The sequence below is a fragment of the Canis lupus genome, chromosome Y (assembly GCF_048164855.1).
Source record: "Canis lupus baileyi chromosome Y, mCanLup2.hap1, whole genome shotgun sequence".
Lineage (NCBI taxonomy): Eukaryota > Metazoa > Chordata > Mammalia > Carnivora > Canidae > Canis > Canis lupus.
The window spans coordinates 1,293,905-1,364,391 of NC_132877.1; the positions used below are offsets into that span (position 1 = coordinate 1,293,905).

The following is a 70,487-nucleotide window of genomic DNA, read 5'->3' on the forward strand; positions in this document are numbered from 1 at the left end:
TGGGGTCAGGACCCTAAGGGCTGGAGACACTTGGGTAGGAAGACCCTCTGCTTCCAGAATCACCCGTGCAGGGGACTGGTGTGAACTGGGGGTGAGCCCAGATCTGTGTCGAAGGTCACCATGCTCATACTCTTCCCACCTCACCCCAGGCGGCCTCACACAAGGGAAAAGTACAGGATAGAGAGGTGGGTTAGAATTTAAAACACTGGAATGGGGACCTTCGTCAAACGCGTGCTCTGGTTTGCTCTTGTTCCAACCTGGACTCCATGGCGTTGACTATCTTCACCGTAACACATGGATACTCAGGCAACATAAAGAAGATGCATGGACCACATTCACTGTGATAATCCTAATTGTTTTCAGCAGAGAACAATCCATCTATAGGTGTTTCCTCCACGTGATTATGGCTCCAGTGGAATCAGAGTTATGGCGACATCCAAGCTGCCTCAGTCAAAGGCTCTGTTCAATACATTTTATTTCACGCCTGCCCTTGGATGCGCACAGAACGGTGCTCTTCCGAGAAAGAAATTGAAACATTAAATTAAATTAAATTAAATTAAATTTTAAAAAGAAGGAAGAAATTGAGCCAAGTTTGGTTGGACCAGCAATTCTAAGATGGAGCAAATCATCCCACCATCGACGTGGACTAATGGCGTCTTGCAGAAAGAGCGTGCTTAACTCTGAAAGAATCCAGGTTCCAGGTGCATCTCACCGACATAGGTCTGGATGCGCATCTGGGACGGACATAAAGTCCGAGGCTTTCCTCAGCGCAGAAGACACCATTTTCCTGTTTTTACCTGCAATTCACTCGCAATCTGATAGACATTTTCATCCAAAGCCAGATCCCTTCCAACCCAGGGTCTGCAAACGTGAGGTCTGCGCTCATGTGGGGGTGAATCAAAAAGGATTCGTGTCAATTGTTTCTGCCATACATTTATTTAGCTTTTAAATACTCTTTCCAAAGGAACATGGCTACTCGCCTGTCCCTTGTGTGCCTACGTGGCATGTTGGGTTTTTCTTCATGGCACTGAAAATATCGTTAAACGTCGTGTGTGGTTGTCCTCATTTAAAAGTTACCAGAAGGTAGCATGAGACCTGCCTCCAGATCCTTTGATGTGATATGTATCTAAATGCATAGTAGTGTTTGCCAGACACCAGATAAAGGACTGACTTAGCAATTGCCCGGGAGAATTGAATCACTTCTGACAGCCGGAGCAGGTCATTTGTGATTTTTAGAAGCCATTTTACGCATGAGGGTTAATCCAGTCGGGTCTTCTATCAGATTTTTAGAGGACGCATGTATTTTTGTGGGGGGACTTTTGACCGTAGATATGGTTTTAATACATCACATGGGTTTCCAGCAGTCGGTGGATCTTACAATGGGGCAAAACATGTATGGTCTTGGCAAGGGGTTTGTGTAAATGGGTGTGGGTACGTGTGAAAATTTGCAATTCTTTGCTATGCTCAGTGAAACTGGAGGAGGAATGGAAGCATTGGGTGCTGCTTTTGCAAGGTCTACACCTCTGCTTTATTTTATATCTGTTTCTAACAGGCACTAACGTGTTGTTTTACAAATGAGGGAGAATCATCGATACTGTTCACTGACCCAAAGTCTCTAATCAACCCGGAACCATCTGGCTGGACCTGAGGGGGACACACCAGTCTGAATTCAAGAACGAACCAAAATACATTAAAATAGAATCACCTTTTGTGAAGAGCCAGTTTACCCTAGCGCATATGTGGAGACGGTGCTCTTGACACTGTGATCTCAAATCACTGGAAACCCATGTGGCATATTAAAACCAAATCTACAGTCAAAAGTCCCCCCACAAAAATATAATCAAATCAAAACACTTCTTAGAAATTAGAAACCTATCTGAGGGGGCACCTGGGTGGCTCAGTTTGTTAAACACCTGCCCTTGGCTCAGGTCATGATCCTGGGGTTCTGGGATGGAGCCTCGCATCGGGCTTCCTGATGAGCGGGGAGTCTGCTTCTTCCTCTCTGTTTCCCCGCTTGTGCTCTCTCATATGCTCTCTCTCAAATAAATAAATAAAGTCTTAAAAAAAAAGAAAGAAATTTATCTGAGCATCTCTATTTCTGCTTCACACAGGATATCCATAGGAGAGAAATGCTATTGATTACCTGTGAGCCAGAAATGCAGGATCTCAAATTGAACACCAATAAAAAATAAATTTATAATAAAAAAAAAGAAATATAGAATATAGAAGCAACCCAAGTGTCCATCCATAGACGACTGGATAAAGAAGAGATGGTGTACGCACACAATGGAATTTTTGAAAAGATTTTATTTATTAATTAACTAATTAATTAATTAATTAATGGGAGAGAAAGAGAGCATGAGCAGGGGGAGGGGCAGAGTGAGAAGCAGACCCCCACTGAGCAGAGAGCCCGATGTGGGGTTTGATTCCAGGACCCTGAGGTCATGACCTGAGCCGAAGGGTGGTGCTTAACCACCTGAGCCACCTTGGTTCTCCAATATAATGGAATATTATTCAGCCATAAAAAGGGATGAAATTTTGCTATTTGAGACAACACGGATGGACCTAGAGGGTATTATCCTTCTTGAAATAAGTCAGAGAAGGACAGATACCATATGGTTTCACTCTTACGTGGAATCTAAAAACAAATAAACAGACAAAAAAGCAGAAACAGACCCATAAATGCAGAGAACACACTGATGGTTGTCAGCGGGGAGAAAAATTAGAAGATGGACAAAATGGGTGGAGAAGACAGGAATGCATTGTTGAGCTCACTTCTGCTTAACCTGTCAGCTTCTCTGGTGAGAATGTGGGCACCCCCGCCTACCGGGGCATCTCTGATTCCCCCAACGGTTCATCGTCAGTTTGGTGGAGGTGCATGATGGAAATGAGGGTTTTCCATATTGTGAAGATGATGCATTGTTCTCCGGATGGTTGTCAAGCACTATGGGGGTCAGGGATGGATGGTCCAGCTCCGTGTTGCCCACAGGTGGAGGCTGGCACTCACGCATTTTGCAGGGGGGCACCACTCACAGTCCCCAGGGTGTAGTGTTTTCTTGGCACGTTAATCATGCCTGGATTTCAGCTGGCGTCCTTGAGGTAAACGTTCTCTGGGTCATCGCAATTTTCTCAGCTAAGGTGAGAAGCAGTGTGTGGGGGGGTCTTATGCCCTGTGTTGGGGGTGGAGCTCTGCACACCTGCAGGAAATCCTCTCCCTGGATGACTCAGGCAAAGAAGAGCGTCTAGTGCAGAAACTCACAATGAACTCCCTTTGCCTATTGAGCTTGGTCATGGTGCCCGACCTGAGCAGGAGGCGGGGCCTTGGAACAAGGGAGCATTGATGATGGAGGAGGAGTCAGAGACCGGACTCAGCCCAGAGAGGAAGATTCCAAAACTCTCAAGGTTTTGTTATTTCCTTGGAGGACTGGAGTGTGTCAAAGTGACAAGGGACCCTTATGGTGATGAACCAACCAGTAGGACCTGGTGCAAGGCTATGGAAAATAACCAAGGGCCGTCTTTGTCCATTCATCGTGGCCTCATGTGGGAGGAGAGCACAGAGCCTCCAGCTGAGCCAGGCGGCTGGCTGAAAAAAAATCGTGGCATCAAGGTCAAGGGAAGCTCATAGCGCCACCAAGTCAGGAGCTGGGGAGCTGGGTACAGATGGACGGCAGGGGACCCCCAACTAGATGGGGTCTCTCCATGGGAGCAGGCTCTGCAAACAGCTCAGCTGAGGCCTTGCGGTGACAGCACTTGCTCGGACAAAGTCGCTGGAGTCAACGTTCAGGATGTCCACACCTCAGTGTGTCTGTGGTTTGCAGAGGCGGCTGCTCATTCGGAGACACGGTGAGGACCAAGCAAGCAGACACGATGACCTTTCCTCTTTGCACGTGCAGTTCTGCTGTGACGTAAGCATGGCGCACGCAGGACCAGCCACGGTCCATGGTTCCAGGGAGCAAACTCCAACATCCGTCAGGTTGCGACACATCCAGCCTCCCTGCTCCTGAGCACGTTCAGACCCTCCTCACCAGGTTCTTGGGGTCCATCTTCTCTACGTTGCTGCCTCGGGTGGGGTCCTGCGGCCAGCGGCCGCTGCATCTCCGGGGTGCTTGCTGGAGACACCAAATGGCCCCCACGTCCCACATGGGTGAAATCGGAGCCTGCAGTTGAGCAAGCTTGTCCCGCGGAATTCCCGAACCCATCCACCTGGGCCGCCCTGTCCCTGTGATTCCTCCTGACGCCCCACAAGGCCCCGGATTGTGTCCGACTTCACGGAGGTTTGAGATGTGGGCGTGGAGACTCACAGAGCCTTCCACTCCCGAGTGTGTCTCGTCTACTGGGAGGCCGTCCCCTTGGGAATAGGAACCAGCCGTGTCGTCCTCCCGCGGACCAGTGGGGTGGAGATGAAGTGGTCTCCACCGCCGACACGACACGCAGAAGGCTTCTCTTGGCCCAGTGACTCTTGTCTCGGCTTCTTTAAAAACACGCGTTGCAAACTTCTTAAAAGCATGCATTGCAGTTTCTAAAGACACACGTTGCAAAGAAAATACCTTTTCAAGTTTTAGGTCCATTACCATTTGCTTTTGCAAAACCTCCCAGAGACCCGTGCGTCTCGGGGCTGCTTGTCAGCGCCTCGTGCTTTGTGGTTAAAGAAGCGGGTTCCCAGAATCGCAGAGCAATGTCTCCACCGGGAGGCCCAAGACCAAGGCAGAGAAACCCCGTGAGCCGGGCGGGGTGGGGGGGTTGGAGGGGGGCCCAGGGGGTCACATCTGGGTGTGGTTCCTCCTGTTTTCCTGCTTTTCGGTGACTTGGGGGCGTTTGCTGGTGGTAGTGGAGCACACAAGCAAAACCCCCGCCGCGCGACGGCGCGACCCAGGGGAGGATGCTCGCCCCCTTGTCAACACAGAGTCTGGAGAAGAAAGAGGAAGCACAGGGTTTCCCCCGCCCTCCCCGCCCCAGAGACGCTTGCTCACTGATTTTCATCCTCCAACAAGGACTTTGTGTTGTAGGAATTCCGCAGCTGGGATGTTTGGCTGGGGACGGGGTGTGAAATTGGGGCGGGCGTGCTCTCTGGGTGGGGTGCACGCCCTGTGAGTCATCCTGGGCAGCCCAGCAGGAGGAAGGAAACGGGGGTGAGCGGGTGAATTTGCCGTGCAGACGCATCTTCCGGGGCACAGCACGGCTGCACACCCTCCACAAGGTCTGGGCTCTGGAGCAAGAAGGAAGGAGGTATTTTGGGTGACGTTCCCCCAACGTGGACCCTCGGGGTCTGGCCTACAGCGAGGTCATCCTGGGTGTTAGAAACTGGCCCGTGGGGGGCCCTGGAGGATGAGTCAGGCCTTAGAGCTGCTCAGACCCTCCTCCCGGCGGCGCTGGGCTGCCCCCAAAGCAGGTGACGCCAGTCTGGTGCCAGTAACCCCTCCCTCCCTGGGGACAGTCAGGGGTCCGGCCCGCAAAGCACCCGAGCATGCACACCTGGTGGGCCTCCCTCCCCAGATCCTCCTGCCTTTCCAGTCCCTCTGAACCCCTTTTCTTTGGGATTTTTTTTTTTTTGTGGGGGAGGCTCCATAGCACAGGCGTGATCGAGGAAGTCGTCGCTGGCCATCGGGGGATGGATTCGACGGCCTGCGGGAGTGACTGAAAGCTGCGAATGTCCAGGCATAAGGCAACCAGCGGCCACCCATAGGGCTTCCCCCAAAGTCACCTCCTCCACACAACGATACAAAGACCCAGCCCTTAGGACAACGCAGGGTTCGGGGAGCTCCAGGGCCAGGCTGCGGGGAGTAGGCGCCAATGGTATGCACTTAGCACAAATCACAGTGTCACAGGCGGGCAATTGCCACAAGTGCAAGTAGGTGGCCTGGTTTGCAAAAGGGTGAGCTCGTCCGAGCGTCTGCTTCTGTTCCTTGGAAAGACTGTGCCCTTCGTCCCTCCCCCCCAGGCCAGGGGGCAGGAGGGGGGCCACACGTGCAAGGGGACAGCCAGGCCATCTGTTGCAATGACTCACCAAACCAGCCCTGGGGCCCAGCACAGAAAGGAACGGGTGTGGCCGTGCTCCTCTCACACTCTAGTCCACGGATATTGAAATTCGACTGGCGTTGCTGAAGGACACAGAACAGGCCCCACGGGGAGGCACCTGTGCCCCGCGTGGCAGTGGGTTCCCATCCCGGCCGCCGTATTGTGTGGATGAGAAGCAGATGCGTCTCAGGTCCCGCCCACAAGCACAGGGGGGTCGGACACGAGCACCCACGCTCTCGATCTGTGCGCGCCACACCCGCTCTTTGCAAATCCCCCAGCACCCAGACCTCCTTGCAATAAATAACAGGTGGCTTTTGCACCCCGATTGCAAATTGTGTCGTCGCTTGCAACGAAGAGACGTGATGGATGCTGCAGGATGGCTGCTGAAGGAGCCAACCGTGCAGCCGAGCCAGCGGGAACGGCACTCGGGAGTTTTCTCCACCCAGGCCACCCGCTCCATCCTCCCCGTTGACCCTGCACAGAAGCATCTGTGATGGGAGGAAACAGGTGGGCGCAGACGGGATGTCCTTGTCCGCTTGTCTCTTGCGTCTGTTTCTCAGGACCATACACCGGCGCTGGGGGTCGGAGGACGGTCTCAAGACAGCGGATATTTATTGTCTCGGAGCGCTGGCAGTCGCAAGTCCGAAATGGAGGGATCCGTGGGGACGGATGGAGGTTCTCGGGGTCGATACGTCCATGCCACGGGCTCTGCTCCATTCCTGTGGCCTCGGAGACCAGCCGTGTGTTCGGAGACGTCTTCTTGGAGCACCTGCTAGCCGACACCCGCACCCCCTAAGTCAGGGCTCTGCACGGGACACAGGACATGTAAGTTCATGCAAGAGGACAGTCGGTAGAGGCCGATATCGGCTCCTGTGATACTGCAGGCAGACCACTTGCCACCATCTGCATCCAGAAGATGGAGACCCAGGAAAGCCAGTGGTGTTATTTGCTCTGAATCCAAAGGCCTGAGGACCCGGAGCTCCGCGTGCAAGGGTGACAAGACCAGACAAATGGATCTGCTGCAGCCGAGACAGATGGCAAATCCCTGATTCTCCACCGTTTTCGGTTCAAGTCCGGCCCTCAACACGTGAGGTGAGGCCCCCCTGCATGGAGCAGGGCCATGTGGTTTAATCAGTGCGCAATGCAGTGATGACGGGACCTCCAAGTGTCATGCTGGGGACCAGGCGAGGCTGCAGGAGACCTCAGGGGAGGTTCGGGGGTGCTGCATGAGCCTTCCCAAAAGCCTGGACCTGCCCCCACCACCACCCCATGGGCCTCACTCTAGGCCTCCAGCTGAGCATCCCTGTTTTTGCTTTCCGCTGTCTCTCAAAACGTCAAAAAGTCACATCAAACGCCTTTATCTTCCCAAAGCGCCTTTTCAGATATAGAACCAAGACCATCTCCGCTCCCCGCCAGTGTCATCCAACGGGACAGAATGACGGTTCTGTCCTCAAAACAGGTCCCTGCATAAGGCGTTCCCGTGACATCTGCCCACGACCACTCCCTCCCCACCCGCTGAGAAAAGATAATATTTCAGGTATTTATGGGATATTTCCAACGCCCGTGCAGTTTGGCTTTTTGGGTTTGTTTTGCTTTTTTGTTCTTGTTTTTGTTTTGCAATTTGTTTTTTAAAGCTCAGTTTTTCCAGAAGTAACGCTTACGACATCAGCTCCACTGCAGAGAGGCGGGGAAGGAGGGACTGGCAGCGACAGGAAGCGCGGAGCCTAAGAAAATCAAGTTGTTTGTGTTCCTGTCAAGTTCCCCTGTGCAGTTGAAAAATAGCAAAAAAAAGAAAGAAAGAAAGAAAAATAGCAAAATCACTAAAACCTGACTTGGGAGGGAAATATTCCTGCAAATTCTCCATGTTTTGTGTTCACTCCTCCTGAGCATAGCTTGAAGTGTAGCACGCCTGCTGCTAACGTCATGTTTTATTTATTCATATAGTTCTCTACTCCTGCCCTACTTATTCCACAAAAGTATTTGAGAGGGCTTTCAGAAGTAATGGTTTTATTTTTATTTATCTTTAAAATTTTTTAATAATAAATTTATTTTTTATCGGGGTTCAATTTGCCGACATACAGAATAACACCCAGTGCTCATCCTGTCAAGTGCCCCCGTCAGTGCTTTAGTTTGACATTTTTAATTTTTATTTATTTATTTATTTATTTATTTATTTAGTTTGACATTTTTTAAAGAAAAAATAGCAACATTGTATAAATCAGTACAAGAAATAAGTGGGTTTTTTAATAGGCATCTATTTTTTTGTTAAGATTTTATTTGTTTGAGAGAAAGAGGGCACGTGCAAGAGAGCATGAGCACGGGGAGGAGCAGTGGGACAAGCAGATTCCCCGCTGAGCAGGGAGGCTGATGCGGGACTCGATCCCAGGACCTGGAGGTCATAACTTGAGCTAAAGGCAGACGCTTCACTGACTGAGCCCCCCGGGGGCCCCAGTAGTCGTCTATTGTCAAGAGTTGAGTTTTCTTCATGCAACAAGTCTGAAGGGCAAGCCCCAGGGGAAGGGGTTTCTGTTACCATCCTGTGGCTTCCGAGGCCACCCACTGACCGGCAGGTGTAGCTTGTGTGCTGAGTCTATGTCCCAGGTCCCCAGACTTTGCTTCTAACCTTCTGTACCCTCCAGTCTGTTCTGGGTATTGACGTGTAGGGGTTATGTCAGGTGCTCCTGGGCCTGCTGGCTTCTGGGAGAAGTTGACCAACCTGGGGGAGTTTCAAAAGTCACGTTATGGGTTATACAGTGTCGCCCCAGCAGTGCTCTCCGGTGGAACCCAGGATGAGACCTTGTTTGGAAATAGGATCTTTGCAGATGGGATTAGGGGAACGATCTGAGCTGAGCTCATCCTGGACCAGGTGGCCGTACGTCCAACGACAGGGGTCCTCCCTCGTAAGAGACAGAAGAGGAGATGCAGACACAGAGGAGCCATGTGAGGATGGAGGCGGACACGGGAGGGACACGGCCACCAGCCCGGGACACTGGAAGACGCAGGAGGAACCCTCCCCGGAGCCTCGGGAAAGAGCGCAGCCCTGCCCAACCTGGAGCTCAGCAGCCCTTAGTCTCGACCTTAGACTCTGGTCTCCAGAGCTGGGGGAGGATGGATTCCTGTCATCGTAAGTCCCCAGTTGGTGGGAATTTGTCACCGCTGCCCAAGGAAGCTCATATATAACTGTGCTCTCTTCCCTGAGGCCTCAGGCTGCTGCATTTCCACCCTCGGCCCGTCAGCCATAGTTCCTGACCTGGAGTCCACTCCCCTGCAGCCACTCTGGCTCAAGGCGCCCATCCCTGGCTTCCCCATCCTTGCACGGCGTCTTCTAGCCCTGCTAACACCTGGGGCGCTTGGCTGCGTTCCCTTATCTCTGTCCCCACGGGAGGCGACTGGTAGACCACACGTTTCCTGCTACGTGGCCTGGCTCCTTCTTTTTCCTGGGGACCTTCATCCTTAAGAGCAATTCCTCACACATTTTCAGGTATGGGGTGGTTCTGATGGGGCCGGTTTGATGCCTTCAATGCTTTCACATCCACCCTCATTTTCTGACCCCATAGATGAACCGAAACAATGGAAGCCCTTCTCGTCCCTCAAGGATTCCTAGAAAGCCAGCGCTGGGATTCCTACCCCGTGTGGTATGAAGCAAGAAGACTCTTGAGCATCAATCTCAAAGGGCTCATTCATCCAGTGCCATGGGGGAATTGGGGACCGTGAACCCATCCAGTATTTGTCACAAAACTTAGTATAGAACAGGCGTTCCGTAACTATCTCTTGGTTGGCGCGTAGACGATAAACCCTCAGCCATGCTGCACATAGACAGGAGTTGACGGACACGCGTCACCGTGCGTTGACTTGGTGAGTGTGGAGTCGGGTGGGACGCGTTGTTGCATGAGCAGACGTGTTGATGTCCTGGTTTTGATTTTATACTGTAGCTTCAAGGTAAACGGCTCCGTTGAGGGGCAGCTGGCTTAAACAGGATGACCGGCGCCAGTCGTCAGTCCTTGCAAATTTTCCATGAGTCCATAATTATTTTAAAACAGAAAGTGTTGTATTTTGTGTGTGTGTGTGTGTGTGTGTGTGTGTGTTTCATTGCACAGAAAACGATGGAAAAGGAGTATGCTTTATATTTTGTGGTAGATTTGAGAATCGAAACTCCCTTTGGAATCATGAAATCGCGTCTCTGCCACCAAAAAGCACCGTGTGTGTGTGTGTATCTTTGAGGTCGATTTAGAGCGATTGGTTGTAGAAAAGAGGCAGTTCTACAACAGTGTGTAGCGAGCTTCCTGGTTTTTTTGAAAGCGGGGTTAACCATTTACTAGAATCCATGAGGGGATTGGGATAAACGAATGGGTGTGTAAATACACTTACAGCTCAGAACTCATGGCTAGAATCGCCATTTATTGACTCGCTGATCAAAAGAGCACAGAAGCAGAATGTCCAGGCGTCAGCAGCTCACTGTCCAGGAGGAGACGTGCATTCAGAAAAGAGCTTTTTCAGCGTCAAGTTACAAGTCGACCACCGTGGGTCCCTTTTCTTGGTTTTTATAATAGGGGAATTAATTTGGTGAAAAGACCAAAATAAAAGCACCGCAAATGTGTAGTTGGACAGGATCCCACTTGGATTTGCCAGTACAACAGGAAAAGAGAAAGATGTGGCTTATATTCAGGTAAATGTCCACTCAATCCTTGTGGATGTCTTTATCTGCAGTAAGCAGCTGGTCTTACTCTTATGAGTTTATCGGCGAGATGGAGAGAGACTTGTGTGGTCTTGGTACCCCCCAGCCAGGAACACCCCAGAAGGACACCGTTAGAAGGCGAGAGGGGTTGTTTTTCCCTGTGTACTCATGTCAAAACCTTCCTGTCCACAAGACATATCGCAGGAAACCACCTGGTTTATCAATGATTTATGGCCATCCTGTGGTGTAGAAGGGTCTTCCAACCAACAACCGCCCGCTCTCACCAGCCATCATCCCTGACCACACACACACCAATCCCAGGCCGATTGCTTTACTGAATTCTGGAAAAACCAAGAAAACCGTCAGGAAGAAATGAGGATTTTAGTTTCAGGGGGTAGAGGTAACGACGTAAACGTTGCAAAAAGTTGGAAATACGTTCTTTACTTGGCTCGCAAAGAATGCTGATCTGAACAAGAGATACTTAGTTCCTCCCTTCTTAAGCTCTCTGGGAAGGATCCCCTTCTGTCCACGCTGCAAGTGAAGGCTCTCAGAATCACCCTCTGCAGAGACCTGGGGGATTCCCAGAATTTCCTCCTGTTCCCGAGCCCTCACCCCTATTTTCTGCCTTCGGTTAGCTACCCGTCTGAGCCAAATTCGAGCCGACGTTTATCTGCCTTACAATGTCTCTGGGGTTTCCATTTGCTTCTAGATGAAGATGACACTGCTTGGTAAACATGCAACGTCCATCCCTATCTGGTTCCCGGCTACGTTCCCAGCCAGACCTTCCTACCCTTTCTCCTACTCATCGCGTGCCATAGATTTTTCTCCCCCCAGCATCCACGTCGTTGCTCAAGCAGGGAAACTCTGTAGAATGCATCCCCACCCTTTCTTTATCTGGAAATCCCGCAAGAGTCTTCCAAGACATGGCTTACACGTGACCTCCTTGGTGAGCCATTTCCAATCCCTCGGACACGGCCTTCAATTTCTCTTCCTTTCCGTGATGCTCTGTGCTCACCATCTGTAGAACATCGTATTGCGTAGACTGTAGAGGGTTGTCTAGTGTCCTTCAAGAGGCCCAATGGGTTATCTACTGATAGGTGAAGTAATTAATTCACCTTTACATATTCAGGATCTAGAACAAGATCCTCAACGTGCCACGTGCTCAACTAACGTGTGCTGGATAAACGGACCTAACTTTCACACAGTCTCGCATTAGATGCTGGAGCATGCTTGGGCCGGCCGTGCCACTGTGCCGCACACGCTACGGATGTCTCTGTCCCGTGTCCGCTTACAGAACCTTACCATTCCCCATCTCTTGAAATTGGCCATGTATTCGTGGCTACTTTCACAAAGAGACACCGTGTAAGGGATGACTTGGTTTTCTCTCTCTCCTTCCAGAAGCTCACTGTTGGAACCCAGCCGTCACCATGCGAGGAAGCCACGTGGAGGTGCTCTCTGTGACCGTCTCCTCACACTTCTCAGCTGGGGCCGATTGCACGGGCTGGCAATCCGTCCACTTGGACCTGCTGTCAGAAGGGGGCTCCATGCTTGGCTTAATGCTCGGTTGCCGCCACTTTTGAAATTCTTTTTTTTTTTTTTTAAGATTTTACTTATTTATTCATGACATAGAATAAATATCAATAATAATTGACACTGCTCACAGCCTATTAGGAGAGACTCGGAGACACACAAATAAAGAGACCTAAATCAAACAGCTCTTGTGCCATGGTCTGTGTTTCGGGAAACTGTCGGACAACTCCGTCTGGCCCATCCCCATGACCATCATGGCCTATGTTTGTCATGGGGAACAGCCCACTCCAGGTCCCAGACGCAGTGCTAGCAGCTCACACGGACTGAGACCTACAAACAAACAGGATTCATGCTTCCACTGCAGTTCAGTACTGTCCCCTTATCTGTACTTTGGGAAGCAGATAATCTTCTGGAGGGATCACCAGAAGGTCAGCAGTAGCCTGACGCTAGGTCACAGCGCCTGTGTCGACCACATCACTTCATCACGTGGACATTGTATCCTCTGACGTCATCCCTAGAAGGAGAAGGGTGAGTACAGAAGAGTAAGATATTTTGAGGGAGAAAGACCACGTTCACCTACCTGTTATCATGGTGTTCTAATTGTCCTATTTTAGGATTAGTTATTGGGTTTTGTTGTTGTCGTCGTTTTTCCTTTGTTTGCTTTTTAAGTCGGTTGTACGCACAGCGTGGAGCTCAACAGAGGGCTTGAATTCACGATCCTCAGATTAGGACCTGAGCTGAGTTCAAGAGTTGGATAGAGCCACCTAGGTGCCCCCGATTAGTTCCTCTCAACCTCAGACTGTGCCTGATCGATACAATAAACTTTACCAAAGGTGTTATGTTTAGGGAAAAATATAGCATCGGTAGGGTTTGGTGCCATCTGCAGTTTCAGGCATGCATTTGGAGCCTTGCAATGTGTCCCCTGGGGATGAGAGGATACTCCGCCCCCCCCCTCCGGAAGATTGATTTGCTCTTTATTCTAAGCCAGATGGACTAACCACGAGCTTTAGCTCCTTCGACAAAGTTTGTTACATTATGCAGCTTCACTACATCTTTTGATTTTTGCAGAGGACCCAACTTACGCTACATTTAAGAGGGGAAAAATGTGTATACACCTAAGGATCACACATGAACTTTTTGCCAAATTAATTAAATTGCTGTTTTTAAAATAGAATGGACCACGGACGGGCACAGACCGTGAAGTTTCTAACGTAAAAACTCTGGTTTACAACACATCGTATATCTTTGGCTGCTGTGAACATTCTGAGCAAAATGCCAGTGGTTTGGAGGCAGCCAAGAGGTAGTGAGGTACAAACAGCCTGGACTCAGAATCAAAAAGTCTTGGTTCTAATCCCAGCCTACCGCTCATGAGCTCCACCGGCCCAGGCAGTTTCCTCATCAACTGAAGTGGGCTATTCAGTCCAATATCCCTACTTCATTGTTTCCTGGTGTGGAAGTAATAATATATATGGCACAAGGATGTCTGGTAAAAGGTACACTTGTTTGTCCATCCATCGATCCATCGAGCCTTCCATCCATCCATCCATCCATCCATCCATCCATCCATCCAACCAACCACTGCTCAATCCACCCAACCAGCTATCTTCATTTGTCATCCATCCATCCATCCATCCCTCCATCCATCCATCCATCCATCGACTGTTCAATCTACCCAACCACCTTCATTTGCCATCCATCCATCAATCAATCCATCGAGCCTTCCATCCATCCATCCATCCATCCATCCATCCAACTATTGTTCAATCCACCCAACCAACTACCTTCATTTGCCATCCATCCATCAATCAATCCATCGAGCCATCCATCCATCCATCCATCCATCCACTTTAACTATCTATCCATCCATCTACTTATGCATCAATCCATCCATCCATCCATTCCCCCACCCATCTATCCACTCACTCATCCATCTACCCATCTTCCCACCTACCATTCTACTGACTCAGGAAATTTCTCTTGAACATGTGTTCAACAGGTACCAAGTATGATGCCCAGACACCTCTTAGCTGTTTGCCCATAAGGAACTCATAGCAGGTCTCCACTATAGACTGGGCTCGACCTCTGGTAACAAAGGCCAGAAAGAAAAAAAAATGGTTTAAATAAGACTGAAGCAAATATGACTTTTAAAAAAAGATACGATGAGAATTTGCTTCTCTTTCCCATAAATGCAGTCAAGAGAGTCAGATTAGGGCTGGTATGGCCATTCTGCAGTGCGACCAACAACCACAGCTGTTTTTTCCCTCTATGTTGTATCATCCTTCAAGAGGGGCTCCCATCTTCTAGGTTACCTCCTTCTCCAGGCTGGCTGCTGGGGCTACAGGTATCATTTTAGTATTCCAGGCAAGGACAAGACAAAGCAGGGAGAGAACTAAAAGAGCCCCTTGCCATCCATCCATCCATCCATCCATCCATCCATCTTTTAAGGAACTTTTCAGAGATTTTCTCCAACAATTTCTGCTTACATTTATTTTTTTGAGCAGAACTTACTTTTTGGCTATATCCAGCTGCAAGGGAGAATGAGGAAATTGTCTTTTAGCTACCATATTGCCAACATCAATAAAATCGAAGTCCCTTATGGAAAAATGTAGAAGGGATATGGGAAGGACAATGTGTAGTCTTGCATGTATAGAAGGTGAATGGATCAATGGATGGATGGATGGAGGTGTACATACAAACGTACGTGTGGACATTTATAGCCATGTGTACTCTGTGCACGTGTCTGTGTGTACGCATGTGCCCTTGTAGGATAAAGGTAATGATAAGAAAGCTTCATTATCTAAATGCTCAGCCCCTCGTGGCAAGCTCATTTTTGTTTTGCTTGCATTCAATCACGTAATTAAGCATCTGAAAGGCAGCCTCTGTGTGTTGGGCTCTCAGCCAGGTGCTGAGATAGAATAAAAAATGAGACTGCTCAAAGACTTTGGGGAGACTCTGATAAACATAAATAAATACACGTAAATCAAGGGCTATTAAAACTAAACACTGCTCTCTGAGGCAGGGCCATAGCTGCTTGATTTCACGGCTGCATCTCTTAGAGAGGGCCCTCAGGTGGTTGTTGAGGGGCTGAGTGTGCTAAGGAATCAATGAGAAGAGGGCTCCCAAGGAGCTTGGGGGAGACGAGGCTGAGGACGGGAGCAGGAGTTGTGTAGGTGGGGATTCAGAGGAGGGACATGCTGAGGGGCTTTGCCCTGGTGAATGCACCTGGCCCAAAGGTCTAGTGCTGCCCAGGCTCAGAGATCAAAAATTAAAGTTTGAAAGTGCAGTGGAGCTGATGTGATTCAGGGTAATCTATAGGCACCAGATTGCAAATGTGTGATTTTCACTGACTAACCGGGAATAATTCACATATTAGGAGATAGTCTGGTGGATAAGATTTGGTGTGACTAGAAGCTAAGAAGATCCATCCATTCACCCATCCATCATCCATCCATCCATCCCTCTATCCATCCATCCCTCTATCCTTCCATCTATTCATCCATCCATCCGTGCATCATCCATCCATCCATCCATCCATCCATCCCTAAATCCTTCCATCTATTCATTCATCCATCTGTGCATCATCCATCCATCCATCCATCCATCCTTCTATCCATCCATCCATCCATCCATCCATCCATCCATCCATCCTTCTATCCATCCATCCATCCATCCATCCATCCTTCTATCCATTCATCCATCCATCCATCCATCCATCCCTAAATCCTTCCATCTATTCATTCATCCATCTGTGCATCATCCATCCATCCATCCTTCATCCATCCATCCTTCCATCCATCCATCCCTCTATCCTTCCATCTATTCATCCATCCATCTGTGCATCATCCATCCATCCATCCATCCATCTATCCATCCATCCATCCAACCATCCATCCATCCATCCATCCATCCAACCACCCATCCATCCATATATGCATCCTTCTTTCTTTCCATCTTATTCACAGGTACTCTGGATTATGTCCAGGTGCTGGGGTTTCAACATATCTTTTGGGGGGGAATCCACAACCCATAACACACGGTGTCAGCTCACAGACTGGGAAAGGTCCAAGATGAGTTAAGTAACAGCACAGTACAGTTTGATGAGCAACCCCTCGCTCTGAAGGAGCCCAGCTTGCTAGTGACCACACTCGGGTGTCCCTTGATGTCTTGCGGTGGACACCCTGAATGCTTTGCTAATATCCACCCACTGCTGTTAACAGTTCACAACTGTCCCATCCAAACAAGTCTCCCGGCTGGAGGCGAGCTGCCAACCCTAACAATTATACCTGTATCTCATAAATAGAAATTTTAAAAAAATTTTAAAAAAAAGGGATCAGCAGCAGTTTGGCACCTGCCTTTGGCCCAGGGCACGATCCTGGAGACCCGGGATCGAATCCCACATCGGGCTCCCGGTGCATGGAGCCTGCTTCTCCCTCTGCTTATGTCTCTGCCTGTCTCTCTCTCTGTGTGTGACTATCACAAATAAATAAAAATTAAAAAAAAATTTATACCTGTATCTCCATATCCACTCCCTAGGGTGCAATGTGGGCTATGGCCAATGAGCGAGCGGCACAAGTGGACAAAGAGCTGCTGGCCCTCTTGGTTCCGAGAGGTACGGTCCACACCCTAGAGTGTCTGGCGGGGTGAGGTTAAGAGTCATCCCCAGCTAACACAAACGCCTGGCTTAGCTCCTTCTCTTGCGTTCCCCGGTCCACACTTTCCGGGACCCTCCCTCGACAACCCATTTGTGAGCGGGTCCTCATCCCTTCTGTGATCATGCATGCACCTCCAGCTTCAAAGTCACCTGGCTTTGGGGTTTTGGGTTTTGGGTTTGGGGTTTGGAGAAGACACCACTTGGGGAAATTGCAAGTAAAACCCTTCCTTTTCCTGTTCTTTGGCTTGGTGGTGTCTTTTGGCTCCTTGGGCCCCAAGGAGGCACCACCCCATGTTGGGTTGCAGTGGGGACAGAGTCTCCCCCCTCCAGGAGATGGGGACAGCCCCCAGTCTCCTGCAACCCCAGAAAGGCCTCCTTTAGGGACTCCTCCCTAGACAGATTTCCCTCTCTGCAAACTTTTCTTCTGACCGCAGAGGTTCTCTGCCGCCCTCACGCCCTCCGTGCATCCCGTCTTTGCTGCTCTGCTTTTGTAAGTTTCCTTTTCTCCGTCTGTTGGGTGCTTGGGGTCCCCGTTGAGATCCATTTTCCATGTCAGTAAACAGAGCCCCGTGCTCAGCAAAGGATCCTCCCTAGAAGGTGGGAGACGGGCTAGTCCGTAGGCGTGTGCACGGGGACTGTCAAAAATGCTAAGACCTCCATCCTGTCCCGAGTTGGAATCAGTAGGACACATTCGGCAGAGCAAGAAGCCCGTTCCAAAGGCGCTCCCTCTCCCCCTCCCTCTCTAGATCACACCTTACGACCTTCAAAGACGTGCTCTGTGGTGCTTGCATACAGCTCCTGAGGCCGCTTCAATCAATGTCATCTTTATTCTGGAGCTTCGAGCTTCTGGATGTCAGAGCAACTGCAAAAAATGATGGAAATTTTTATTTTGAGCCAAGGAAGGTAGCCCTTAAAAAAAAAAAAAAGGCAAAAGTCAACTGCATGAATTAGAAAGAGAAGTCTTCAGAATGCCTGTGGGTATGAACATAAATTAATGAAAAAAAAAAGAAAGAAAGGAAGTCAAGGCCTGGCATTCACTGCGCAAGTGACAAAGCATATTTATTCTCGCTGGTGATGGGGATCGAGTCTCTCCGGGATAAAACGGACGCTCAGCCTGCAGAATGTGCTGGAACATTAAGGGTGGTGCGAACAGGGCAGCTGTAGCCGTGGTGCGGCCCGAGGGACAGAGGTGAAAGATTGTTCAGGTTGAGGTTCTATTCTGAAGGTGACAGGGCTGAACTGGAAACTTCCCTGGGTTGGGGAGGGCTCTTTGGATTTTGACTTTGGCACAAAGCATGTGGTTTCCTTCATGCTGCTGCCCTCCTCAAGGTGACAGAATGGCTGCAGCAGCCCCAGCAGCCCCTTGCTGCTCCAGAAGACCCTCCTGTTTGCCGTGGCCTGGGGTCCACACAGTCTCTACGGGTCCCAAGGCTGTGGCCAGGGAGGAGGGAGGTGCGCGCTGGCAGAGTCCAGGCTGCATGGAGGGGCAGGTGCAGAGAGGTGTCTAGACGGCAGGCGTGGGGGCTGAGGGCAGGTGGTCTCTGGCTGGGCGTCAACTCAGGTTGACTTCAGAGGCAGATTATTGGGTTTTCCTGAGAAATGATTCCATTGTCTTCATGGTTCTGAAAGCACAATCTTATCACCGGGTTTCCGTTGGCTGTTAGAAAACAGGATACCTCCGTGCCTCCAGGTGTGTGTGGTCAGAAGGCCTCTAGGTGTCTACGGTCAGAAGGCCTCCGCAGGTGTGTGGTCAGAAGGCCTCCAGGTGTGGGGCAGAAGGCCTCCAGGTGCGTACGACCTGAAGGCCTACAGGTGTGTGTGGTCAGAAGGCCTCCAGGTGTGGGGCAGAAGGCCTCCAGGTGCGTATGGCCAGAAGGCCTACAGGTGTGTGTGGTCAGAAGGCCTCCACAAGTGTGTGGTCAGAAGGCCTCCAGGTGTGGGGCAGAAGGCCTCCAAGTGCCTATAGTCAGAAGGCCTCCAGTCCAGGTATGTGTGGTCAGGCGGCCTCCAGGTGTGTATGGTAGAAGGCCTCCAGGTGTGTGGTCAGAAGGCCTCCAGGTGTGTACGGTCAAAAGGATTCCACAAGTGTGTGGTCAGAAGGCCTCCAGGTGTGTAAGGCCAAGGCCCCCAGGTTCATAGGGTCAGAAGGCCTCCGGGTGTGGGGCAGAAGGCCTCCAAGTGCCTACAGTCAGAAGGCCTCCAGTCCAGGTGTGTGTGGTCAGGCGGCCTCCAGGTGTGTGGTCAGAAGGCCTCTAGGTGTGTGGTCAGAAGGCCTCCAGGTGTGTGGTCAGAAGGCCTCCAGGTGTGTAAGGCCAAGGCCCCCAGGTTCATAGGGTCAGAAGGCCTCCGGGTGCCAGGTGCCTAGGGTCCGACAGCCACCCTTTAAAGGTAAGTGTCCGTGTGGTTGCCCCAGGGGGGTGCAGGATGCCTGCCGCCTTGTAGGTGGCCGTGGGTCACAGCTGGACAGGTGCGGGGAGGCCCGGGGAGAGCAGGGGTCCGGGGTCCTGCGGGGTGCAGCCAGGCGGCCATGAGGGGAGGCGGGTAGGGCGCAGGGTGGCCCGCGGGAACCGTCTGGGCTATGGCCCCCTGGGTCTGGCACGTTCTGTACCCTGAGGGCCCACGGACACAACCTGAGCCAACGCCTCGGGAGAACGTGGATAGTGGACACGGCCAGGCCCCGCCAGAGTCCCTCTGCATGCCAGCTGCTCCCAACGGGAAAGGGAGGGGCTTCCTGGCCCCCCTCCGAACCCCCACCTACCCCAGGTCGGGTGGGGACAGGCTCTGGGACGCCCCCCAGGGAAGCCCCCCTGACGCTGGGGAGTGGGCCACTGCCCCGGCCCGAAGCCCCCACCCGAGCTCCAGGCTCTGTGCCGTCAGACTGGGGTTGGGGTAGGGGAGGGGGGACCGACGGGGGGGGGGGGGGGCAGGGGAGCAGCTTTCCCGGCAAAGGAGAGCCTTTCACATTGTCCCCACCCCTTAGGAGCAGGGAGGAAGTCCTCCCAGTGTCCTTTCTCTTTGCTTCTTCCACGCGGGGGGGAAGCGTCAGGCGCTGGAGGTGGACACAGGCAGGGACCCCACCTCCTGAGCAGGGAGGGGGCCCGTGCTCCCGCCCAGCCCTGTGGGGTCCTTGGGGGCGGTAGGCGGCCCGGTGTCCCAGCAGGGAGGAAGGAAAGTCTTGGCCTCCCCATGCCGCCCTGGGGTGTTTGGGGCGGTGGGGGGACCCGCACTCTCCAAGCGGGGAGGGGTCCCGTGTCCCCGCCCGGCCCTGTGGGGTCCTTGGGGGCGGTCTGGGGGCCCCCGGTGTCCCAGCAGGGAGGAAGGAAAGTCTTGGCCTCTCCATGCCGCCCTGGGGTCTTTGGGGCGGTGGGGGGACCCGCACTCTCCAAGCGGGGAGGGGTCCCGTGCCCCCGCCCGGCCCTGTGGGGTCCTTGGGGGCGGTGGGGGGGCCCCCGGTGTCCCAGCAGGGAGGAAGCAGAGTCTTGGCGTCTCCCGGGCCGCCCTGGGGCGCGAGCGGGGAGGGGATCCCGGGTCGCCCCCGCGCCGCCCGGGGTAGCCGCGCCCCCGCGCTCGCCCCTCCCCCGAGGGGCCCGCCCGGCGCCGTCCGGGGGCGGGGAAGCGCAGGCCGGGGCGGGGCCGCGGGACCCACAGCCCCCCCGCCTGCCCGGCCCCGCCCCGCCCCGCGGGCCCTCCCGCCGCCGCCCAGCGCTCGCCCCACTCCCGGGACGGTCCTGCGCGGCGCCGGGCGCACCATGGCTCGTCGGGCCGCCGTGGCGCTGCTGCTGCTCGGCCTGCTGGGCACCCTGCGGCCCGCCCGGGGTGAGCGTCTGGGGGCGCACGGGGGCGGGCGCGGGGCCCGGGGACCCGCTTCGGGACGCGCGCGGCGCCAGCGCTCGGCGGGGAGGGCCGCGGGGGCGCGCTGGGGGGGCGGCCGGGGGCGGCCGGGGACCCCCGGGCCCTCCCCTCGGCGGCCGGGCGGCCGGGACGCGCGTGCCCGCGGGCAGCCAACGCCCCGGGGACGCGGCCTAAACTCTCCTCCAACTTTTTCCTGGGCGGGTCTTTGCGAAGTCGCCAGCTCCGACAGCTGGCGGCGCTGGGGCCGCGCGTGGGCGCTGGTGCTAGTGAGGCCCCGGGACCCGCGCGCGCCCCTCGGCGCCCCTGCAGCGGCCCGGGTGCGCCCCCCGTCCCCCGGCGCCCCCCTTCCGCGCGCCCCGGCCGGGTTGGAGCGCGCGCAGCCACGCCCTGCGTTCCCGGCCTAAATTTGGCCGAGGCTGTGCGGCCTGGCAGCGGGCAGCGGGCAGCGGGCAGCGGGGTGGGGGACTGGGGCAGCCGCGAGCGCCGGGCACGTTCTCGCAGGCGGGTGCCCGAGCCGGGGGCCGCGGGAGGGGGGGGGAGGCTCCGTGCGCGCGCGGGGCACACCCGCGTCCTGAGCGGCCGCCCTGCCCGTGCGCCCCCGCCCCCGGCACAGACCCCCCCGCCCCAGGCGCAGGGGAGGCCCCCCCGTTGCGCATGCAGCAGCCGGGCCTGCTTCTGAGCCTTGCGCCTCGTCCACTCGCTCTCCTTTCTAAGTGGAAGTTGGCGTCCCCTTTCTCCCTCTCTCTCTGTCGTCTCTAAAGGAAAGCTCAGATTGTGCGGGGCGTGGCAAGGCTCAAGCCGCCCCCGCCCCTGGGTTGGCTTCTGTCCCCCCCCCCCGCTGCCCCCCCCCCCCCCCCCCCCGTGCACCCAGCCAGCCACCCACCCGCTGACTCAGGCCACACGGTGCGCTGCGCAGCGCGCGGGAGCTTCAGGACAGCTTTGCTGGGACCTGGACACATGGTGCCGCCGCGCACCCCGACGGGAGGCCCGGTGGTGCTGGGCATGCTCCTGCTCTGGGGGACCTCCAGGTCAGGGCGGGGCGCGGGGCGCGGGGGGAGGCCTGGACTTTGGCGCCCTTGGCTCCCTGGGTGTTGCAGGGAGGGTGTGTGGATGCGCAGGACGCCCCGCGCGCTGTGGTGGGTCTGGGGGGAGCATCTTGGAGCACTTCACAGCTGCTGGGGAGGGCGCTTGTCGGGGGGGACCCCGGCTGGCTCTGCGGTTTCCCTCTTTCCTCCTATGCAAATACCCTTTTTCCTTTGGCCCTGGCTGCTTTTTATTTTACCGTATTACAACTTAATTAATTTTTTGGTCCCTGGTAAGGCGGTCTCGGTGCTTTCTTTGCAATGCGCCTTCGCCCATCGGTCTGGGTGTCTGTTCCTGCGGTTTTCTTTGAGCACGTCCCCCCCCCCACTCGTGTGCCGGGGTTCCAGGGAAAAGCATCACAGATCTGGGGCAGCCCTATATCCTTGGGGGCCCCAGAAGTCATTTCGTGATTTTATTATATTATTATTATGATGATTATTATTATTTTAGAAAAACCCGCAGCTCGGTTATCCCGGAATTACCTGATTTCTATGCAGATAGTGCAACACGGGTGACATTGCTGGGGGCCGCGGGGTGAGGGCAGGAGGAGAGGCGAGCCAGCCTCGTCCCCCCCAAAAAAGCAGAGAAATGTGGGAGGATGGAGCTTTATTTTTTATTTTTTATTTTTTTTAGGATGGAGCTTTAGTACGCGGTGATGCACACGCCATCCCCCCCCCCAAAAAAAAGCAGAGAAATGTGGGAGGATGGAGCTTTATTTTTTATTTTTTATTTTTTTTAGGATGGAGCTTTAGTACGTGGTGATGCACACGCCATCCGCTCACCCACCATCCTGGTGCTCCTGGGGGGCTGGGGGGCAGGAATCAGGTGCCCTAAGGATGCCAACGGGTTTCCATTAGGGAAGTGTGTTCTCGGCTCAATTCCGAGCACACTTTCCTACAGAAATAGGTGTTTGGCTCGCTTTGCACGCTGCCCTCTGGAGCCTGGGGACAGACCTTGGCTTTTAACAGCCCGGAGCAGGAGGAGCGCATTTCAAAGTCCTCGGGACCCACCACCCCCCAGGCCGAGATTCCTGGCTTGCTCAAGAGATTCCCATGGGAATGGGAGGCGGGATCCAGAGGGAACGACCCGGAAGAGGCAATTTCACGTTTCACTTGGACGTGCCTAGGGTCGTTTAATTTTATTTATTTTTGGATTTTTATTTCTTGTTTATGTATTTTTTTATTTATTTTTTTGAGTTAGGACAGCTGGGGGCGGGCTGCCAGTGGCCTGTGGTAGCCGAGACAGGGACTCCGCTCAGCAGCCCGCAGCGCCCAGGACGCCGTGGCCTTGGCGTCGGCAGTGTCCTGGTGGCTCCGGTCTCCGCAGCCTGCATGCCCATTTCTGCCCTCCCTCCCTTCCTCCCTCCCTCCCTCGGGCACAGGAAATGGGGTTCCTCGGGTCCGCCTATTTGCCGGCAGGGGCCTGCCCTTTGGGCTCTGATAAAACTTTTAATTGCGCTTTGTTGGCCTCCGTGCTTGGGCTCTTTTCCCGTTCTCGGTGTACGAGGCTGGCGCCTCCTTTTATTATTATGTTTTATTTTTTTTGCATGTCGAGCTATGCAAACACTTGACCTTGGTAGATATTTTCCCCCTTCATCTGGGTTGTCTCTTGGCCACCTGGTCTCGTTCAGGAGTGGATGTGGCTCGGGGAGCCGTGTGACCAATGCCACCTGAGCTGGTTTTCACGCATGGAATCCGGCGCTTTTGTCAGCAGAAGTCTTCCCCGCGGGACACTGAGCAGCCCACGCACGTGGGCGTCGCAGTGTTTCCACCTACTGAGCTTTTCCAACGCGCTGTGGCTTCTTTAAGGGGGAAAAGATTGGTACATACGGCGAGCCCCAAGACTCCTACAGAATTAACTCAGCATCCCAGGGGCACCTGGCTGGCTCCGTTGGTTGAGCATCTGACTCTTGATCTGCAATCAGGTCTCGATCGGGGTGGGGGGGGAGGGCTGAGTTTGAGATCCGACCCACAGAAGGCCTACCTCAAAAAAAATTAAAAATTAAAAAGTCATCATTTCGGCTCGAAGTGGGATTATTTGGATGCCCAGACGTGGGAGGAGTGCTTTTTAGGATGCCCGGCCTTTGTGGGGGTCGGAAAGACACACGGGGCACAAGACATGTCCCTGCGTCTGCATGTGCTTGGTTCAGACACTGGGGCGTCCTTTGATTCTTGCAAGGGATGGTTTTTTAAAGGTCTCGGGACGACGCCTACCGCGAGTCAGGATTGCTACCAGGGAGCATGTTAAGTCCACGCGGAACAAGTGCCTGCCCACTCTTTCCTGTTGGTGGCATCCGTTGGGAAATCTGTGAGGGGGCAGGAAACGTGTCGTGGGTGGTGGTCACGAGGCGACAAGCCTTCTCCCCACGGGGACGGCTTTGTGACAGAGGTACGAGGGGCAGGAAGCCCCGCTGGGGGCGACGGGCCAGGTTGGGAGGCCCGCCGCGTTGCTCTGGGCGCCTCACGTGGCTCGCCACCCAACACGCGACGCCCTTCCCCGTGTGTGCGGGTGTGTTGGATGAGAGATGGTCACTCTCCAAAGTTCCTGATTACACTGAGTGAATTCATAGGGGGACGGAGCACTTGTCTTTGTCGAGTTTCTTGTTTTTCCGTTGCCTGGTCGTTAGACCAGTTTGGGGAGATGGCACCTGAGAGTGTTTCAGCTTTGTCTCGGAATGACTCAGCCCTGCTATTATCCCTGGTGTGCTCACACTTGCTCGCTGGCTAGTGGGGTTATTAAAATCCCCTACGCAGGAAACCAGAGACTTCCTTTTTCCTGCACCCCCCCCCCCCACCTCCGAGGCAGAGAGAGGCAGATGCGAGCCATCAAACCAGGGTGTTTTCTCCGGTGGCACCTTGGGACCCACGGGGGGTTGGGGGTGGGGGAACGGGGCGAGAGTTCCCTGTGTGGCCTGAGACCGTTGAAATGAAGAAAACTCCCTGGAGGTGAAAGCACCTGTGTGTTCCCGCCCAGGCCCCGCCCAGTAAGCATCTCTGAGGCTTTTGTTTTTCCTCTGCGTCCAGGTGGGCTGGGCCAAGACACCACCTGCGTTTGTGGCCCTGGAGGGCAGGCAGCAGTGCTTCAACGCCCGTGCCAACCCAGAGCCCCTCCAAATCGTGTTCCTTTCTCTGCTTGGACATTTTGGATAGGTTCCCTCTGCTTTAGAGGTCTTGGATAGGTCTCGTCTATTTTGGGAGTTTTGGGTAGGCCCCCTCCATTTGGGAAGTTTTGCATAGGTTCCCTCCATTTTGCAAATTTTGGACAGGTCTCCTCTGTTTTGCAAGTGTTGGACAGGTCCCCACTGTTTTGCAAGTTTTGGATGGTTCCCCTCCGTTCTGCAAGTTTCGGGTAGGTCCCCTCTGCTTTGGACGTTCTGGATGGTCCCCTCTGTTTTCAAGAGGCGCCTTCACACTGCAGCGTATCAGGATCTGCGTGAGGGGCAACACAGTCACTCCAAGCAAGTGCTTTCTGAAATAGTGATTTTAAGTTCTCAAATGAACTGCCGTCCCTGAGAAGGGCGGCTGAAGTACCGGAGGAGAGGCTGCATTCCGATGCTTTGCAAGGCATTACTCATCCTGAGACTATGCGGCCAGAGATTTCTGGCTGCTTCCCTTTGCTGCTGCATTTACCACAGGCTCTGAGTGCTGGTCTGCTGCTCCCTGGCAAGCGTAAGGGCTGCAGAATGGAGGATGCATCCATCTGCCGGGGTGCACCGTGGACCCGTGTTATGCATGGACAAAGAATAAACAGATTACGTTGTCTTGGGGGCAGAGGGTCTTGGAGGCAGGTCCATTTCGTCAGTATGAAGGAAGAACGTTGGTATTGCCAGTTTCCTTCTGAGGCTGTTAGCTGTCTTCTCTTAGAGGAAGGTGTGGGTTCTGTGCTCAGTGTGAATGGAAACTGTGGTGTTTGGCCCAAACTCAGCACAGAGTGTAGCCCAGGGCACCCCAGCAGGAGGAAGGGAGATGGGAAGGGGAAGAGTCGGCTATGTGAGGCAGCACCACATGATGTGGCAGGAAAGGAACAACACGCTGGGGTCCCAGCGAGCGGGAGGTCATCGTGAACAGCTGACTCTTGCTCAGATCCAGGCTGGACGCTGCGTGAAAGATGAGGCCGTGGCCCCTTCCTCCTTCCTGCTGGGGGGCTTGCGTGAGGACTTGTGGCCTGGCTGGAGAGAGGTAGCACTTGAAGGGTGAGATAGAGGATGGATTGACTGATGACTGATAGGTCGATGATAAGTGATCGAGATAGTACACTTGATGGGTGGATGGATGGATAGGTTGATAATACATGCTGAGAGATAGGTGATAGATGGAATAGATAGATGGTAGATGGATGGATGGATGGATGGATGGATGGATGGATGGATGGATTCATAAATAGATGAATAGGCAAGTAGGTAGATGGATGGATGGATAGAATGGATAGGTAGGTACACAGGTAGATAGATGATATGGTGGATGGATGGGTGGATGGGTTGGTGGATGGATGGATGGACAGATACATAGATGGGGAAATGGATGCATGGATAGATAGATAAGATGGGTAGATGGGTGGTACAGTGGATCGCTAGCTACCTAGATAGATGCGCAGATAGATATGATAGATGGATGTTCGGGTAGATGGATGGATGGATGGATAGATACATAGATGTAGGGATGGATGGATGGATAGATAGATAGATGGACAGACAGATATGATGAGTGGATAAGTAGGTAGATGGGTGAGTGGGTGGATGGATGATAGATGATAGATAGATTGATTGATAGAATGGATGGATGGGTAGATGGAGAGAGGGATAATAGATAAATAGATTGGAAGGATGGATGGGTGAGTGGGTAGGTGGATGGATGATAGATTAGATGGATAGATGATAAATAGATTGGAGCGATGGATGGATGGACGATACATAGACAGGATGGATGGACAGACAGAGACTCAGGTGCTAGACACATAGCTGAGACAGATGCCCCAGCCTGTCCCAGATGGCCCCCAGGAGGTGGACATGTCTCCTTGCTCTGAAAGCAGCTGGGCTCATCCTGGCGAGTCATGAGCATAGCACCGGGTGACGCGTGGGTCAGATTCTCTGCCTCCCAACAAGAGGGAGTTGGCCTGGAGTCGGGGAAGGGGTCGGGGAGCGGGCATGACAGAGAGGAGGATGAGCCTTAGCTGGGCACCCTGTGTCCTGCCACAGGTCAGGAAGCTTCCCCGTCCACCTCCTGGGCTGCCAGTGCGCCCTCCCCTGAGGCCCCGGCCCTGACTGTCCCCAGGTTAGCCCCTAATCCAGGTCTATGTGGTTGCACCCGTGGTGTCTCCAATGTTCTGTATCTGGAACTTCTCGTTATTTTGTCCTCGGCTTACGCCTCCTCCTTCATTCCTGTCTTTTTGATGTGGCCATTTGCCCAGACTCTCAGAAGGAAGAGCCACCCTTCAGTCCTGCCAGCTCCGTCGCCCCCTCTTCCATCCATTAGCAGATCCCATTGATTTCATCTTCTGAGTCTCTCTCTTTTTTTTTTTTTTGAGTCTCGATGCATGCTCCTTTCTCTATTTCTGCCTTGTTTTCTTTTCTTTTTTTTCTTTCTCTCCTTTTTTTCTTCGTTCTTCCTTTTCTTTGTAATTTCTTTCCCTTCCCCTTCCCTTTTCTTTATTTCAAGACTCACACCCCTACCCCTGACATTTTTTCTCAGATAAATGAAACAGCCCTTAACTAGTGTCTTCCCTGGACTTAAATCAGGCGCTTTTAGGACGGCTGTGGGGACTGCTCCTCACATACTTCATGTTTTTTAATACCCAAGATAAAATGCATAAAGTTGTGGGGGAAACTGGTTATATTAAACCAATTATTGAGTGTTCAGGTGAAGAAGATCCCAGGCTCAGGGCTGTTCATCCTCCCCCTGCCTGCCTCCCTCCTCTGCTCTCTGTCCTGCTGCCTGGGCGATGGCTGCCATTGCAGACCTGCTCAGGAGCCCTCAGTGGCCACTGGAGGCTTATATCCGAGTTCTGGGGCCTGGCCCCACAGCAGGGACCCCTGGGAGCTTGGAGAAGTCACTCTTGCCCGGGCCTACCTGTGATGTCAGATTTATGTTGGATGGCCAGACCTGGGCCTTGGGGCCACTGGGCTCCGGCATTGGCACCTGCTTGGAGCTCTCCACGTGGGGCTGTGTAGACCACAGAGGGAGCTGCCTCGCTCAGTAATGTGGCTTGACGAGGAGACAGGAGATTGTTGTATGTTTAGTGGAACTGCACTGCACGTGGAACAGAACTCTGAATCCTAGTAGCCAGCGTACCCAAGACCAGTCACTGAGGCTTCTTCACCTCCTCATGGATTCCATGCTCTGTCCATCCATCCCTCTGTGCATGCATTAATCCACCCACCTATCCATCCATCCATCCATCCATCCATCCATCCATCCACCCATCCACCCACTCATCCATCAGCTCATCCATCCATCCATCCATCCATCTATCCATCTGTCCATCCCTCCACCCATCTGTCCATTATTCCATCCATCCATCCACCCATCCATCCATCCGTCCATCCATCCATCCATCCACCCACCCACCCATCTGTCCATTAGTCCATCCATCCATCCACACATCCATCCATCCATCTGTCCATCCATCCCTCCACCCATCTGTCCATTAGTCCATCCACACATCCATCCATCCATTCATTCCTCCTTCCATCCACCTGTCCCTCCCTCCACCCATCTGTCCATCCATCCACCCATCTGTCCATTAGTCCATCCATCCATCCATCTATCCATCCACCCATTTTCCACCTACCCACCCATCTGCCCACCCATCCATCTGCCTACCTGTCCATCTATTAATTTATCCGTCCACCCATGCTTCATCTATCCTCCATCATTTATTCATAACTAACACCATTTTTTTTGTTTTATCTAGCTTTATGTGCCTGTCTACTCTCTATCCATCCACCCACTCTCGCATCTACGCACAAGCCCACTCACCTGTCCATCTGTGCGCTTATGCCCACACCCAGGCCCTGGCTCTCACGCATGCCTTCAGGCAGCATAGATTGAACTCCTGGTGGTATCTGAATTCTCTGCATGCTGTGTGCTGGGGGCCCGGGGAGGAGATACCTGGCCCCCATCCTCTCTTCTCTTCCTGGGCAGTAACAAGCAAGACATCTGTTCTGCTGCACTGTGGTGAAGGGGAGCAGCGACCACCCTCCCCCAGGGGGTCAGAGAGGGCTCCTCGCAGGTGGGACCTCCAAGGCCACCAAGTTTCCATGTATAGACAGCCCTTCATAGCAGTGGAAGCCTGACAAAGTGGAGAGAGGACTTCTCAGGCTGGGGGTGTTGATTTTGTAAAGCAAAGCTAGACGTGCAAGTCCGTGGTTCGGTGTCCAGCAGGCATGACAGAGGGCTTCCCAGAGGAGGCAGCATTTTCCCCGGGGCTTTGAGGTATGAATAGGAGTTTTCCTGGCATGCAAAGAAGGGATTGGCGTGTATGGGCAGGGGAGGATCCGAATGAGGACTGTAGGTGATCTCAGGCTATGGTTCTCACTCCAGACCCACAGAGTCCTGGCAGGCTTTGTTGGGGGTAGGGCTTAAAGGTTTGAGGAACACACAGCAACACGTGTTGGGTGTCACAGAAGTTCGGACAGGGCTTCCTCCATAGTGATGGATTCGACCCTTGTGAATTCGCCCGCCCGCTAACCTTTATTTGGAGCTCCCAAATGAGGACCCTCCGGGTTCGGGGACGGCACAGAAAGTGCAGAGTATCTAAGTCACCGCCCAGCCTCCGGGCCGTCAACAAGCGTCCTCTCCATTGTCTGCGCAGCACCACGTCTTTTGCATTTTTGTGCCCTGGGCTTGGCAGAGCTGAGGAGTCAACAACAGTGATCAGTGAGGTGTGATGAAGCCGGAACACGCAGAAAACCAGGCGCTGTGGTCGAGTCGCCGGTGGGCACCGACCCACGGCTGCGGGGTCCTTACCCCGTACGTCTCCGTACCCGTAGGAGCGATGGCGGAGCATCCATGTGCAGCAATCCCGACAATGTGTAGAACGTGCCTTCCGTGACCGATGACAAGGCACAGCAATGAGTGAACGGAAGGTTCGGGTGTGTTTTGGGGTGTCAGGCACAGAGGGTCCTGGCCGGCAGGGCCAGCAGCATCCAGATGGTGAGAAAAGCAGGTGCACAGGTGGCGGCCCCACGTATCAGGACTATGTTGGCACAGCCGCCACGGCCCGGCCCCCGGGGCTGTGAGGGTCCCCAAGACGATGAGCCAGGGGGTCCTGAGGCAGGTGCTTCTGTGCGGCCGGCGAGGTGACACGGCTGAGCGGCGCCACGCGGGGTGCTCAGGGCCCCACGTGCCGCTGTCGGGGTGTCGCCCGTATCCGGTCGCCTTGGTCTTCATCGCTCACCGGCCAGCGGCCGCCAACTGAGTCATTATGCAAGACGGTTCATGCGGTGTCGTGAATTCGAGTGTCTCTGGGAAGCTGGACTCATAGATCCGTAGGGGCGGCGTGGGGGGCGCCGGGGAGACGCCGTGGGTTCAGCGCCCGAGTGTTGCTTTCCCCCCGGGGGACGGGCTGGCTCACGCCGTGGGATGGAGCTGCCCGCTGCCCGCCGTCACCCGCCGTCACCCGCCGTCACCCGCTCGTACTGTCCTTCTGTCTGCAGCGAATACTTGAGGACAGGTGGATGGGCGGGATGTGCGCCGAGGTGTTTCCGAAGCGATGCGCCCTTCGCTGCCCGGGGGATCGGGGCGTCCCCGAGGCGGGAAGGTCAAGTGACACCGCGTGCTGTTCGGGGGCACAATGCCCTGCGCCCTCGTGAGCTGCGGGGCTCACACGGGCGCACTCGGGGGGTGTCTGCGCTCCTGGGGCCTTCCCTGTGCCCCTGTGGTCACCCGGGAGGCCCCCCCTCCCTGTAGGAGGCTCCGCGGCCGTCTGTGCACACTCACCGACTGTGCACACTCACCGACGCTGCTCCTCCCAGGAAATGCGCGAAAACCTGAGCAGCCCCTCCCTGCGTCCTTGCTGTTGCTCCCGTCACCTTCCCTGACTTGGGTGTCTGTGTCTACATGGACGGGTGACGTCCGCAAATGACACGATCGGCGCTTTCTAGCCTTTACGGTGAATATGTGTCGTGGAGTTTTGTCCTCCTTGTATTTCTGGAATTCATTTCTATTCACGTATTTATGTAATTAATAAGCTCTGTGCAAATGATAACACGTGATCGCGTGCAACCAGCGTCTGTGCTTTATCAGAAATGATCATATTTTAATCCTATGACTTGTTTCTCACATGGTTTATGAATTCCGTGTATAGGTTATAAGTTGCATAATTAGTGACTTTCAGAAACTGTTATACTTTGTTTCACTTGTATTCTGATTTTACTTCTATTACTTGTATTTCATTTTACATATTATTTATAAATGTGTAAGTTCTGTGTATGATCATAAATAACCTGATTTACAGTTTCTATAATTCATCACCGATATTTTGTTCCTATTCAAATTTTATTTCTATGACTTATAATTTATCTATAGGATTTAGAAGACCTGTGTAAGTTATATAATTAGCAATTTGCACAATTTATTTTAAAACATTATAAGTCTTATAAAACATTACATACCTGATGTTTTCTGAGTTCATATTATAAATATCCTGCACATCATAATCAGATATAATATGCATAATATAATCTACGTGTATGTCTATAATTCATTCCATATTTTACATACAATATTATATTTTCTATATATGAAAAAATATTATTTATTCCAAATATATATCTACCATTTATTCCATGTTCTTTTTTCGTATTTATTTATTTATTTATTTATTTATTTATTTATTTATTTTTATTCTTTATTCCATGTTCTATATAGGATTCTGTTCAGTATATATGAAACAGACATAATTTCTTCTGAATATACACCTATAGTTTATTTCTATTATTCACATAAGTTCCTCATATGAATCCTGTCATTTGTCATTTCTGTCATTTATTATTACGACTATCTCTGTCCTGCTTTGTGTTTGCAATGGTGCGCCGTCCTGATAGAATTTCAGAGAGACTCGACTCTGGCTGGGTTCGTGGACGGAGACTGGGGAGGATGGAGGTGCGGAGTGGGGGGATGGGGAACTGGGGGGATGGGTATCCAAGGGGGATGGAGATCTGGTGAGTGGAGATCCAGGAGGGATGGAGATGCAGGGGGGATGGAGATCGGGGGGGACGAGGGTTGAGGGGGGACGGGTATCTGGGGGGATGGAGATCAGGGTAGACGGGGGTTCAGGGGGGACAGGTATCTGGCAGGATGGAGATTGGGGGGATGGAGATTGGGAGGGATGGAGATTAGGGGCGACAGGTATCCGGGGGGATGGAGATCAGGGGGGATGCGGGTTCAGAGGGGACAGGTATCTGGGGGGATGGAGATTGGGGGTTGGGGGTTCATGGGGGACAGGTATCCAGGGGGATGGAGATTGGTGGGATGGAGGTTCAGGGGGGATGGATATTCAGGGGGGATGGGGATCCAGCATGCATGGGGATCCAGGAGGGGATGGAGATCAGGGGGGATGGGGATCCAGCATGCATGGGGATCCAGGAAGGGATGGAGATCAGGGGCGATGGGGGTTCAGGGGGGACAGGTATCCGGGAGGATGGAGATTGGGGGGAATGGGGGTTCAGGGGGGATGGGTATCCAAGGGGGAAGGAGATTGGGGGTATGAGGATCCAGCAAGTATGAGGATCCATGGGGGATGGGGGTTCAGGGGAGACAGGGATCCAGGGGGGATGGAGATCCAGGCAGGGCTGCATCTGCAGTCCGGAGTACCCGCCCACACGCCCACCCTGAGGGTTTTGGGGACGGCACGTGGCGCAGCCTGTGTCCCCGCATGACTGGGTGATAGACGGCGGGAGGGGCTGCTGGGGAGGTGGTGCCATCAGGGTGACTCATGTGTCCGCTCGGCCGGGGGGAGCCTCGCCCTGCGTGACTCACCGCTGAGTTCCCGTGAACATCTGCAGCTTGGAGGGCTGTTGGAGCCACGGGGCTGGACAGGCTTCCGCGCACAGGGCTCCACTTGCAGCCGGACCAGGGAGCTACGTGCCTTGCACACTGGACACGGGGCCCAGGCTCTGGGTCTGGGTGGTGGCAGACAAACCGGGTGGTTTGGTGCTGTTTTCTCTGGCTCTGTTGGCCCCAGGAGGCAGTGTGGGCAGCAGCGGGCACAGGGGAGCCCGGAGTCCCCTGACGTGGTCGCCCCTGATGTCACAGAGTCAGCAGTCTGGGCTTGCAACGGGTAGACCAGTTGTGTAGACGGATAGGTTGCATTCGGATAGAACTAGATTGGGAGGGCTTCCTGCTGTCGGATCACTGGATTTCCCGACTGTCCCTGGGGGGTTTCAGCTGATGAGGATGTGGCGCACCCCTGGTGCAAACGTCGGCACAGCCTTGGAGCAGCTGGCCTCTGGGTATCCGCACAACGGGCAGGGTGCGGTGGGATTTTGTAGCCTCGTGGGGAGCTCGTGATGAGGGTGTGGCTTCGTGACCAGGACACAGGGGTCCCCAGGGGCACGGGGCAGGGAGAATCCTGAGACATGGGGTCCAGGCTGCAATGATGCCAGCTGAAGGCTTCAGGGTCTTGCATGGTGACCTCGGCCCACGGCCACCTTGCAGGGGCGCCAGCCCCCAGGTCGGGCTGCAAGCCAAGCCCTTGCTGTGGGGCCGAGCGCGTCCTCCGGGGTCACGCAGGCGTTGGGGACGAGGCTGGGAAGGAGGGGGCCACTGACACTGCTGCCCTTGGCTGACCTGGGGGTCCTGGGAACAGTGGGCTCCGGGTTGCTTGTGGTGACTCAAGGGGGATGTTTTAGGGAGAGTGAGTCCCAGGTCAGTGGTCATGGTCAGCCCACGTGCACATGCTCATGTGTGGTGCACACACACGTGTTCAGTGCAGTGCACACACACACGTGCTCACATGCAGTGAACATGCATGCACATGTGCTCTCGTGCAGTGTTCACATGTAGTACACATACACACATGCTCACGTGCAGTGTACACGTGCTCACGTACAGTGCACACAGTGCTCACATGTACACATACATGCTCACGTGCAGTGTACACACAGTGTTCACATGTAGTACGCATACACGCGGGCTTAGTGCAGCGCACATACACACGTGCTCATGTGCAGTACACACAGTGCTCACATGTAATACACATACACATGTGCTCAGTGGAGTGCACACACACGTACTCACGTGCAGTGCAGACACATACACATGTGTTCACTGCAGTGCACATACATAGTGTTCACATGTACACATACACATGTGCTTACATGCAGTGCACACGGTGTTCACATGTAGTACACACATGCTCACGTGCAGTGTACACACAGTGTTCACATGTACGCATACACACGTGCTCATGTGCAGTGCATAGTGTTCACGTGTAGTACACATACACATGTTCTCAGTACAGTGCACAGACGCATGCTCACGTTCAGTGCTCACACGTGTTCACATGCAGTGCACACACAAGTGTTCACATGTAGTACACATACACATGCTCATGTGCAGTGCAGTGTTCACATGCAGTACACATACACACATGCTCAGTACAGTGCACACACACATGCTCACGTGCAGTGCACACGTGTTCACGTGCAGTGCACACACAAGTGTTCACATGTACACATATACGTGCTCACATGCAGTGCATACACAGTGTTAACATGTACACATACATGCTCACATGCGGTTCACATGCATACATGTGTGCTCATGTGCAGTGCACATACATAGTGTTCACACATAGTACACATACACATGTGCTCAGTGGAGTGCACACATACGTACTCACGTGCAGTGCACATGTGTGCACATGTGTTCACGCACAGTGCACATACATAGTGTTCACATGTACACATATGCATGTGCTTACGTGCAGTGCACACAGTGTTCACATGTACACACATGCTCACGTGCAGTGCACATACATGTGCTCATGTAGTACACACAAACATGCTCGTGTGAAGTGCACATGTATACACGTGTGCTCAGTGCAGTGTATATACATAGTGTTGGTAGGCAATGCACACAAACAGGCTCATGTGCAGTGCACACACCCATATGCAGCAGTGCACACGTACGTGCTCCCTTGTAGTGCAAACGGATGCACGTGCATAGTGCAGACACACGCAGGGTTCACGTGCAGTGTGCACATATACAGGCATGTGCACATGCAGTGCACACACACGCTCACACCCACGGCACATACGGAGTCCCACACACAGTGCACGCGCATGTATATGCACATGCCCAGTGAGGTCTTTGGTGTTGATAAACTCTCCACCTGCTGCCTCACGGAAACGTGCCCCATGCACGTTCCTTCCTGAACACATGGAGGTGGCCCCATGGCACGTTTGTGGGGTATTGAACGTCTAGCGCTCCCTGAGGTGGGGAAGCTGCCCCCTTGGGGTCTGGTCCTCTCGGCTACTGTCCGGCCTGCGGTCACTGCCCTCGCCGCTGACCAGACAGCCTGTGCACACTCCTCCAAATTTCTTGGGTCGTCTAGTGGTTCTGCAGGAACCTGTGTTAGTTGTGTAGTCAGGGAAGTCGGTCATAAAAGGGGATTTTTCTGCTCGTGTGTCTTTTCCACCACGTATGGAAAATTGTTACTCATGATCTCAGAGCGTCAGCTGCTCGCGAATGACGCTCGGGCAAAATCACCACGTTCTCCTACTGTCGTCACTGCTGCTGAACTTCCAGATCATTCAGACGTGAACTAGCGTCTTATTTTCGCCGTCGACGTGAGCCTCTCAGATAGATGACGAGTTCTATTACACATTCTCTATATTTTAGAAAGCGTCATACATTTTATTTTTTATTTTTTTTATTTTTAATTTTTATTTATTTATTTTTTTTTTGCGCCATACATTTTAAAGAGCGACTCAATGCCACACGCATCACGAAACCTAGGCCCTTTTCTGGGGTGTTTTCTTCTTGATTTTTACATTCTTACGTCCTCGATTTCTAACCGCACTCTTTGTCCTCGTAGGTCAAGATTTCGATTTGTCGGATGCCCTTGGCGGTGAGTCCTCTTAAAATTTAATATTTATTTATAAGATGGGAGGTGAACCGTTACAGTCTTGACTTAAAACAGAGGATGAGTGTTTTATCAGAACATGGTATAGCGACGCGTGTGCTGGAGTTCATGGAGTCACACAGGGCGAGGAAAATCCGGACGCTCCGGGTGGGAGATATTAACCCTCCTGGTGGGATAACCCCCACCCACGCTCCTGGTCTCAGTGAAAACCGGGGCCAACGTCCGCCTGCGCACCTGTCCATGGGGGTCCTGGCGGGCTCGGAATTCATGCTCCAACCGCTGCCACCGCCTGAGCAATCAGGGAAAGTGGTGTTTTGGACGTTTGCCGACTCTACAAATTGCATGCAGCAATCTGAGCAACTCCTTGAGAGTTGGCACCGCTTCCCACCCGCAGGACTTGCTGATTCTGTGTCTTTTCTCTGCAGACAATGACAAGAAGCCCACGGCGCCCCCCAAGAAACCCAGCCCTGGTAAGAAGCACACGCGGGTGGCACGGACGGGAGAGATCCCGGCGGTGCGCGCCCTCCTGTTCGCCCCGAGTCGTAGACAAGCACAGAGACGAGCGGTTTCGGGGGCTCTGGACGCAGACTGGTTCCTACTGGACGGATATTGTGACCCGGTCATAGAGTCCCATGACTTCTGTGCAACACAGGGCTGACGTGCCTCGGGGATGCTTTCGCGGGTCCCTTGTGCAGCACCTCTGCCTGCTTTCGCTCTGCTTTTGGATATTCGTTTCCTAGGAGAAGCGATTTTCGGGGCTGAGATGCCCGTAGAACCCGTGAGTGAACCCCATTGCCGACTGCGAGGACACACCTGCCAGTCCTTGTCCCCATGTCTTCTTTCTCAGGAAAGCCAGGAATCTGGAATGGGGGTCTGATCCGCTCCTGCTTTGCCACCCAGACAAAAACTGATGCCCAAACCATGGACATCTACCACTGTTGGCTTTTTTAAAAAATTTGTTCTTAATTTAATAGGTTTTTTTCCATAACATTCTTGGCAGGCGGAGCGTGGAACTGCAGCTCAGCCCGCAGGCACGGCGCCGTGGATTGGGACCTTCTGTTTTGTGGGTTTTGTTTTGCTCCATTGCTCCTTTCAGGGACTTGACTCTTGTGTTGGGACTTGGGTCAGATACTCGGAGAAGTGTTTAGGGAGGCAGGGATGCAGGGTCTCCTCCATCTGTCTAGGGCCCCGAATCCTTTCCTGGGTGTTCACGGCCTGCTTCCCTTGCAGACGATGATGGGTTCAGTCTGGAGGACGCCCTCGGCGGCGGAGGAAACAGTAAGTACCTCTCGGAAGTCTCCTGGGTGGCTGAGCTGCTGGTGATCACCAGACTGTCATCATCCCCAAGAGCCTTGCAGGTGTGAAGTAAGAGCTAGCGGCCACCACGTGCACGGAGGGAGTGGCGTCTTGTTGGCCGTGGTTGGCTTTCTGGCTTTTGCAGGTCTGCTTTTGCTTTTATTAAAAAAAAAAAAAAAAAAACAACAAAGAACCAGGCTTGTCGGCCTTGCAACCACTTATTAGGTCAATGGGAGCGCCCTTCCCCGCCCGTGGGACCCGTGCCCTCTCCCACAAGGAGCCCGTCGCTCCCTTGGGTGTTGTTGCCGCCATCTTGAAATGCTCTGTGCGCTTGGAACGAGGGGCCCCGCGTTTTGGTTTGGAGCCGGGTCCCTCCAATTCTGGTCCAGACACCTGCTTTCATTTCTGTCGGAAATGCGTGGAAGTATTAGAAAGGTTCCATTTTCTCAAAGGTAAGTGTAAGTAGGGCAGCTGGGCCATGGCGCGTAGAATGGGCAGTGGCCGTGTACGGCTTCCCACCGACGTCTACTGTCTGCTAAACCATCCGTAGGCAAACCGATGCGGGTTTTTGGGTTTTTTGGCTTCGTTTTTTGTTTTTTTGAGGGTCTTTTTTGCTGACTGCAAAGTACACATACATGGTAATGCTTGTGTTTTACCAATAGATGACCCAGTGCCGCCTAATCCACCCAAACCGAAGCCTAATCCCAACCCCAACCAGCCTGGATCTTCTGGTAAGACCCCCTACCCTGCGAGGTGTGCTGTGCGTGTCTCACGCTACAGTCAAGAAGAGGTCATTTCAGATTAGCGTGGGCTTCATGGGGTGGGGGTGGGGGTCTCTCTGGCACAAGGCCATGGTGGTTTTCCAGGAGCAGGAGACCAGTTTTCCAAACGATATTTCTGGTTAGGATTTGACCTTTTGGTTTCCTGCGATCGACGTGCGAGGTCTCATGAACTCTTTCAAAAATGCGATGGAAGATTTTATTTTATTTTTTCAGTTAAAAATAATTTTTTTTGATGGAGCGAGCATGCTTAGCACGGGGAGGGGTAGAGGAGAGGGAGCATCCCAAGCAGACTCCACGCTGAGCGCACAGCCCCACGTGGGGCTGGATCCCGCCACCTGGAGATCATGACCTGCGCCGAAATCCAGAGACGCCCAACTGCCTGAGCCACCCAGGCGCCCCTCAGTGTATAGAATGGATTTGGAGAGAAGTATGAGGTCCTGGTTTCTCTCTAGAGTAGCTAGTGGATTTTCAGCCCTTTTGCCTTTTTTAGACACATCCTGATATACTTGGAATAATCTGACTACCACCTGCTTTCTGAATTGAATGACTGTCAAGACTTCCCATTCCGAGTGCATTTCTTCCTTTAGATTTGTTTAATTTTTTTTTTTTTTAAAGATTTTATTTATCTATTCATGAGAGACACACAGAGAGAGAGAGAGAGAGAGGCAGAGACACCGGCAGAGGGAGAGGCAGGCTCCATGCAGAGAGCCCGATATGGGACTCGATCCCGGGTCTCCAGGATCAGGCCCTGGGACAAAGGCGGCACTAAGCCGCTGAGCCACCCGGGCTGCCCAGATTTGTTTAATTTTTAACACGGAAAAAATACACATATTCTCCATGTTGTATACCACCACCAAGATTTTGGTGGTTTGGGTCACCAGTGTTTCAGGCGTAAATTTAAATGCCCCGAATTCTAAGTCCCAATGTCAATCTTTTGTTCGTATTGTCCTAATTTTGTTGTTTGTTTATTAAATTTCATAAGAATTTGTTCCATTCTGTTTGGCCGTTTTTATCGTGTGACTTTTAATGACGGTCATACTGTTGGAACATGCTTCATGTCGAAAATGTTGGTTTCTTCTGATGCTGGAGAATGATGATTCCCAAAGCAAACTTAAGACGCCTTCTTTCTTAAGGATAAAGTTAAAATACATTTTGTTTCTTATTTTTAATTTTTTTAAGATTTTATTAGTCTATTCATGAGAGAGACAGAGAGAGGCAGAGACACAGGCAGAGCGAGAAGCAGGCTCCCTGCAAGGAGCTCGATGCAGGACTCGATCCTGGGACCTCGGGGTCACAACCTGAGCTGAAGGCAGACGCTCAACCACTGAGCCACCCAGGTGTCCCTGTTTCTTATTTTTTAAAAGAGATTCTGGAAGTCAAAATATTCAGGTCAGTGTGTGCTCTGGTTTTTGACCTTTTTTTCTCCAAATTGTCCAAATTATACCAGTTCACCCTGGTCCACCTGTTTGTGCAAACGGGCATCCCTCCTGCACACCATCACCGAGCCTGAAAACGGTTGCCAGACGGATCATGTGAAAAGCTGCATGGCCCCAGGCCCTTATTTCCTGACTTTCTTTCTCAAATTAAGGAAAATAAATTCGGTGTCTCTGTTGGCCTCGTATGGTTTCTCTTTTGTGGTTGCTTCTGTCTCCACTTCTGGGTTACGTTTGAGGATAACCGGCCTCTCCTTCCTGATTGAGAAGCCTGCTTCATCCACTTGGAGATCCTATTTTCATTCTTTTATTATGAAAACATTCCCCCCCCCCCCATTTTAGCATTTCAGTATTTTTGACAGTGATTATTTTTATTTATTTGATTTTTGGCAAGTGAGTCTTTTAATGCGTGTGTATATGTGTGTGTTTTCCCCTGGGGTCTTTTATGCTTGAACAGCTTCCCCCGCTTCTTTGCGGCTCTTTGATTTTTCCTTTTAATGTAACAATCGCTTACTCATTGTCCCTCATCCTTCTCGGAAGAAGTAAAACCCTGTCTTTATTCTCATTTGAATGCTTTCCAACAAGAAATCAATTTGGAGAACACCGACTGTCTGCAAAATTGAGCTTTTTTTTTTTTTTTTCTTTTGGATTCAGTTTTCTGTGCTTCTTTCATGTTGCTATTCCTATAAGCATATTTCTGGATTTGCTCTTCCCTGTCTGTATTTCTGTCTGTGAACACATTGTAAGCCCTTTATTTTTCCTGCTTCTTTCTGTGATACAGAAGTGAATTTCGTCCATCTTTCCTCACTAGCCGCTGAACGACGAATCCTTATTACCTGTTAATTATTTTACATTCCTCGTTCAGCATTTATGAAAAGACTATGATATTATTTTTCATATATTTTTAATCAGATGTATATGTATATGTATCTTTATATTTTTCTCTTTCCAGTTTTCTTGTATTTAAATCATTTTGCCTTGGCCAGAAGACCCATATTAAATTTCATCAAGTGCATGTCCTCATCAATGCATATGAGCAATTTTTTTCTTTTAACTCGTGAATATGACAAAGTATATGGAAGGATGTCTCACTATAAAATACACCCTTGACTTGCTGGAATAAATCATACTGGGTCATGATAGGTTTTATTAAACTGACGGATTAAGTCTGACGTGTATCAGCTACCTACTGCTGCTTAATACACTGTGCCTGAACCCAATGTAGTTTCTTTTTTCTTTTTTCTTTTTTCCAATGTAGTTTAAAATTTTTTAACTTGTTATGTCTTAGGGTGCCTGGGTGGCTCAGTCAGTTGAGCACCTCACTTTTGGTTTTAGTGGAAGTCAGGGCCTCAGGGTTGTGACATCAAGCCCCACGTGGGGCTCTGTGCTCAACATGGAGTCTGCTTGACATTCTCTCTCCTTCCCCCTCTGTGTTCCCCCCCACCCTCCGCTCATGCTCTCTTTCTCTCTCAGTCTCTAAAATAAATAAATAAAATATTTTTAAAAGTTTGTTTAGTATGTGTCACGAGTCTAGGCGAGCCTTGGTTGACCTTGGCATGGCTGTCAGGTGTCTGTGGTCACCTGGTGGGTCTTCTGGGGTTGGCTTTTTTGGGTCACCTCAGCTGGGATGACTAAGGTCACCGTTATGTGTCTCCTTCACCCCACTACCAGCTTTTAAATGAGTCCCTCTCAAGAGGCAAGAGCATCAACCCCAACAGAGGCTAATTTAAGATGCTGACCTGGGATCCTTGGGTGGCGCAGCGGTTTGGCGCCTGTCTTTGGCCCAGGGCGCGATCCTGGAGACCCGGGATCGAATCCCACATCGGGCTTCCGGTGCATGGAGCCTGCTTCTCCCTCTGCCTGTGTCTCTGCCTCTCTCTCTTTCTCTCTCTGTGACTATCATAAATAAATAAAAAAAATTAAAAAAAAAAAAAATAAGATGCTGACCTGGCTCCCATTTTGCCGACTTACCATTGTCCAGAGTAAGTCACGTGGCTGAGTCCAGAATCGACAGGTGAAATTTAATATGGGTCTTCTAGCCAAGGCAAAATGATTCAAATACAAGAAAACTGGAAAGAAAAATATGAATATAAAGATCCATATACATCTGATTTAAAAATCATTTGCAAAAAAAAAAAAAATCATTTGCAATCGACATGCCACCAAGATGAGGAGAGTGAAGACTGAGGGCCCTTAGGGCATTGAATCTATACCAGACAGGTCCCTTGGAGGTTATTTTATTTTTTTCCACCCAAAAGACTGCTGGATGCTTTCCATTTCTTTTGGTATCTTTTTCAGGTTTTCTAGCAAAGTCTTTGGTAAGACTAATTTTAGGAGTTTTATTTATTTTATTTTTTATTTTTAAAAATATTTTATTTATTTACTCATGATAGACATAGAGAGAGAGAGAGAGGCCGAGACACAGGCAGAGGGAGAAGCAGGCCCCATGCCGGGAGCTCGATGTGAGACTCGATCCTGGGACTCCAGGACGGCGCCCTGGGCCAAAGGCAGGCGCTAAACCACTGAGCCACCCAGGGATCCCCAATTTTAGGAGTTTTAAAGTAGAATTGGGAATTCAGTTGTCATTGTATATTTGAAATATTTTTTTTTTCTATAAAGTAGAGCCCCTCTTGGATTCCCCCTGCCACAGATCTGCTTTAGATTCCGATAGTGTTTTTCTTCGTTCCGAGACATCGAGACCCTCCCGAGAGCCCCAATATGGCAGATGATGCTGTGTTTTTATCTTCTAGGTGGCTTTTCAGATTCCGATCTCGTCGATGGAGCTTCAGATGGAGGTAAAGTTACTACTTCTTCTCTTTTCTCCCTATCACCCGCCTGCTGAACACAATGACATTAGGGTCTACACCCTTAGCCGTCAGCAAAGTTACAGTCAGCTGCTTGGAATTCGCTTGGGATCTCCAGCATTTGTAAACGCATCAAGGGTGGGGACCGTAAGACCTGCCCCAGAGAGGCTGGTCCCTAGGAGCTGTGTTAATGGTTCAGTTACCCACCATGTCCATGGGGCTGGAGGTCAGCTGATCGGGCACTTCTCAGACATCTGAACTGCTGATCACCTGTTTGTTTTTTTCAGTGACTGTTGGGTGTCTCCAATGGCGTGTCCTATTATTTAATGAACATAGAAGTCAAAGCCCTGAGAATGAGCTCATGTGACCCTCGTTGGCAGCATTACAGTTCAAAAAGCAGATTTCCTAACTCTCTCTTTAAAATCTTAGGTTAGACTAGGGTCCAAAGCTACATATAATACATAGAATATAAGTCAATAAAAATATACACATAAGATAAATGTAATGACCTCTGTGTTTATGGAAGTTAGAATATATTTATATTTATTTATTATATTTACTTATAATTTGTCTTAACGTATATTGCAGTTGACCGTTGAACAAAACAGATTTGGTCTGCGTGGGTCCACTTACGTGTGCATTTATTTCAATGAATGCAATGCACTCCTGTCAATGTATTTTCCCTTCCTTATGATTTTCTTTTAAGATTTATATATTTATTCATGAGAGACACACGCAGAGGGAGAAGCAGGCTCCCTGCGGGGAACCCGATGTGGGCCTCGATCCCCAGATCCCTGGATCATGAAATGAGCCGAAAGCAGATGCTCAACCGCTGAGCCACCCAGGCCTCCCCCTTACGATTTTCTTAATGACGTTTTCTTTTCTCTAGCTTAATTTATTGTAAGAATACAGTAATACAGCGTATAACACATAGAACACATCACGTATATGTTATCAACTATTTATGTTATCGGGAAGCCTTGCAGTTTAGAGGCTCTTAGTAAGTAGTAAAGTTTTGGGAGGAATCAAAAGTTGGATTTTCGACTCTGTATGGTGTTGCCTCCCCTAATCCTCTTCTGTTGTTTAAGGGTCACTTGTATATATCCTCAGAGTCAACAGGAATGTCCCTCGGATCACCTCATAGCCATGGGCCGCGTCTCCATGGGTGGGTTCCAAGGCCCTGGATGGGATTCTTCCCAAGAGCAGTCAGGATCCCTGAGGCACCCAGGACTTACTGGGTCTCCTGCAGCCTACCATGGGACGGGTGCTCTGACTCAGGAGCTGAGCCCCTCTGTCAGGTAAATGGGAACAAGTCCGATGATTACGTTTAGCAAAGCAGGGACTCAACAAAGGGAACAAAGGACTCTGTGACTCCCTTCACAACTCAAGGTCCCAGGAGTTGATCTTTGCTACGAGATTTCCTTTACCAAAAATCTTCCCAATGCAACTTGCTGCAAGCCTGTTCCTCCCTTGCAGGAGGCGGTGGCGGTGGTGGCGGCGGAAGCCAAAGGCCCGACGGGGAGGAGCAGGGTACGTACACGTGGTTTCTGATGCCTTGGGTTTCTTATATGCACTGTTGAGAAGAAGTGGAATGCAGTGGTCAGGACCAAACCTGTAGCATTGGCTCTGTCATCCTAAAGATGATGGCGAGAAGCATCAAAGTGCGATTGCTCTGTGCCAGGCCATGTCCCAAGTGCTCTGCTGGAGTATCTGGTTGACGTTCTTTAAGAGACTCAGCAAGGGAGTCTTGATGTGACCCACAGGTTACGTTGACTCATCTTCCCATAGTGCCCTAAGAAGGAATACCATCTATATTACCCTGGGTTGCCCAGAGAAACAGAACCATCGGGATCTATCTATAGATACACATAGGTATAGATGTACAGAAAGAGATTGATTATACGGAATTGTCCTACATAACTATGAGGCTGAGAAGTCCCGTGGTCTGCTGCCTGCAAGCTGGAGACCCAGGAGAGGCACTGGTGTGGTTCAGTCCCAGTACTTTGGACTGGAAACCAGAAGAGCCAGGAGTGTAAGTCTCCGCCCGAGTCTCAGATCCCAAGAACCAGGAGTGCCTGTGCACAAGGGCAGCCGAAGATGGATGTCCCATCTCTGCACTCTGTTCTGTTCAGGCCCCCTATGGATTGGTCATTGCCCATCCTCACTGGTGAAGACCACCTGCTTCACGTAGTCTGTAGATACAAACATTTAGCTTTTCTGAGAGCATCCCTACGGACACATCCGGAAGGCATGTTTTTCTAGCCATGCGACACCACTTAGGCCAGTCAAGTAGACACAATTAACCACCACACCATCCTTGACCGACTCATGGAGCGGGACGTCTTGTGTACCCACCATGCCGAAAAATTGCTAGCTGTCAAGTCAACGTGGCACAGCTACACCTAGCGTGAGAGTTACTGATGGTGCATGGAAACTCCATCGTGGCGTAAATCAAACAAAAGTACCGAAGGGGGTCAGCGGCTTTCGCTTTCAGAAAATACATGGTGAGAATGATGCCACACAGCCTCTGAGTAGTCCCAGGTGGGTACCACACACTGTGGGCCATGTTGCCTCGCCTCAGAGCTTCCACCTCAACCTGTTAGGGCCCCTGCACTGGCCATAGGGATCGGAGGAGGCAGGGTGTGTCATCCACGGGAAACCAGTTTTGCATTGGAAGCGGTGCACGTAGTCAAATGAATTCCGATTCCAGATGTGACTTTCGGGGAGCAGTATGGCTGGCCCTTCGTATCATGCAAACGGATTAGATGTGGTGTTGGGAGTTGGACACGGCTCAGGAGTGGGGTTTCTTCCACGGTCACCCTGTGACCCTATGTCTTGACACTCAATCCCACCTTTTTCCCGTGAGCGGGGCCTCCAGCCACCTGCCCTGTGCCTGGTCTGCTGTCCACGAGTGTCCCCAGTCATGGTGCCGTGTGCTTCTTCCCACAGCTGACTCCCCTGGGGTAGTCCCTGGCATCATTGGGGCTGTCGTGGTGGCCGTGGCCGGAGCGATTTCTAGCTTTATCGCCTACCAGAAGAAAAAGTTGTGCTTCAAAGAAAACGGTAAGGTTTTGGGGGCTGCTTCCTTTCGTTTGTGCCTTACTAACTTGAAATCTGTGCTTTCTCAAAACTAAAACACACCAGAAGTCTGATTGGCGTGAGACCTGTGTGAGGCCGCTGATAGTCCAAGAGATCGCTGAAATACTAGAACCAGAGTTTGTAGCTTCCATTCCAGCACCGCCCAGGTGGAGTTGTGTGAATTTTGCAAGTCACTAACCACCCCTGTCTTTGGGGTTTCCATCTATAAAGGGAGAGATGATCATCTACACACCATAGGACTTTTGTGAGGATCCATAGGTTGTGTGTGAAAGTTTTGACAGGTTGGTTGAAGAAATGTTAGCTCATGGAAATGTTAATTCATCCTTATTTATAATCGCTGTCATTCCTCATCACCCTTATGACAAGAGTGATGGCTGGGATGGCCGCCATATTGTTTGCCCCAACCAAGGGAATTTTCTTTTTAAGATTTTATTTATTTATTCATGAGAGACACACAGAGAGAGAGAGAGGCAGAGACACAGGCAGAGGGAGAAGCAGGCCCTGTGCAGGGAGCCCGACGTGGGACTCGATCCCGCATCCCCAGGATCACACCCTGGGCTGAAGGCAGGTGGTAAACTGCTGAGCCACCCCGGGATACCCCAACCAAGGGAATTAAAATGTGGGGCAGCTGATTCCCTTTCTGGTATAACCCCGTACTCACTAGTGCTTGGGAGGGTTTTTGGGTAGGATATAAAATTTATAGGGGAATATGGAGGATGTCACACCCAACAACATAGGGGTTGGAACTCCATCGTTGGCTGTTTTGAGACAAGATAGGCAAGAGTTCCTGGATTACATAGGATTTGCCATGGTGTCAGTTAGCTGTATTTTGAACATAGCTCGTGTTCATGCATCTCTGGGTTGCTCAAAGTTTTGACTTTCCTCTTGTAAGGTGAACACGAGGGGTGGACTCCGATGGGGGTCCTATTGGGCTGTGGGTGGAGTCTCACAGTGTCTGAACGTCTCAACCTACCTGTGGTTTCAAGTCCAGATTCATACTCAGCCATTGAGCTCCATTCTCATGGATCACTGCCCGAGGACTCTAGGGAAATACACAAAAGATGGGGCACCTGGATGCCTCAGCAGTTGAGTGTCTGCCTTTGGCTCAGGTTGTGATCCCGGGGTCCTGGGATCGAGTTCTGCATCGGGCTCCCTGCAGGGAGGCTGCATCTCCTTCTGCCTTTGCCTCTGCCTCTCTTGAGTAAATAAAATGAAATCTTAGGGAAAAAAAAGATTTGAATAGATGGTGATACAAAATTTGACTATAGGCAGGGAGTCTACCCTTAATGTCCCATCTTTAGAGATTTTTAGATGCACAGACTCTGTCTGTAGCCTGAACCCAAAGAGCTTATGGGTTCAGAGATTTAACATAAGCTGCTGTTTTGAGGGTAAGGGTGCTTCATTATGTCTATTTCCCACATGTGACCGGGTGCCTTCCATCAGAGTTGCTTGGGAAACCATGCTTGGTTGTCTGAATGTTGAGCGTCCAGCATGTCCAAATGGACAGATGACCAAGGTCAAGGACGTGCCCAATGGACAGATGACCAAGGTCAAGGATGTGCCCAAATGGACAGATGACCAAGGTCAAGGACGTGCCCAAATGGACAGATGTCCAAGGTCAAGGACGTGCCCAAATGGACAGATGTCCAAGGTCAAGGATGTGTCCAAATGGACAGATGACCAAGGTCAAGGACATGCCCAAATAGATGACCAAGGTCAAGGATGTGCCCAAATAGACAGATGACCAAGGTTAAGGACGTGCCCAAATGGACAGATGACCAAGGTCAAGGACGTGCCCAGTGGACAGATGACCAAGGTCAAGGACGTGCCCAAATAGATGACCAAGGTCAAGGACGTGTCAAAATGGACTTCTTTTCTGCCCCCTCTCTGAAGATGCTCAGCTCAGAGCATGATGCCCAGCCCAGAGAGGGGGAAGGCACGTCTGCTAGGGAAGGAGGTATGGGAAGTCCAGGCACAATGATTTTCTGAAAATCTGTAGGTGACTTTCAAACCCAATTTGGATCTCCAAATCCAGTTGGATTCTGGAGTTGTAAGGCATTTATATCACCTTGTGTTTGGGATATACGCACCCCCCCCCTTGGATGTTATGGTGCCAATTTGACATTCATATGCCAAGGCACTATGCCAAGTCACAGCGGTTTGGGGGAAGGACCCAAAAATCTTAATGGACTTGACATTGTCCGATACTTGGAGTGGGGTTAGGAACTTGGGAAAGCAAGTGTTCTCCATCCCCCTGTACCCCATTCCTGTATTTTGGTCTTTGAAGCATTCGTGTTCCTAACATGGGGTGAAAACGGAAAATTCCCCAGGTAGAAATAGTTGAATTAACAAATTTCAAAAATAAAAGCATCTTCCCAAAAGAATGTGCTCAGGGCGCTCTGGAACTCAACACATGCTTACTGAGCAGCGAGCTAAAGTCTTCATTTACCCAGGATTTCGTACAGTTTCTCCTGCATGAGCCAATTGAATATTGGGGCCAACTTTATAAGCTCGATTTGCTTTCTGGTTTTATTGGAGTTGGGGATCTTAGCTGATTTAGACACACAAAGAAAAAGTAAAAAAAAAAAAAATTGGTGGGAAAAAAGAGGTGGATTGGAAGAAGGGAAGTAGGCTGGTAGTTCCGATATCAGTTGTTAAGGACCTTTATCTGTAGCCATAAAATGCCCAGCGTTAAGATAAAGAAAACCGGGTGCTCTTTTTCTATAAACCCCAAGACGCTAACGCGGGACAGTGAGTATCTCTTTGGAGTCCAGGAATTGATATTTTGGTGTTTTTGACCTGTGTTAGTGGGGAACTCGGTGTTTGTCTCCGTGATGCGTTGTTATGAACAGAGGTAGAAATGAAGTGTTGGGTCTGGGCATTGGGCCCTGGAAGATCCTAGAGCTTTCGGGGCATCTGTATAGGAATATTGATGGGTTTTCTTCATGGGGGTCAAGAAGTGCGCATCCACGGGTAGCTGCGAGCTTGGACGTTTCCTAAAAAGGGTGTGGCCACGGCGCATCCCACTGCTTGAAGGAACCATGGTTTTGGGGGGAAAACCATTGTTCTGGAAGAGTGATTATTTATAAAGAGGGTGGTTTTCCAGGACCTTGTCACTGCGTTGAATTTTGTGGTGTCTGTTGACCCGGGCGCCATCAACTGGGCGCAAACGGGGGCGCGCTCTCAGCCCCGAGACGCATCCGGCAAATACGAGCCGACCTGCTGTAAATGTACTGAAGCGCTTTGAGTATCTCGTTCCGAGCTGATGCCCGGCATCCGTGGCCGATGGGATTTGGTAGATGTGTCCTGTCTTCCTGGAGGTCTGGATGTGTCCCCAAGAGTGTAACGTGGTTTTGTTGCAAATGACGCGTGCTGGCCTGTTAGAGCCGTTTGGGGGCGTGGGCTCCCCACCGACGTGATGCGTGGTTTGCTGTGCTGGCTCCACGTGACCGGTTTGAGTGGCAAATGGCGTGGGTGGTGACCTGCTTTCACAGAGCTGTCACCTGGCGGGCACGACGCTGTCGTCTCGGCTGGTTCTGGCTGCTTGCGGGCTTGTCCGCCTGATGTCCGCAGCGGATGCTTGAGGCGTTGCTGGCGTGAGCTGCATCCATCCCCATCTCCACCTCCCTGTCCTCCTTGATTTTGCTTTCATCTCTCCTTGGCTCCTCCATGGCACTTCGGGCTTTCAGCATCGCTTAAAAAAAAAAAAAAGAAAAAAAGAGAAAATCCTAAAATCCTAAAATCATGCTCTGCTCCTGCCCGAAGAGTGCCTTTGTAACAGCGGCGGCTGCTGCCTCGGGCTTTGGACATGTGTGGACCTCTCCGAAGTTTACCTCCTTTCTGTTTTGTTTTCTTTTTCTTTTATCTTTTATCTTTTTTCTTTTTTCTTTTTTCTTTCTTTTTGCTTTTTCTTTTTTCTTTTTCTTTTTCTTCTTTTTCTTTTTTCTTTTCCTTTTCTTTTTTCTTTTCTCTTTTCTCTTTCTTTTTTCTTTTCTTTTCTCTTTTCTTTTCTCTTCTCTTCTCTTTTCTTTCTTTTCTTTTCTTTTCTTCTTTTCTTTCTTTCTTTTTTTTTGTTCATTTTTCAACCTTTCGTTTCAGATGAGCCGAAGATGTAGGGACAAGCAGAAAGCCGTGTGCAAGCCCGGAGCCGCTCCTGTGCGATCAGGGCTTGTCCGCTGAGACGCAGAGTCTAAAGCAAAGCCTGGCCCTTGCCCTCGTCCCCGTGGCTAGCCGTTGCCGTGGCGCTGGGACGCCTCCCAGCCGACCGTGTCCCCCTTCCACATGCACGGAAGCTCCTACCCGCGTACGGCGTTCACGCATACGTAGCTTCAGGACACCAAGAGGAATGCAGAATATTTTCTAGTAAACTTAAAGCCAAGGGAAGAGAGATGGTGGCGGGTGGCGCACGTGGGGCGCTTCCCCGCGTTCCTCGAGTTCCCGCCTGGCTGCCGCGTTCGTGTTTCCGCAAATGGGCCGCCGGAGCCGCGAGCCTTGGCCGCGTCCTCCTGACGCAAAGCCCACCGCTTACTCCGTTTCATCCTGCAGCGCAGCCCTTAACGTCTGACTTCCCCGCCACACGCCGCATCCCACGAAGCAGGTCCTTGCTGTCTCTCTGACCAGTTTTTTTTTAATTAAATGGGTGACTATCCCACTTCTCCAGGGGGGGAAGAAAAATATCCACTTATTTAGGAATGACCCACAAACGTCACGATCTGAGAATTTTGAAGTTAGGTGACATCAGGGTGGCTGTGCCGACACGTGAGAATCCGTGCATCTTGGAAATCCCCGTAAACGTAAAATCACCTATAGGTTTTTTCTTTTTCTTTATTATTTTTTTTTCCTAAAGGTTTTTTCTACCCCTGCGTACATCTGGGCATCTCCTTCCCTCGGGCATATAAATCGCTTTTCTCATCTCAACCTCATGCAGAGACTTGGCATCGCCTCCGGCCTGGGGTGGGGTGGGTGGTGGTGATGTCGGGACTGGATCGCTGGCCGGCTCTGGGGTTAGCATGGCTGGTGGATGGGGAGGTGAGCTGTCATGGGGGCCCTGCATGGTTTTTTCTTGAGTCTGGTCACCCCTCAGTTGTCACCGTGGCCATTGACTGGTGCTTTGGATGATGTGCGTGTGTGTGTTTTAGTTCTTATAAAAGGACGCTTGCTCTCAGGTTAGCACTTGGACCCGTGTGCCCCCGAGAAGCAAGTCCTCAGTGTGGCCTACGATGAGGTGCTGCTGGTCAGTGGTCCCCCAGGGCCATGGTTTTGCCTCCAAATGCATGCTGTGTGTATACTTAAATAATCCCCAGGCACGGAGAGCCGAGAAAGCTGCAAATTCCATAACCGCTCTAGCAGCCACACGTGGTCCCTAGGGCCGCAGGAAAGCACGCGCATTGCCTTTGTGTGTATGTTGAGATGCGGTGTGCTTGGGTTTTTACATTTGGATGCAGAGTGGATTCCCCAGAACCTGGCCGGTCTCCCTGTAAGAGCCTGTGGCACAACGGGGCTACGGGTGGTTGGGTCTCGAGGGCTTGCATGGGTCTCCTCTGGGGAGACGGGGAATCTGGCTGTGTATCCCTGGTGGGCACCTCAGCTGGGGTCCTTCTCAAGAGTTGGCGCTTGCCAATGGCCGTGTGGCGCTCCAGCAAACAGCATTACCAGCAGAATCTGGGAGAACCGCCTGGGGGGCAAAGCCACGTCTGAATCACAGCCAACTGACCCCGACGGTGCTGGCGTTAGTGCTCTGTCCCCCGTGCACGCTGATTCCGGGGAGCGCAGGTTGTGTCCTTCTCCCCAGAGGGCACGTACACGGGTCGTGGACCATGCAGCATCCACCTGCTCGCTCCGCGGCACCCTCCCTACACCGCTGCCTCCAGAAGGTTCTCCTCGGAAGCTGGCGGTGTGTGACGGCAACGTCAAGAAGCATCAGAAGATGCCCTTTGACGTGTTGCCGCCACAACGGATGTGGCCATTAGTCCATCTCGTCGCTCCTCGTGGGCGTGTACCGCTGTGTTCTCAGTCGCCACCGGATGAGCTGTCCTGTTGCCATGTGCTCGCTCTACACTTTGTGTGTTCCCATGGCCGCCACCTGCCCTGCCAGCACGAGACCCAACATGTGTGCACTTACGGCTCTCTTACAACCGTCTGGGTCTCCTTTTTTGGAGGCTGGGGGACGGGGGACAGATTACGGGCTTTCTCGCACGCCCACTGGGACCCGTTCTTGTGTGACCTGGAGCAGAAGTCACATGGTGTGTCTTTTCATGACAGGATTCTCCCCCCACCCGCCACCCCGCTAAAAGCAATGTATTTTGTATAACAGTTTGAGCTTTGTGAACGGTCTTGGATGTCGTTTGCTCGGGCCCCTTTGCGGCCGCTGTTCCTGAGCGACACCACTATGGAGAAATAAACGCCTCTTTGCCTGTGAAATCTGTCCGCTGTCTTGAATTCGGTCAACTCGTGCTGTAGATCTTGGGGGTGGAGGGACGATTAGGGGCCTTGGTCGTGTCTGCTCTGATGTGTGTTTGGCAGATTTCAAAATAGAATTAAGAATTTAAAAAAAAAAAAAGCAACAGATAACAACAAGAAAACCCAAAAGCAAGCCAACGGGACCCTGTGATGTCCTGTTAATCTTCGATTCCCTGTGGATGGGGCTGCACTGAGCGGGTCTGCATCTCCGTCCCTCCTGGCCCCACTGATAGTGGGGGGTGGATAGGAGGGCGGGGAGCTGGTTCCAATCACAGTGACATTAGGGTGCATTCTTAGTATTCATCCCCTTGGGGCATCTTTTGTGCTTCCTTTCAGCCGACCAAGGTGACACCAGCACGAAAAACCAGCAGAGCACCAACGCCGAGCAACCAGGTGAGCAGCCGGGCACCAGCCCTTGTATCTTCTGTCCTCCCGCCGTGCTTCTGCGCAGCTCCATGGCGCACTGCAGGGCATTGCATGAGTTCCTCTCTGTACCCACGTTTCTGAGGGGACGGGCTCCAGTGATGCTGTGTAGATGCTCTGGGGCTTGAGGCTTTCAGATGACACCCACTGTTGTCTCCGACTCTCTTTAACGATCAATGATGAAACTTGGCCCGCGGTGCCCCCCTCGTGGCTACTACATGCTCGGGAGGTAGGGCGGCTGGTGTGCAAATGAATTTTCCATGAGATTTTTACTTATTTTGAATTTGAAAAATAGGCACTTTTAGGAAGTGCGTGTCTTACTTGCGGCAACTTCAAAATGGGGAGAGATGTGTCACACAAGGCATCATTGTTAAAGTCCCCAAAAATGCACAGTAGACCTCTACACCGTAAATGACTTGATGAGAAAAATGGTAGTCCCAAATCATTTTAAATTAATAAAAACCACGGCACCTGATTAAGAAAATTATGTGTGGTGAGATTTGGCAGATCACAGATGTTTTTGGCCGTGTCAGAGAAGTCGCTGGGAGAAATTGCTTTCTCCTATTTTTTTCCCTACTTTTCCTGGGGTATCTTTTTTTTTTTTTTTTTTTTCTAGCTAGAGTTGATCATACTCTGAAATTTGTTGAATCTGTTTCCCCTGGGAGGTTAGAGTCGGTGTTTGCTTTCTGTCGGCAATGTGTTTGGCCTGCATTCGTCTTCCGCAGCGAGGGAGTCACCTGCGTCTGAAGTGTTTGAGGCGCAGATGGTGACATGCGGGTTTTCGGGAGACCTGGGCATGCCGTGTGAAGTCATTCCTTGTCTGTTTGTCCTTGACAGTTCAGTGGACTCTTCTGGAAAAATAAAAGCTTGGCCACAAATGCGACTCTGTGACAATCCCCGCAGGAGGACGAGTCTGGCCTGCTGCGTCCTCCCGACAAACGCAGGCACCAGGGCAGAGCCAGCCACGCCGGGATCCAGCCCCATCCTGTCCATGCCTTTGTTCACGCTGAGACTCTTTCTTTTGACCTTGACATGCGTTGTGCCTGTTTGCACCACGCTGGGTAGATGAGGGATACTCGTGCCGCAGGTTGCATCCCGAGGGGAATGGCGCTCACGCTATCCGTGGCCGTTAGGCGTTTCCCCGTGGGGTGTGAAAGGCCGATCGTCCATCACAGTCAGCCCATCAATCCAACGCTGACCCCACAAAGTTCCCCCACCCGGAACTCTGGGTCGTGTGACCAACAACGTGTGAATTAAACACAACCGTCCCCTGGCATTGACCCTTGGATACAGTGACATAAGCCTTCAGTTAGTGTCCTCAGAACCTCCTTCATTGGGTAAGATTTTTTTTCACACCACACTAATAAAAAAATAAAAAACCAAGTACTTTTTACTTAAATGTCTTGCCATGGGGTGACCTTTAAAGGAGGCTGTGGAGAGTAGTGGAATAGACCCCGTGGTGCCTTTTCTGGGACTGTAAGACAGTTGATTGGCCGAAGCATCCCCCTGCATTTTCGGGATTTTCTTTCTCTGCCTATTTGCCTCTTCTGGTCTGGTACACCAAGGACATTCAGATACTCCCCTGGGTTACATCCTTCTCTGTATTCAGATACTCCCTCATGTCTAGATACTCCCATGCATTCATATATTCCCTTGGATCAGATACTCCTGTACATTCAGATACTCACCTGTATTGCATACTTGTCTGTATTCAGATACCCCCCCTACATTCGGATACTCCCCTGCATTAGATATTTCTCTATACTTAGATACTCCACTGTTTCAGATACTTCTCTGCCTCCAGACACTCCGCTACATCAGATACTCCTCTGCAATTCAGCTACTCACCTACATCAGATACTTCCCAGTATCCGTTATTGCCCTGCATCCAGATACTCCCCTACATTCAGATAGTCCTCTTCATCAGATACTCCTGTAGATTCAGATTCTCCCCTGCATCAGATACCACCCTGCATTCAGGTACTGCCCTCTTGTTCTGTGGGTTTTTTTTTTTTTTGTAGAAATTTGCCAACTGTAACGTCCTTACAAAGTGTTTTAACTGCTTTGATGTGAGAGCTTGCTTTAACTTTGCGGTAAAAGTGCTTTGTGGCAGAGGACCTCCTGCTTTGTGTCCTAAAGACTCGAAATGAACTGAAAGCATCAACTCTTCCTCCTTGAAATAAACAATGACTCTTCTACGTCAAGAAGCACGTCCCCAATGTAGGGCCCTGCACACACACACGCACATGCACGCACAAGGCGACAGAGATGCATGCTTATATGTGGCAGTTTGCAAAGGGCTTCGTTGAGATCTTCGTGTTCACATCATGACGTGCAGAAGCCCTGATGTTCTAGGTGCGTACACTTCCCTCCGCTGAAGAAGAATTAGGACACCTTCATCAGCTTCCAGTGACACGGCAGGCTCATGCAAATCTGTTAGGACAGTCGTGCGGAGAATGGCATGCTCGTGAGGATGCACATCTCATCATCAGTAGTGATGTTCAGAGGTGCAGCATGTTGTCCAAGCCAGGTTCACACACATCAGTCCCCATCGAGGGGTATGCTGGCATCACACCTGGATGGTGTGCCATCACATATCACCAGATTTAGGGGAAGGGCTGGGGTGGAAGTATCAGTCATCCATCATGGGTCTTTGTCACTTGGAAGCTCAGAAACACTGCTGGCAGTCTGGGCGGTGGGCCCCTGAGCCTTCGTCCCTTGTGTTAAGGACTCCATCCCTCCCCGGACACTATCCCTCCATTAGCTCCTACTTCCCTCCATTGCCCACGAGGTTTCAAGCTTCATTCTCAAGATCCAATGGGGAGCATGGTCTCTGGCTCTTTTTGCATTTAACTTCTTTTTCCTGTTTTTCATCGATGGTAACCTTTGAGTCTGTGAAGTGGTAAAATTAAAAAAAAAAAAATGGTTGAGACCCCTGAGTGTGTATCACATCCATTCATTAATTCATTCTGCAAATAGCTACCCCCCTGTGGCTCAAGTGTGTACGGAGTTGGACAGGACACTGGATTCTGGAGGACATAACACAAACCTCTCAAGAGTTGGGGTCGACCAGTTGTCAAGGGCTGAGGGCTGGATTATCTAATACGCTTGGGCCCTGTTGCTTAGCTAGCACGAAACCTAGGTGACAAACACAGCACAGAAGTATCCACGTTCTTCTCAAATGAGCCTTTAAGGTCAGATTCCACATGCAAACTTGCTTTGTAATTTAAAAATCATAAACTCTGTGAACAACATTGACATTTTTGTAAGCATTGCAGTCATACCATCAGCGTAAATGTCTCCTTAAAGACGAGAATACGGAGACCATGGGTATTTTTTTTAAGGTATATGAAATCATGACTCCTTTGTAAATAAATCTACATTTAAGCGATACATCAATGGGACTGATTTTTTTTTTTTAATGGAGGGTGGATGCCCATCTTTGTAGAACCGCTTTGAGTTCACATTGACATGAAAAGAAAGCATCTTCTGAGAAATCAAATTGGAATTAGGTGGCTCATTTGGTCATTAGGTATCTTGACAAAAATGGCTTTGTTTAATCATTTTCAGGCTTCTATATGAAGAAGGCATAGTGTCACGGTTTTGAAATCAGGATTAGAAAATGTATGTAAGGGCTAATGGGACACAGTAACATGGTTAGAGGGTTTGGTTTCTTTCTATTTTTTTATTTTATTTTTATTTTATTTTTTTACGGTTAGAGGGTTTCAACCTGGGTCATGATGTATTTAGCCAGGCGATGTGAGCTGTGTGCAGGTTGTTGCCACCAAGGAATCCCTGACATTATACATTTGTCGGAGCGTCTGTATGTTTATTGTCTGAGGGCAGCTTTGTTAGGCAAGAGGGTGTGTGTGTGTGTAGGGGGGGTAATTGGCTTCTGTCTTAGAAAAATTAAAAAAAATTTTTTTTTAAATTTTATTTCCACTTCTTCATTGGAAAAATCATCCATGTTTCCTGAGATTTCAAATGCCACTGCATTGATTTGAACAAAGAATTTCCTTCTAATTGTTCAACATTCACTACATCCTTATGACTTTGTACTATTGTTGTGTCTCCAGTTTCGGTTCTCAAATGAGGGTTGGAGGATACGCTTCCCCATTTCTGTGCTTTTAATTTCTGATCCATGTCGCTGGCTTTCGTCGGGTTCATCCGCCTTCCACGCAGACGTACCTTGATTCCAACACTAATCTCCATGCTTTTCCATCATTTCTTATTGAATATTGTAAATATTCCAGCCTCTGAGCTCACGTGTAGACACGGATCATTCCTACTATTTTCCAGAGAGACAACACTTGCTAGGAGGCACGTCGTCAGAGGTCCCACTCTGGAGGTCGTGGGCCCCCTACGCGGCCCTGGGCTCCTCACCTCCCTGCACCCTGCTGGCTGCGTCCACTTCCCACGACACCTGCAGCTCTTTGCATTTTTATCATTAGCCTGGGGTGATTGAAACAGGCATTTTATATTCTGCAAATTTTTGTCCTTATATCCATCTGTATGGGGTTGAGGGAAGCTGTCCACATCCCTTCATCCACGTCCAAGCTCCCCACCCTCATCATGCTGGGATGGGGTCATTCTAGGTCATCATCTGGCGCCAAGGGCCAAGAGCATAAACAAAACCCTCATGCCTGCCCTGTATGTAGCACGTTCCCAACATTGTGCCTCCGACTGCATCTGTCTGGTTCCAAGATATTTTTGTCACCACATACGAAACCGTCGTGTTCTGGTTTCCTGAGGTGGCCGTGACTGAGGACCACAGATGGGGAAGCTTCCACCACAGAACCGTGTTCTTGCTCCGATCCAGACACCAAAGTCTGAGACGAAGGTGTGGACGGCACTGATTCCTCTTTGGGGCTCCAGGGGACTGTCTGCTCCATGTCTGTGTCCCAGCTTCTGGGGGCTGTTGGCGGTCCTGAGCGTCCCTTGGCTTGTCCCACCTCTGTGTCTATGTGCCCATGGCCTTCTGAATCATGCAGTATTGGGGCAGCTTGGGGGACTCAGTGGTGGAGCGTCTGCCTTTCGCTTAGGGCATGATCCCGGGGTCCCGGGGTCCCGGGATCGAGTCCCACGTCAGGCTCCCTGCAGGGAGCCTGCTTCTCCCTCTGCCCGTGTCTCTGCCTCTTTCTGTGTGTCTCTCATGAATAAATAGATTAAAGTCTTTTAAAAAATACATAAAAAGCGTCACACACACAAGCGTGCACACTGCTGTGTGCACCCACACCTTACCTGCATCGGTAAAGTCGCTCTACAATGATGCTCTGCGCAGAAGCAGACCAGAGCACCAGGAGCTCAAGAAACATGCACACATATTCTAAGTGCAAAGAAACAAAACTTGCAAAAAAACATCAGGATTCGTTTCCCCTTTTATGTCTGTTTTACCTAAATCTAGTTTTTTTTTGGGGGGGAGGGATAAGATGGTTTAGACACAGCTTTCACAACCAAGATTTAGTTTTTATTTTATTATTTTATTATTTTATTTTATTTTACTTTATTTTATTTTATTTTATTTTATATTTTATTTTATTTTATTTTTATTTATTTTATTTTATTTTTTATTTTATTTTACTTTATTTTATTTTATATTTTATTTTATTTTATTTTATTTTTATTTATTTTATTTTATTTTTTATTTTATTTTATTTTATTTTACTTTATTTTATTTTATTTTATATTTTATTTTATTTTACTTTATTTTATTTTATTTTTATTTATTTTATTTTATTTTTATTTATTCTATTTTATTTTATATTTTATTTTACTTTATTTTATTTTATTTTATTTTATTATTTTATTTTATAATAAATAAAATGCACTTGTGCACTAACTCCACTTATCAGGCAGGTTCGAAGCCTCCCGGAAACGGTGACTTTGTATTCTTCTGCGCCACGTGGAGGTAGGCAGCCAGCAAGGGTCGGTCAACGGGTGTCTGTGCAACGGCGGCTTAATCACAGAGCCTGCGGGAGAACACGTAATAAACTGAGAAAATAGGGGGGAAATAAATCACTGGATTTGCCACCCTGTTGTATTTCTTCTCCAGATGGATTCCAAACAGAAGCTGGAAAGAACTTGGTGCTTCCTTGGAGTGCCTCCGACTTCACTGATGTGTTTATTGGTTTTTTTTTTTTTTCCTTTTTTTTTTTTTTTTTTTTTTTGTTGTTGTTGTTTGCCTTTTGTGGGGAAAGAGGAACGAAAGGGCAAATTTTTGCAAAGTCGGATGGAGCTTGAAAGCTCTGGGCCTGGGTTCCCGTCCTGGATAGCACCGCAGGTCCTGGACGGCGGGCGGTGGGGGCGGGGGGGGGCAGAGCGGTTAATTCACTGCAAGTGACATCTCGGACCGCGTTCCCGGCACCTGAGTGCTTCTGGGCGGTGATGCCGGCCGCAGGCTGCCGCAGTCGTCTGGCGTGGTAGCCCTGCTGTCCTCTTGGATGCCTTCTCCACCTCGGAGCGGCCGCCGGAAAAGCCGGGCTCTGTGTCCTGACAATGCTTTTGCGGTGAATCGCCTGCCTTTTTCGCGCAGGTCACCGTGTCAGGGAGGGCTGATGTGGGCTTGGGAGACGCATTCCGTTCGGCTCCAACCCTTTTTCAGGACTATTACATTTTGTCCGAGTCCAAATCTTCTTTGATGGAAGGGAAAAAAAAAAAAAAAAACACCAAAAACCCAACAAAAGAGGCGCAGGGAAAAAAAAGTCACACAGAGCAACACAAACGAGATGCATGGAATGATTGCGCTGATTAACAGGATGTGGCATTGATATCGTGGCAGTGGTGGGGTCCACCAACGGCTAGCACGTCGGGGTTCAAGGGTGGATTTCTGTGCTACAAGAAAAATGTTGATGCCTACTACCTCCCCCCCCCCCTTTTGTTTCAAAAAATGCAAGTTGTAGGAATGTCCTGTTGCTGCTGTGACAAAGAATGACGAGTCAGGTGGGTTCAACCACAGGAATGTATCCTCTCCCCGGTGTGGAGACCAGACATCTGAGACCCACATGGGGTTGGTGAGATCCAGGCCAGGCAGGGACACGCTCCTTCCGGAGGCTCCGGGGGCGGGGGGTCCCTCCTGCCTCTTCCAGCGTCTGGGGCCCCAGGCGTCCCCGGGCTGGTGGCCGCGTCCCTCCCGTCTCCACCTCCATCCTCACACGGCTCCTCCTTTGCGCCTGCGTCTCCTCTTCTGTCTCTTCGAAGGACCCCTGTCGTCGGATGTAGGGCCACCTCATCCAGGATGCGATCATCTCAGACCCTTCACTTACTCCCATGTGTAAAGACCCTATTTCCAAACAAGGTGAAGTTCTCAGGTTCCAGACACTTGATATGTCTCGTCTTCCGTCTCTGGGCCCACGTGGACCATGTCAACTACTTACACTTGCAATAACCCTGTTTCCAAATAAGGTCCCATTTTGAGCTCCTGGCAGTTAGGACTATAACGTATCCCTCTGAAGAGAGACACAAGCCATCCCAAAACGCCTACTTGAGTATCTCCTGAAGGCGCCACGTGAGTTAGCTCAGTGGCACATGTCACCTCACCATGCTTCTCATCAAGCAGGTCATTGCTAAATAGTTGCCGGGTGAGAGACTTGAGTCGTCCAGATGTGAAAAATACTCAGGAAACCGGGAAACAGATGCGTCCGTTATTCACCGGAAAGTCAAGCCACTGGGGGAGAACAGTTCATTCCTGAAGCCAAGCGCTGCCGATCACGCTTGACTTCGTCCTCTCATTCTGGGGTCAACTCGACCCACTCCACAGTCACTTCCATTCCCTTCACCAGCCGCCTTCATCCAATTTTCCCCTCAGTTTACCTTCACGGGCGATGTTTGAGCACATGCTTGGGGCTAGCCACCAGCGGGACGGGTTAAGGATGCACACGTCTTGGACTCAGGCTCCCTACATTTACATTTTTTAAAGATTTATTTATTTCAGACAGAGAAAGAGCAGAGGATGAGGCAGAGAGAGGAAGAGAATCTCAAGCGGACTTCCTGCTGAGCACGGAGCCCAGTGCAGAGCTCGATCCCGCGACCCTGAGATCACGATCTGAGCCACCCAAGCTCCCCCAGGCTGCCTGGGTGTGAATCCTCGCTCTGCCGTACGCTAGTGACTGAAATTTCTCCAGATCCGTAGAAGAGTATTTTGAAGGTCCCCTTGTGATGGAATGTGACCACCGTGTTTCCGCTGGTTCTCTCTCTAAACGATGCTTGAACCGCCCCCCCCCCCCGACTTCTGCCCACGTCGCCTCCCCCAGCGTGGCAGCAACAGCCTTTGTGATATCCTTCCGTTAAATTTAGCCTCACGTGGAGGCACCCGGGTGGCTCAGCGGTTGAGCATCTGCCTTTGGCTCAGGGCATGATCTCAGGGTCCCGGGGTCGAGTCCCACATCGGGATCCCTGCAGGGAACCCGCTTCTCCCTCTGCCTGTGTCTCTGCCTCTCTCTCTGTGTATATCTATCATGAATAAATAAATAAAATCTTAAAAAAAAATTTAGCCCCATCTGTAACTCATCTCCTGGTGACTAGTGGGCTTCCCTTCACGTGAGGACCGCGTCTCCATCATGCCCTGGTTATGAGTGGGGTGTTGTCCGCCCTGCCTGCAGAAGACCCACAATCTTTATACAGCATTCAGGGCCAGCAAAGTCAAGACCCGGCCGGTCATCGGCTTAACCCTCCGGGGACCCCGCACAGACCTTATTATCAAAGCCCAGACACGAGAGCACAGAGCTGCACCCCCTCCGCTTTGCTCACCCAGAACCTTCTCCCTTCCCTTTCCCTCCGTGGAATTTGCCCTCGCTCTTGAAGGCCCAATTCAGTCCATGGTCCTGATTTTTGTTTCGGGGAGGGGGGATTGAACAGCCATAAAATCATTTTCAAGAGGTCCTGACCTTCCGTTCCACACGGTCATTAGCTTCCTTTGCTCCAGGACAAAACGAGACACAAAAGACAATGGACCTCGGGCGGCTGGAGACATTGGCTATGGCGTATTTTGATTAGGAATACGGAGTAGCCGTAAATGCCGAGTCGGACAAAGCCCATAAATATCAGGGCAGATGCATTCTCTGCTGTGGTGGCCCACGAAGCGGCAAATGGGTCCCAGTGTCGACTGCGCAGCACCGTTGGCATCCAAATGCCATCCTGCCATCCCCACTCGGACAAGTCAGGCTTTGGCAGGGAAAGTATATTACGTCCGGGATGTACAGGGTATCGCGAGTGATCTATCAGGTGCTGTGACGTGGACAGGAGCTGAGTCACGCTCTGTGTCACTGAGGAACGAGGCAAATAATGATTACTCCTCACCTGGAGAGCATTTGTCCTAGTTGGCACGTCCGTGTGTTGGGGCTGGTATGACAACATGCCAAGGACGGGACGGCTTACACAATACAGGCTTAGCTCTCACTATCCTGGAGGCTGGGTGCCTGAGATCCAGGTGGGAAAGAGGCTGGGAGTGTGACACCTAGGTAGGGCTGAGGCTGGGAGTGTGGGACCTCGCTAGGACCAAGACTGGTTCACCAGGAGGCCTCTCCTTGGGGTGTAGACTCCGTGTTCTCCTCGTGTCCTCACATGATAGAGCTCTACTGAGTCTTCGTCTTCTTATAAAGACTCGAATCCCATCGTGGGGACCCCACCGTCATGACCTGAGATCCAGGCAGGGTGAGGCTGGGAGTGTGGGACCTCACTAGGACCAAGACTGGTTCACCCTGAGGCCTCTCCTTGGGGTGTAGACACCGTGTTCTCCTCGTGTCCTCACGTGATAGAGCTCTACTGCGTCTTCGTCTTCTTATAAAGACTCAAATCCCATCGTGGGGACCCCACCCTCATGACCTGAGATCCAGGCAGGGTGAGGCTGGGAGTGTGGGACCTCACTAGGACCAAGACTGGTTCACCCTGAGGCCTCTCCTTGGGGTGTAGACACCGTGTTCTCCTCATGTCCTCACATGATAGAGCTCTACTGAGTCTTCATCTTCTTATAAAGACTCGAATCCCATCATGGGGACCCCACCCTCATGACCTGATGTCAATGTAATCACTCCCACAGGGCCCACCACCATCACCACCTGGTGGAAAGACAAGGCTGCAATCTATGAATTTGCACCCGCCCCAAACCTTCAGTCTGTAACAGTTGACGTGCACAGCGCCCCTACAGCTGTCCCCCCCGCACAGTGGCCCTGGGTTTCCTGCTTCCTCCTGAGCGGCCTCAAGCCCACACTGTGTCCCTCCCCGTTTTGTGTCCTTCCTACTCCGCTTTCAAAATCATTTGGAGGCTACCAGCCTCTCCAGAAGCCCTTGCAACGCCCAGCTGAGTTCGGAGCCTGCGGGGGCCGCCCAAGGTCTCATCTGTATGTTACATAATGTCACACTGCCACCATCTGGTTTAAGTTTCCACGTCCCCTCCTCTTGGTGAACAAGGAATCACTCTCCATCACCGCATTCCCGGGGGGCCCCCAGCGTGGGCCTGGCTCAGACCCAGACCACGTTTGTTGAGTGAACGTGGGAACTTGTGTCAAGTCCCACGCTCTGGAGGCGGGAGGCAGAAAGCCGGGCATCTGGAAGTCCAGAGGTAGGGAGTGTCCTTCCCGGGCTCAGGGTTGGCACCTTTGATCTTGTGGCGCCTCCCACGCCTGCAGGGAGCAGAGCTGCCAAGCAGGTGCGCCCGCTTCCCGAAGCGGAGGGAGGCCCACTGGCACCAGGTGACGATGCCAGTTTCCCTGCCGGGCCGAGGGCTGGCCGTCGGGCGCCACTCCGGGTCGGCCTGCGGCGTGCAAGCACTTGCCTCTCGGGCTCCAGGGCGTGGGGTTTGGCATCTGAGCTCTGGGCTCACGAGCCTCTGGCAAAGGGACTGCAGCTTGGTTCATACTTTCCGCTTGAAACATCTCCTCCCTTCCTTCCAAGCCGGGAGACAGGAAGTCAACACATCGAGGGTGGGGTCCGGGAGGCCGGATCTCACCAGCCTCTGGGCTGCGGCCTCCACCGAGGCTCCTTCCTGCCGCCGCCAACCATGGGGAGCCGGTGGGGCCTCCTGTGCGTCACGATGCTGGGCTTTCTGATGCGCACACAAGGTGAGAGACGCTCAGGCCCCAGGGGGAGCCCCGTGGGTGCTGGGCTGGCGCTCTGGCCGCTTTGCAAAACTCCTTCCAGCGCAGCTTCCCCCGAATACACGACTGTGAGTTGCCAGACGGGAATGGCAGGGATGGGCATGTGGCTTCTGGGAAGGCACAGGGGACAGGAGTCCTGCCGGCCCCGGGGGACGGACCTGGACCCGCCCGGTGCAGGCCAGCAGCGCCTGGAGGCAAGCCCCCGGCTCTGCTGTTTTGCTCTGCTTTGCAAACCCGGCCTGTCTTTCTGGGGGCTTGATCTCCGCAGGGAGGGGGCGATGGGTGTTTTCAATTCCCCTGAGGGGCGGTATTAGCTGTCACCACCCGGCTGAGAGACACAGAGCGGGAGCACAGCTGGCTGGTGTGCGGGCGGCGCCCCCGGGGCTGATTGGGCTTCGGGGTCGGGGCAGAGGGGAGAGCCTCTGCCCGATTGTGCAGCTTTCGGGTGAACGGCCCGCCCCTGGCCACAAATGGAAACATGTGAGTTGTTTACACCCAGGGCGGCGGCGAGGGCGGGGGGGGGGCACACGGGCTGCCTCCGGATGCGGGGCTTCGGTGTGTCGGGGGCGAGGCCGGGGTGTGTAGGAACCGGAACGCACCCATGGGTGCGGGATCGAGACCCCCTCTCCACTCCGGGCATTTGAAGACCCCATTGCACGCATGGAAGCGCGGGCGGCAGGTGGCACGGGGTGTGTGGGGGGTGTCGGTTAGCCGGGGCGCCTCCCGTTTATCTCGACCGACACACGTTCAGGGACGAGGCGTTGGTTGTCTCTGTCCCCGATGTGCTGTCGCGGGAGGCGCAGCGAGAGGCCACCGCTGCGGGCAGGGTCACCTGGGAGTCTCACCTGCGTGTGCACGTGCCGAAGGGCACGTGGGAGCCTCCGCAGGCGGGGTGATGCCAGGCCAGGTGTGCGGGCGCAGGGGTCACACGGGACAGCTCGCGTTTAGCGCAGCTGCAAACCCAGCGCCTCCCGCGGAAAGCGCATCCCGGAGTCTATTGTCGTGACCTCGTGGGGTCAACGGGAGGTGGAAGGTCCCCGCTTGGGACAAGTGCACCTGCACGGTGCAGGGAGAAGGGAGGGAAACGCCCTCAGGGGCCACGCGGGTCCTCGGGCACCTGCGGGATCGGTTAGCAGAGAGCCCTTGAGCGTGGCGCGACGCTGACACGTCCGGCACACCACGCACGCCGCTGCTCGCCACGCAGCCCGATGTCGCTGCCACGTGTGCCGCCGCCTTACAGATGCGTAAACTGAGGCCCGGCAGGGTTCCGTCCTCTGCCTGCGGTCCCAATGAGGAAGCCGAAGCAGAAGAGAAACTTGCCGAGGCCAGCTTGTGGGTTCGGTCTGTCAGGAAAAAAAGGAAATATTTCCACGTATCTAAGATATCTCTCCATCGTTCCGCCAGAGCGACGTTACCTTATAGACATGCTGTTGTTTTCCGTGACCCACGTTCCCGTGTTCCCGTGCATCTTTTTCTCCTATTTTCCACGGATTGTGGCATTTATTCGTGTCGCCTGCTGCATGGAGCTGTGCAGGGCGTTTTGGTTTTGCTTCTGAGATGGTGATATGTGGAGGATGGGACACCTGCCCAAGGCCACCAGGACAGGCCACACTCTAAAGACAACCAAGAGTGTCTCTTGGTTTTTGCCTCTTTCCTCACGCCTCCGACTACGTTGGATGTAGCCAATGTAGGAGTGTGAAGGCCAAAGCCAGTTGGGTCACTGGAGCCTGTTTTGTCACCAGGCCCATCGGCAGGGCTGGATCTGCCCAGCTATGTAGGGCGGCGCTTCCCAATCCTTGCTGCAGAGTCATCTGGGAGGAGCTGGATTAAAGGCACCACGCAGGCCCTGCCCCTTGAGATGCTCATTGGGCATGTGGGTGGGACTCGGCATCTGCAGGTTCAGAAGCACCCAGAGTCACGCCGCGCAGCGTCAGGGCTCCCTGGAAGGAATGATGACTGAGCACTGGGCCATCTGGTTGACCCCTGGGTGGAGACTCATGGATATGTGGCACCAGGAGGCAGCTGTTTTGGGGTTTCCCGTTCAGTGACGCATCATCAGCCTGCACGGCCAGGCCGGAAGTGACATCCCCTCCGGAGACATGTGACAGACCGCCATTGTCAACTAGGGGTGGCTTTGCTGCCAGGGGACCCTTGGCAGTATCTGGAGTCATGTGTGGTTGTCACAACTGTGAGTAGGGGGCTGGTGTCCTCAATGGGTGCCGCCCGGTGTCTGCTGCACACATCACAGAGTGATCCAGCCCCAAATGTTGCTAGTCCTCAGGCTGGGAAATCTGATGTTAGCTGTCTGCCTCTGTGTGTCTGTCTGACCTACCTACCTACCTAAATATTGCCTATCTAATATCTGTCCACCTCTACGTACATACATCTGTCTGTCTGTCAATCTACCATCTATCTGTCCACCCATCTATCCATCCATCTACTCATCTGTGATATCTATCCATGCACCACCATCCATCCATCATTTATCCATCCACCCACCCATCTATCCTTCCATCCATCCATCCATCCATCCATCCATCCATCCATTCATCTATCTGCCCAGCCATCTATCCATCCATCCATGCATCTATCATATCTATCTATCCATCCATCCATCCATCCATTTATCCATCCATCATATCTATCCATGCACCACCCATCCATCCATCATTTATCTATCCACCCACCCATCTATCCTCCCATCCATCCGTCTATCCATCCATCTATCCATCTATCATCTATGTATCCATCCATCCATTCACCTATCCATCATCCATCCACCCACCCATCCATCCATCCATCCACCCATCCATCCATCCATCCATCCATCCATCCATTCACCTATCCATCATCCATCCATCCATCCATCCATCCATCCATCCATCCACTCACCTATCATATCTATCCATGCACTCACCCATCCATCCATCATCTTTTCTTTTTTCTTTTTTTTTTTAAAGATTTTATTTATTTATTCATGACAGTCACACAGAGAGAGAGAGAGAGAGGCAGAGACACAGGCAGAGGGAGAAGCAGGCTCCATGCAGGGAGCCCGACGTGGGATTCGATCCCGGGTCTCCAGGATCGCGCCCTGAGCCAAAGGCAGGCGCCAAACCGCTGCGCCACCCAGGGATCCCCATCCATCATTTTTCCATCCATCCATCCATCCATCCATCCATCCATCCATCCATTTATCCATTTATCCATCCATCCATCCATTTATCCATCCATCATATCTATCCATGCACTCACCCATCCACCCGTTTTTCCATCCATCCATCCATCCATCCATCCATCCATCCACTCACCTATCATATCTATCCATGCACCACCCATCCATCCATCATTTATCCATTCACCCACCCATCTATCCTCCCATCCATCCATCCATTCATCTAGTCATCCATCATGCATCTATGCATTCTCTCACTCATCCATACATCCATACAACCAACTACTCATCTCTCTCTCTCTCTCTCTCTCTCTCTCATCATTATCATCATCATCAATCTACAGACTCAGATATATTTTAAGGAACTGTCCCACAGGACTGTGTAGTTGGCAGGTCCGAAACCTCCAGGGCAGGCTACAAGCTCAGCTAGGATGCAACCCTGCCGTGTTGAGTCTGAGTCCCTTCTTCTCCGGGATACCTCACTCCATTTAAGGCCTTCAGCAGATGAGAGAAGGCCCACCCACATTACGGAGGCGGATGTGATTTCCTGGCACGTGACCACAGATGATAACACCTGCGCGGTGACATCTACACTAGTGTTTGACCAAACATCCAGGCACCATTGCCCGGCCACGTCCACACAAAATATGAACCATCCAGAATGTTTTCATATATCCACTTCTACTGCCCGAGACACCCACGCTGCTGGATTTCCAGAGGGTTCCATGGTCTTTCTGCCCGTTCTCAGCACCCGGGCTCCCACAGCTGTGTTCGCAGAAATATCGCTGTGTTTGTTTCTGTTGCAGGACTGGGGTGGATCCAGGGCTGTTTAATCATGTTGCGTCCCTACTTTCCCTGTGACCTTGAGCTGCGCCCTTGAAGGGGGCGCCTCGGTGGTGAGCGCAGCTGCTGTAGAAACGGCCACGTTCTTGAGAACAGAGGGGGACAGGGGATCCCTGGGTGGTTCAGCGGTTGATCGCCTGCCTTTGGCCCAGGGCGTGATCCTGGAGTCCCGGGATCGAGTCCCACGTCGGGCTCCGGGCATGGAGCCTGCTTCTCCCTCCTCCTGTGTCTCTGCCTCTCCCTCTTTCTGTGTCTCTCATAAATTAATTAATTAATTAATTAATAATAAATCTTTAAAAAAGAGAGAGAACAGGGTGCATTGCGTGCAAAGCGTTGTCCTCTCGTGCCGTGAGCGTGCAGACGGCTTTCCCGGGCGACCCTGGGGCAAACCGTTCTCAAGAGTTTTCAAAACGTTTTCTTCCGATGGTGTTTTGTTTTTATCCTGGTGCATCGCCGTGAAATATGACCTGGACAGAGTGCCGATCCTCTGGGGAGGTAGATGGGAAACTTTGCTGGGTGGCGGGAGTCAGGAATGCTGGGGGATGGGGTCCAGATGCAGAGTCCCCGGTCCCAGTGCCTGGTTCTGGGGCCCCATCTTGGGTGCTTTCCTACCTTCCCAGGGGGACCTTCTCTGTCGGTAATTCGGGGAGCCCCTGCCTCTTACCCAGAGGACTTCAGAAGCACGTGGGGAGCATCTAGAGCCCCCACCCTAGATGACATCAATGGGCCTCTCTAGTTTTTCACGCTCGGGGTGGATATGAGGCCAGATGCATCGTGTTCAGGGGTGTCTGGGGAAACAGCAGGGTCCCATATGTGCATACAAGTCACCAAAAGGGGGTGGGTTTCCTTCTGCAAGTGAACAGAGCTGTGTGTGCTCAAGACCCATGACCATCCCTTGGAGTTTCCTGGACTTACTGACAGGGCTGCTCCCAAGGTGGCCCCAGTGGCATCGACTTGGAATATTTGCACGTTGCATGCCCGGGGGCCCCCATGGCCGGTGCACAGCGGCCTGCCCTCCTACTTCTGAGAAGAAGCAGCCTGAGGCTCTTCTTCGGCTCTTATCTTCTTCAGTGGGTCCTGGGGGGTTCGGCCCACTGGACAGAGCAGGGAGGAAGCATGTCTTTCCTATTTGGATGGTGGACTTGCAAAGTGGGGTCCCCAGGCCAGCAGCAACCGCAACACCCCCTGGGAGCTGCTGAGCAATGCAGCCTCGGCCTCGCCCAGACTTGCCGATCCGATCCGGAATCTGCACGGGAGCAGATGACGGCTGAATCACACTCCCGCGAGGGTCTGAGAGCCACACAGGCAGAAGGTCAGAGGTTGAGGAACAGCCCTGGTGTGCACGCAGCTCTCCATGCACAAAATCTTTCCCTTCCGCCGAGCCCTGGGGTGGGGTGAGCGCCTCCGCTCCATCCCACCAGAATGTCCCTCCCACGGGCTTTCGTCCAAAGGGCACCTGGGGACGCTGGGAACGGGGACAGCTGGTTGGCCTTGCACGGAGAGGCTCAGCTGTGCTCAGCTGCAGGGCACGCCGGACGGGGTGGGGCTCCAGGGGCGGCCTGAGCCGCGGGGTCACCTGCTCGGCTCCACGGAGCAGCCGCCGGGCCGCCCCTGGGCAGTGTCCCTCATGGCATCCCCGCTCGTTCGTGCACTGAAGTGCCCTGACTCACAACCCGGCCGTCTTGCGTAACCCTTGCTCCCGGTGCACACGGAAACCTCGTGAGCGCCCCAGAGACTCATGCACATGCGCTGAGCTGTTCCCGCGGCCGTGCACCCACACCCGCCTGGGCCTTGAATAAAGAAAGAAAACCTTATATGAAGAAATATGAATAAATAAATAAATGCCTGGAAAAGCATTTCTTTTATTTCCTGCGGGGGACACGGATACAGGGATGTGGGCTCGAATCACAGCCTCTCAGAGCCCGTCTGCACTCCCGTGTGGGTGACGGGCCACCCTGCGGACGCGGTCCACCCTCTTTAAAGTCCACGGCGTCGCGTGATACTCATGCTGTGCTTGCTGGTGTTTTTTCGGCCTTTTGCTCACGGCTTGCCTGGGGCCCATTCTCTCCCTTAGATCCGAGCGGGCGGTCCTTCAGCGCTTGCAGGGGATGCTCGGGCGGGCGCTTGTGTGCTGTGCGTGGCGGCCGCGGCCAGGCGGGCAAGTGGTGGGGACGCGCTGCTGCGAAGCCACGGCGTCCGCGCGGTGTCCTTATTATTCCAACAACAGTCCTGCGGTCTGCATGTTGCCGTTTGTCGTGTCAGCTCAAGGGTGTGTGTAGAAGCTGAGAGACCCCGGAGTCACACGTGCAGTGGGGATCAGACGGGAGGGTCCGATCAGGGGTCAAACTGGGCTGGTGTTCCCGGTCTGGTACTTGGAGACGACAAAGTTCCTGCAAATGCTACTCAAAGACCCCAGAATAGCTTTTTCTAAAAAAAAACACACACACACACACACAAAATGGGGAATGGGGAGCAGGGGACTGTTGTGCATAATGGTGACCTCAGCCTCCCCAGCAGCACGAACTGCACCGTAAGCCCCCCGACCCCGGGATGTCAGCGGGATCGCCAGCCTCACGACCCCGGCACACAGGATGCTGCTTCCTCCTGGGGTCACAAATCCGAGACATGTGGCTTTGATTAAACGTCCCCGAGCTCGCTAAGCGGAGAGCCGATCACAAACACATCTTGGGACATGCGGCCCCACCTCCTGGGCTCCACGGTGGAAAATCGGAAAATCGTGGCCACGGGAGCGAAGGCCTGGTGAGCAGGCTGAGCCCCCGGAGCAACATCGGGAGCCTGCGACACCTCCCGGCCCAGCTAGGACCCGAAATGCATGGTGACCCCTGCCGCGGGGCTGGGGGGGTGGCTGCAGCCCCTCGGGAGAGCACAGGGCATGCCCGCTGGGTCCCTCCGGGCCTGGAGGACCGGAGTGTGCTGCACACAAGTGCCTGACGCTGTGTCGCCAGCTGATGCAGGAGGCCCCTGGGGACAACGCCCTGCACACCTGAGTCCGGCCCGCAGGGCAAGACCTAGGGTGCAGCTCTGGCTGCCTGGTCACCGGCCCTCATCCCTGTGTCCCAGGGCTTCACCCGGTGCTGCTGAGAAAGGAGGGGGCGTGGAGCGTGGGGGGTGGCGACGCGGGGACAGGCACGTGAAGGCATGGGTGTCACGGCCGGCTGTCCCGCGCAGATAACA

General features: G+C 52.0%; 2 protein-coding genes and 1 long non-coding RNA gene across 6 annotated transcripts in view; all 3 read left to right on the forward strand.

Moving 5' to 3' along the window:
• The first annotated feature begins 8,852 nt into the window (after positions 1–8,852).
• LOC140629073 (uncharacterized) lies at positions 8,853–18,095 on the forward strand. The gene is made up of 5 exons (XR_012026939.1): positions 8,853–9,139; positions 9,573–9,870; positions 12,089–12,748; positions 16,754–16,829; positions 17,618–18,095. It is a non-coding gene; the product is annotated as an uncharacterized lncRNA (long non-coding RNA).
• A 2,456-nt stretch (positions 18,096–20,551) lies between these two features.
• Positions 20,552–53,570, forward strand: LOC140629097 (CD99 antigen-like). Of its 3 annotated transcripts, XM_072818529.1 has the most exons (10): positions 20,552–20,687; positions 35,844–35,876; positions 36,317–36,361; positions 37,122–37,169; positions 37,850–37,918; positions 42,153–42,197; positions 43,683–43,736; positions 45,156–45,269; positions 52,101–52,157; positions 53,025–53,570. In XM_072818529.1, the coding sequence occupies exons 1-10, from the start codon at positions 20,621–20,623 to the stop codon at positions 53,048–53,050; spliced, it is 558 nt and encodes a 185-aa protein (XP_072674630.1). In that variant the 5' UTR covers positions 20,552–20,620; the 3' UTR covers positions 53,051–53,570. The 3 variants fall into 3 exon arrangements, with proteins under 3 accessions (XP_072674630.1, XP_072674632.1, XP_072674631.1); XM_072818531.1 differs by lacking the exons at positions 52,101–52,157; positions 53,025–53,570 and adding an exon at positions 49,404–51,725; XM_072818530.1 differs by lacking the exons at positions 43,683–43,736; positions 45,156–45,269; positions 52,101–52,157; positions 53,025–53,570 and adding an exon at positions 43,317–43,621.
• A 9,331-nt stretch (positions 53,571–62,901) lies between these two features.
• Positions 62,902–70,487, forward strand: part of LOC140629138 (glycoprotein Xg-like) — a 27,666-nt gene continuing 20,080 nt past the window's right edge. Inside the window, exon 1 of one of the 2 annotated variants that reach the window (XM_072818628.1) lies at positions 62,902–63,241. In XM_072818628.1, the coding sequence (XP_072674729.1) occupies positions 63,181–63,241 (61 nt within the window). In that variant the 5' untranslated portion in view covers positions 62,902–63,180. The remainder of the gene's footprint in view (positions 63,242–70,487) is intronic. The other variant, XM_072818627.1, reaches the window with a different exon arrangement.

Excerpts from the sequence above, each read along its gene's own strand:
- LOC140629097 (XM_072818529.1), top strand. The coding sequence starts at position 20,621 with ATGGCTCGTCGGGCCGCCGTGGCGCTGCTGCTGCTCGGCCTGCTGGGC. Across the intron at positions 36,362-37,121 it reads CCCCAAGAAACCCAGCCCTG|ACGATGATGGGTTCAGTCTG; the intron begins GTAAGAAGCACA and ends CTTCCCTTGCAG. Across the intron at positions 37,919-42,152 it reads CAACCAGCCTGGATCTTCTG|GTGGCTTTTCAGATTCCGAT; the intron begins GTAAGACCCCCT and ends TTTATCTTCTAG.